At 44.6% G+C, this 72,089-nt stretch overlaps 1 protein-coding gene across 1 annotated transcript; it reads left to right on the forward strand.

Moving 5' to 3' along the window:
- Nucleotides 1–1,206: 1,206 nt before the first annotated feature.
- KDSR (3-ketodihydrosphingosine reductase) lies at nt 1,207–33,973 on the forward strand. The gene is made up of 10 exons (XM_040431922.1): nt 1,207–1,506; nt 4,939–5,028; nt 12,276–12,332; nt 15,729–15,794; nt 21,000–21,095; nt 21,233–21,424; nt 22,163–22,246; nt 24,008–24,091; nt 29,296–29,397; nt 31,606–33,973. Exons 1-10 carry the CDS (start codon nt 1,399–1,401, stop codon nt 31,723–31,725), a joined length of 999 nt encoding a protein of 332 aa, XP_040287856.1. The 5' UTR covers nt 1,207–1,398; the 3' UTR covers nt 31,726–33,973.
- The last annotated feature ends 38,116 nt before the right edge of the window (nt 33,974–72,089 follow it).

The raw sequence follows: 72,089 nt of genomic DNA on the forward strand, positions 1-72,089 counted from the left end.
TATATGCCCTGCCCCTAAACGCCCCAAACCCGCCCAGAAACACCTACTTATGTGCGGATTTGTGTTAGTCCTGCCCATTTTCATCCCGGGACATAACAGATTGGCCGGGACTGTCTCTAAAAATCAGGCTTCACACAGATAAGGTATACGGCCGTGAGCGGTCCGTGGTAACCCGGCCTGGCATCCTGCTGAGAGCAGGAGCGCACGGCGTCATTGGTTGCTATGACGCTGTGCGCTTCATTCCGCCGCTGTACTACAGTAATACACTCGTATAGATCATACCAGTGTATTACTGTAGTGCAGCGGCGGCATGAAGCGCACGGCGTCATAGCAACCAACGACGCTGTGCGCTCCTGCTCTCAGCAGGATGCCAGGCCGGGTTACCACGGACCGCTCACGGCCGTGTGCATTCGGCCTTATACCTTATCTGTGTGAAGCCTCCACTCCTAGTTTTGGCCTCATGCACACAAACGTTTGTTTCCGTGTCCGTTCCATTTTCCGGAACGGAAAAGCTGGCCCCTGATAGAACAGTACTATCCTTGTCCGTAATGTGGACAATAATAGGACATGTTCTATTTTTTTTGCAGAACTGAAATACAGACATAGGCTACATGCACACGAACGTTGTTTGTTTCCGTGTCCGTTCCGTTTTTTTTGCGAATAGGATGCAGACCTATTCATTTCAATGGGTCCGCAAAAAATGCGGACAGCACGCCGTGTGCTGTCCGCATCAGTATGTCCATTCCGTAGCCCCGCAAAAAAAAATAGAACATGTCCTATTCTTGTCCGTTTTAGGCATTGTTACAATGGATCCGCAAAAAAAATAAAACGACTGGCATACGGATGTCATGTTTTTTTTTGCAGACCGCAAAACACATACGGTCGTGTGCATGTAACCATACTGAAACAGAATTGCACACAGAGTAACTTCCGATTTTTTTGAGAACCCATTGAAATGAATGGTTCCATATACAATCCGAAAAAAAAAACTGGAACGGACACGGAAAGAAAATATGTTCATGTGCATGAGGCCTTTTGCTCACAATCACTGATGGAAATCGAAAGTGTGAACTAGGCCTAACCCCTTACTGTTTTGATGTACATTTGCAGTGATCCGCCACTAGAGGGCGACATACGATCTCCCAGAAGCTTGGGAGTGCACAGAGCCCTCTTTCCTGTGGAGAATATAAACAGGAAGAAGGGCGCTGTGGGCGGGGCCTGTGCGGGACTCGGCTGTGCTCGGGGTGCACGCTGTCACCAGCTTCCAATCTCGCCGGAGCGCAGCCCCTTGACTGGCACCCTTCGTTGCTTCCCTGGGAGGCTGCCAGCCCGAGCACCCCGTTTCCTCTGTCCGTGTGCCCTCCTTTCTTCAGGCTGGACTCCCTCACGCAGTCAGTCATGCTGCTGCTGGCCGCCGCCTTCTTAGTGGCGTTTGTACTGCTGCTGTACATGGTGTCTCCGCTCATCAGTCCCAAACCCCTGAAGCTGGCAGGTGCCCATGTTGTGGTGAGTGCAGGCTGAGCTGTGGGTGTCATGATGGATACATAGAGTATAACGTTATACAAAGTAGTGCAGAGCCTGAGGGGAGTAGTAGTCTACTGCCTATCCGATGATGGCTTCATTTCCTTCCTTACTGGTGGGCAGTAATGGAGCGGTCACTACTTACATGGAAGCGGTCTCTGTTCTTAGGGTACTTTCACACTTGCGGCAGAGGATTCCGGCAGGCAGTTCCGGTGATGGAACTGCCTGCCGGACCTGGCAATCCGGACGCAAACGGATGGCATTTGTCAGACCGATCCGGATGCGGCTCCGTCTGACAAATGCATTAAAATACCGGATCTGTCTCTCTGGTGTCATCTGGAAAAAACAGATCTGGTATTTTTTATTATTTTTTTGCATTTTTTAAAGGTCTGTGCATATGCAGATCGGAAAACTGGATCCGTTTTTCCGGAACACTTAATGCTGGATCCGGCATTAATACATTTTTATGGAACTTAATGCCCAATCTGGCATTCTGGGAAGTGTTCAGGATTTTTGGCCGGAGAGAAAACTGCAGCATGCTGTGGTATTTTCTCTGGACAAAATACGTGAGGGCTCTTTCACACCTGCGTTCTTGTCTTCCGGCATAGAGTTCCGTCGTCGGGGCTCTATGCCGGAAGAATCCTGATCAGGATTATCCTAATGCATTCTGAATGGAGAGTAATCCGTTCAGGATGCATCAGGATGTCTTCAGTTCCGGTACGGAACGTTTGTTGGCCGGAGAAAATACCGCAGCATGCTGCGCTTTTTGCTCCGGCCAAAAATCCGGAACACTTGCCGCAAGGCCGGATCCGGAATTAATGCCCATTGGAAGGCATTGATCCGGATCCGGCCTTAAGCTAAACGTCGTTTCGGCGCATTGCCGGAGCCGACATTTGGCTTTTTCAGAGTGGTTACCATGGCTGCCGGGACGCTAAAGTCCTGACAGCCATGGTAAGTGTAGCGGGGAGCGGGGGAGCAGTGTACTTACCGTCCGTGCGGCTCCCCGGGCGCTCCAGAGTGACGTCAGGGCGCCCCAAGCGCATGGATCACGTCATCCATGCGCATGGGGCGCTCTGACGTCATTCTGGAGCGCCCCGGGAGCCGCACGGACTGTAAGTATACCGCTCCCCCGCTCCCCGCTCCTACTATGGCAACCAGGACTTTAATAGCGTCCTGGGTGCCATAGTAACACTGAAAGCATTTGGAAGACGGTTCCGTCTTCAAATGCTTTCAGTACACTTGCGTTTTTCCGGATCCGGAGTGTAATTCCGGCAAGTGGAGTACACGCCGGATCCGGACAACGCAAGTGTGAAAGAGGCCTAAGAGAGACTGAACTGATGCATCCTGAATGGAATGCTCTCTATTCAGAATGCATTAGGATAAAACTAATCAGTTTTTTTTCCCGGTATTGAGCCCCTAGAACGGAACTCAACACCAGAAAAGAAAATCGCTAGTGTGAAAGTACCCTTAGAGCTCTGTCGTTCCTCTGTTACTCCTACTGGCAGTCTGTGAATACATTGAAAACTGGGTCAGTAAGGTGTGTCCCTACATAGTCTGACGCTGCCGGCGCTGATCCTATAATATCAGACTGAGTACAGACACGTTAAATGTGTTTTCTGGGGGTACAGTATTGATGGCTTATCGTCACGCTAGGTCATCAATATCTGGTTGGTGGGGGCCCGACTCCTGCCACCCCTGCCGATCAGCGGTTTGAAGAGCCCACATGCTGTGGATTCCTCACAGCTAGCCAAGCACAGCGCCGTCTAGTGTATAGTGTACACGTCACCACGGTTTCAAATGCGTTATGTTTACCTCCAGTTAAATAGATTAGGCAGGCCAAGGTTCGATCCTAACCTGGATCTTGATGACCACCTGATTATAAAAAAATTACATCAGTGGGACATGCAGGAACCCAATACAGTAAAAAACTAAAAATAAAAAATCGATATAATAGCTGGTACATTTATAGATTTTATTTTTTTATTATTTTTTTTATTACTGTTATTGGGTTCCTGTGTGTCCCACAGATTATAATTTATTTTTTATTTTTTTAATGCTCAGGCAGCTCCACCTCACCAAGCACAGCGCCGTACATTGTACTCAGCCCATTCACTTCATTGGGGCTGAGCTGGTCCTAGGGACATGGGCCATGTGATTGATGAGAGTGTTGTCACTTGGCCTAGGAAAAGCAGAGAGGGGGGTGCTAATCGGCGGGGGTCCCGGGTGTCAGACCCCACAAATCAGATACCGATGACCTATCCAGAGTATGGGCCATCAGTATTAAAGTCTTGGAAAACCCCTTTAGTATCTAAAAGCTGTAATCCCCCTTTAACTAGTAACATTTGTCTAGTTAGACAGTTCTACGTGAAATGAGACTTTTTCAGCATTGCCGTTTGCGTCAAAGGCTTCAGAAAGATTTCCAAACGGAAGACTCTGGTGCAAGCGCTTGGCGGAAACTGAATGGTATCTGTCCCCAATTGGCATCCATACCAAAAAAGTGTACCCCACCCACCTGTCGGCACTTCCACCTCGGCTCCATTCTTGGCTGCTTCCAGTACCTTCAAGACCAGGAGGCATCTTGGTCCCTTGACCGCTGCAGCCAGTCACACGTGACTTTGGTCCCATTGGCTTGGATTGCCACATCATGGCAGTCATGTACTATTCAAGCTGCTGTGAACGCCGATCCCAGAAATTGAACTCCTCAAATGCCGTGGTCAATTGTGGCCACGGCATCTGGGGCAGTATTCCCCAGGAGAGCTGAACAGTTCCCCCACGCAGCAATCATGTTCCTTGTGATTGCCTCAGGTCCTTCAGAGGGACTGAAGCGATCACAGCAGTAGATCCTGTGGAGGCCTGCAGGGCTCCATAGAATCATAGGCTGCAATGGTAATTTGGACAAGTAAAAAAAAAATAATAATTTACATACAAAGATTCATGTTTCATGACGACCGACAGTTTTCTCAGGTATTGCTTGTTAAATTAGATTTTGAGGTTCTTTTCTGAGCCAATAGGGAACCGTATAGGCAATAATTTCCCTACAGGCATCGCATACCATAGAAAAGAGTTGGACCCGGACATAGTGTCAGATGAATAAGGTTAAATTCACACGTTCAGGTTTTTTTTTATGCCGTTTTTGAAGTCAAAAGAAGAGTAGAATTAGTTTCTGTCCTTTTTTTTATTTCCAAACCTTTAATAATCTAAACCTGACTTTTGACTTCAAAAACTGAATAAAAAAAGCCTGATCAAAACCTCTATGTGGGTTTATACCCCTGAGTAGCCACAGCCGCCAGCCCTGTATCTAATTCCCGGTCGCTATGAGGAACTCCACATTTTTAACTAGTTTTGATAAATGGCTGTCATTTTGGTCTTTAGATTGCATATTGTATAGTTAACCGCCCTTTTCTTTCTCCAAAATAGGTGACCGGTGGGTCCAGTGGTATTGGCAAATGTGTTGCAATTGAATGTTTCAAGCAAGGTGCTTTTATTACTTTGGTTGCTCGTGATGAGGTAAGATGAAGGTACAAATCTGGAGCGTTATATGTTCTTTATGTGCATTTACAGGCATGTTGTGAACTTAAAGGGTGTAACACAGAGCTCCCACGGTGGAGATCATACCTAGGCCCCTTGCAGATGAGCGTGTCCGGATGCGTTGCGTCTGCGTTCAGTGAAAACTGAGCGAGTTCGCAGGCAAAGTCATTCAGTTTTGACTGCGTTCGCGTTCAGTTTTTATCGCACGGGTGCAATGCATGCAACGTGATAAAAACTGAATGTGGTACCCGAACCCGGACTTCTTCACTGAAGTTCAGGTTTGGTGTTCTGTAGATTTTATTATTCTCCTTTATAACACGGTTATAATGGAAAATAATAGCATTCTTTAATACAGAATGCTTAGTAAAATGTCAATTCAGGGTAAAAAAATAATAAAAACATTACTCACATCATCCACTTGATCGTGCAGCTGTGATCCTCTTCTTTGTTCTTGAAGGACCTGCAAAAAGACCTTCACTGACGTCATCGAGCGCACCACGTGGTGAGCACGGTGACGTCAGCGCAGGTCCTGCTGACTGAAGATAGAAGGTTTTATTATTTTTTTACCCTCAATTGACATTATACTTAGCATTCTGTATTAAAGAATGCTATTATTTTCCATTATAACCATGTCATAATGGAAAATAATAAAGTAAATGGGGTCCCGGGTTGCTCATCCCTCATCTCCTTAGCAACCAAGCACTTGCTTGCGGATGCTATGCGATTTTTCACACATCCCCATTCATTTCTATGGGGCCTGTGTTGTGTGAATAATGAATATAGAACATGCTGCGATTTTCACGTAACGCACAAGTGATGCATGAAAAAAATTGCTCATGTACACAGCCCCATTGAAATGAATGGGTCAGGATTTAGTGCGGGTGCAATGCGTTCACCTCGCGCATTGCACCTGCATGGAATACTCACCCGTGTGAAAGGGGCCTTACTGTTCCCTGCTGCTAGGTTCAGTGTCTAATGCTCCCACTGAGAATAACATCCTTCAATGGGGACATGTGACCACTGCAGCCAATCACGGGCCACAGTAGTCATGTACTTCCCTTTTGTCACATACCACAGGGGAACAGGTCACCGCTGTGGCCTGTGATTGGCTGCAGTGGTCACGTGTCCGTGTTGGAACCAAAAAGTGAAGGGCAGCGTTTTTGGGCAAATTGGGGGGAGATCAGTAATGCTTGTTTTTTATTTTTTGTCGTATAAAAAAAAAAAAATACTTTTAAATAAAAAAGTTAATGGATGACACATTTCCCCTCCCCCCCTTCCCATAGTGTGTAAGGGCTCATGCACACCAACGTATTTTCTTTGTGTCCATTCCGTTTTTTTTTGTTTTTTTTTGCGGAACCATTCATTTCAATGTGTCTGCAAAGAAACGGAAGTTACTCCGCATGCATTCCGTTTCCGTATGTCCGTTCTGCAAAAAAGTAGAACGTGTCAAGGCATAAAAATTGTGAGGAATCCTGTTGCAGAGAGACTGAGAAGGGGCAGGGGAGCCCGTACACAAGCTGCCACCTCCATGTCTCTTGAAGGAGAAGATTAGCAGTAGGGCTGGGGGACGCTGGTAACACATCCAGGACACTGGCTATGACCCTAGCTGATTAAACGTCTTCACATAACTGGCTGAGGGACAAGGTGCAGTGATGGGAGAACATCGGAGCAGGAAATTTGTTAAAGAATAACTAAACCTTTGTATCAAATTTTAATATGATGTCTCGAATGCCCTAAAAAACCTTTTTCTAATATACATTATTAATTAACTTTGTATTTTTCTTAGTCTTTTCCCTACCTAGAGCGCACCTTCCACTGTGCACTTAAAGCTCAGTTCTCTGCTGACTGCTCATCAGAGTACGGAGTGTGAAATTATGAATGGGGCCGCACCGCAGCAGTGCTGTGAGTACGGGCAGGAATGCACATTGCTGCCCCTGCATCCCCGGAGGATTACTAACTCCTGGCATAGCACATGGGTACCCTGTAACCATGTGCTATGCCAGGATTAGCTGACAGGAGCGGGTGCCTAAGAGCTAACATGCAGTTCTCTTAGCTTAGGGGAACAGGTAGAAGCAATATGCGCTGCTGCGGCCCCTTCAGGTGCGCTCTAGGTAGGGAAAAGACTAAGAAAAATACAAAATTAATTAATAAAGTATATTACAACGTTTTTTGTTTTTTTTAGGGCATTAGGGACATCTTATTAAAATTTGATACAAAGGTTTAGTTTCTCTTTAAACTCTCATCCACTTAGATGCTGCTATAAAATGCTGCAGATTTTCCACCCGCAGTTCCACAGCAGAAAATCTACCATCTATACACTGGCGTGGGCATACCCTTAGAAATGATACCTACAGAGGGAAACTGCTGAAATACTCTCTGCGGCCAGTGGACCTTCTTAGCTGTTTTGTAATCTATTGGACGGCAGTCTACCAGCGTTCATGTTTTGATGGTTTACTCTTTCACCCTCTGACCCTTTTGTACATTATCGTGGAGTTCTGTTTGCACACACCGTTGTCTATCTGGAAGTATAAAGCCCTGTAAAAGTATTACAGCCATAAGTCTTGAAATAGTTACTATAGTGTGATGGAGAGAATATATCCACTTCCTCATCTGTATATATGCACAGAATTTTCTAGCCCGATCCCTGTAGGCTATCAATTCTATATCAATTATTATAGTATTGTATACTCTCTGGTGAACATATTTCACAGAAGAACAATGTAAAATGCAAATGACAATGCAGCAATAAATTCACTGATCTTTGTTGCTGTTTGCTTTGGGACAGTTTGTAAACCCCCCCCCCCCCTCAGTCTGACAGCATCGGTTCCTTGGTCATGCGACCACTTGTTTTCGTTAGAGATGTTCCCCTTTTTTGACTATGTACATATTTTTCTGCAGTTTCTCACAGGATGGCAGCCTCACCTCGTAATATGTAAGATACCTGCAGACTGTCAAATTTGTTGGGGTAGCATGAAGCCCCAGGCGTCTAGTTTTTTTTTTTACATATGTTTGACTGACTGTAGACGAAAGATACCTGTTGGCTGCCAGCTAGCTCTCCTGGCCACCCCTTTTATATGTGCAAGCCAAGCATGCATGTGTTCTGAATGAGCAGAGGGTAATAAACCACCGCTACACCTCTGGTGGTGGCCTATCCATCTGGGAACAAAAGGATGGTTCATGTTGGAATCCAACATCTGTCACCAGAGGAGAGTCTGGATGTGCCTGTGCTGATAAGATGGTGGTAGATTCAGAAGATTCATCTCCGACATTTATGACCAGCTTTCCATTGGAGGACTTTTGAGAGGGTTCTGTACTGCAATAGTAAAATGACATTCTGGTCATGGCTTAGAATAAAATCCAGTAGTGTCTGGGGTTATAATGTATTAATTATAGAAAGAGGTATAAGGGTACATTCACATGACCATAAAAAAAAAAAAAAGTCAAAATGGCCGATTTGTTTTTCTAAGAAACGGCCTCCTTCAATTTTTGGGGCAGTTGGTCTGTGATAACGGGCAAAATAGGACTTGTTATTCACTGGCCGTTAAAAAACAAACAAACCAAAAAAAACATATGAATATGCCGATAGTATCCCATAGTTATAAATACAGCAGTTAAAAAAAAAAAATAAGCAAAAAACTCCCCCCCCCGTCAAATGTAGCCTAATTGTTACAGTATGTTCAGTATAGGCCAGTCTACCCTAATAGCTGTGTTCTAAAGGCTCATTTCTGAGGCTAGCTTCTGCCACCTCACAAGTCATGTTGAAACTTGAATTCTTTTATGAAACGTTAATTATCATACAAAGTCTCTTTTGCACAAAAAAGACTGTATACATTGTAAAATTTGGCCGCTAAGGGTAAATGCACACGTTGCAGATTACTGGCTGACATCGCTCCTGTTGTTTAACCCCTTAGACTACTTTCACAATCGCGTTTGGTGCGGATCCGTCATGGATCTGCACAGACGGATCCGTTCAGATAATACAACCATCTGCATCCGTTCAGAACGGATCCATTTGTATTATCTTTAACATAGCAAAGACGGATTCGTCTTGAACACCATTGAAAGTCAATGGAGGACGGATCCGTTTTCTATTGTGCCAAATTGTGTCAGAGAAAACTGATCCGTCCCCGTTGACTTACATTGTGTGTCAGAACGGATCCGTTTAGCTCAGTTTCGTCAGACGGACACCAAAACGCTGCAAGCGGAATGGAAACGGAACGGAGGCAAACTGATGCGTTCTGAGCGGATACTTTTCCATTAAGAATGCATTAGGGCAAAACTGATCCGTTTTGGACCGCTTGTGAGAGCCCTGAACGGATCTTACAAATGGAAAGTCAAAACGGCAGTGTGAAAGTAGCCTAAGTTGCCGTGGTCATTACCAGATGTGGCATCTAAGGGGTTGTGGCAATCTCCCTCTCTCCCCCATCAGGCCCCCGGGATGCAATTGAAGGTTCCCAATTATTGCTATGGCAGCCAGAGGCCTTACAAAAGACTCCAGGCTTGCCATGTACCGAGGCAGGGTCTGGTAGGCAAGTGGCAGTGACGGGTTTCAATACACTGCAGTAGATGACTATTGCAGTGTATTGTACCAGCCATCAGACCTCCTGAATCTTCAGGTTCTTAAAGCCAGACACATTGAGTTCAGTGTGATAAATTCGTAGCGTGTATCAGTGTGGGGTCCCACTGTTGCCAAATAAATTTTGTGCTATTCCTTCTAAGAAAAATGCCCACTCTCACTCTGTAGGGCTACTTTCACACTAGCGTTTTTGCTGGATCCGGCAGGGTCCAGCAAAAATGCTTCCGTTATGAACGGATCAGGTTGTATTACAGTCCTGATCAAAAGTTTAAGACCACTTGAAAAATGGCAAAAAATCATATTTAGCATGGCTGGATCTTAACAAGGTTCCAAGTAGAGCTTCAACATGCAACAAGAAGAAATGGGAGTGAGACAAAACATTTTTTGAGCATTCAATTTAATGAAAACAACGAATAAACTGAATCAGCTGATCAAAAGTTTAGGACCACACCTCCAAAAAAAAAAACTAAACCCCCCCCCCTCCCCCCCAAAAAAAAACTGAAATCCAACTTCCAAACATAAACTCAGTAATGAGTAGCTCCGCCGTTATTGTTTATCACTTCAAAAATTCGTTTCTGCATGCTTGATGCAAGCGTTTCCATGAGGTGAGTGGGAACATTTCTCCAAGTGGTGAAGACAGCCGCACGAAGGCCATCTACAGTCTGGAACTGTTGTCCATTTTTGTAAACTTCCCTTGCCCTCCATCCCCAAAGGTTCATAATTGGATTTAGATCAGGGGAACACGCAGGATGGGCCAAAAGAGTGATGTTATTCTCCTGGAAGAAGTCCCTTGTCCTGCGGCCATTGTGTACTGTAGCGTTGTCCTGTTGAAAAACCCAGTCGTTACCACACAGACGAGGGCCCTCAGTCATGAGGAATGCTCTCTGCAACATCTGGACATAACCAGTGGCCGTCTGACGCCCCTGCACTTCCTGAAGCTCCATTGTTCCACTGAAGGAAAAAGCACCCCAGACCATTATGTGGCGCGTAGAAAACATTTCAGGTGGGATCTGCTTGTCATGCCAGTAACGTTGGAAACCATCAGAACCATCAAGGTAAAAAAAAAATTGAATAAAACTTTCTTCCACCTTTTTGAATGTCCCATGTTTGGTGCTCTCTTGCAAAGTCCAAACGAGCAGTTCTGTGGCGTTCAAGGAGACGAGGTCTTTTGAAGACGTTTTTTGGTTTTGAAGCCCTTCAGTCTCAGATGCCGTCTGATGGTTATGGGGCTGCAGTAAGGGCCTTAATTTGGGTTGAGGATCGTCCAGTGTCTTGACGGACAGCCAATTGGATCCTCCGGCTCAGTGCTGATGATATTTGTTTGGGTCTTCCACTTTTTTGTTCCATAACCCTCAGGATCATTTAAGAAATTCCAAATGACTGTCTTACTGCGTCCCACCTCAGCAGCGATGGCGCGCTGTGAGAGACCCTGCTTATGCAGTTCAACAACCCGACCACGTTCAAAAAGGGAGAGTTTTTTTGCCTTTGCCATCACAACGTGTGACTACCTGACAGAAAATGACAATGAATCCACATCTTTGCACAGATTTGACCTTTTAAAGGCATGTGGTCCTAAAACTTGGATCAGCTGAAAAACAGCCTGTTTCAGTTTAATCGTTATTTTCAATTAATTGAATGCTCAAAAAATGTTTTCTCACTCTCATTTCTTCTTGTTGCATGTTGAAGCTCACCTTGGAACCTTGTTAAGATCCAACAATGTAAAATATGATTTTCTGCCATTTTTTCAAGTGGCCTTAAGCTTTTGATCAGGACTGGATCTTTAACATATCTTTAATAAAGCCAAGACGGATCCGTCATTAACTCCATTGAAAGTCAATGGGGGACAGATCAGTTTTCTATTGTGGCAGAGAAAACGGATCCGCCCCCATTGACTTGCATTGGGATAATGCCGGATCCATCTTGCATCCGCATCCCAGGACGGAAAGCAAAATACAACTAAACAGAACGGAATGCATTTTGGAGCATTCTGCTCTGTTCAGTTTTGTCCCCGTTGACAATGAATGGGGACAAAACTGAAGCGATTTTTTTTTTTCCGGTATTGAGACCCTATGACTGAACTCGGAAACGGACAACGTAAACACTAGTGTGAAAGTAGCCTAAACTAAAGTTTATCCAGACTAAGCTCAGCCAACTCCTCCTAAACAAAGCTCGTGTGCACTAGCATGAGAGAGGGAGAAGACATGGCTGCAGCCTGAAAGAACAGTGCACTGCTTTTCTATTTGTTTTCCATGGTCTGATGAAACAAGAGCAAGTAACAGACACATAAGAAGATTGTTGGTGGTTCTCTTCTTTTTGTATTGGGATTCTGGTTTTAGTTCCCTTTTAACAAAGACTGTTGTGTTTACGAATAGTGCAGAATCCCTTAAAAGGGGATCCACAGGCTGTCTAGTATTGTGATCATTCATTCCTGTGACTCCTGAAAATGCACATAAGCTGCTTTACAAAAGTGATCTCTCGCTAGTCCCAAAAAGCATGTAAAAAACAGGAGTGTTTCTGGCTGGACTTCAACCTGTATTACCTAATGAGTGAACTACACTGGCCTCTTATCTTTCAGCCAAATATTCGCAAAAAGCAAACCTCTAGGAGCAGATGATTTGTCATTCTGCTTAATTTCTTTTTCTCATTTCAGAGCAAACTAGTTCAGGCCAAAAAAGAAATTGAAAAGCATGCCATAAATGATAAACAGGTAAGGACTGAGAATAATGTAACGTGTATGAAAACCAGTGATGCGTGTAAAACCTTTATTTATTTTATATATATATTTTTTTTAAATCTTTTGACTTAAGATTTTTATTTTAATTTATATACATGATTAAGAGGGTGGTCATGATTATCTTGCCCGAGCTGCTAACGGCATTTAGATCCAACAGCCACATGGACCCTAGACACAATAGACTGGAGGAGACAAACTGGTGTAAAGTAGAACTGGCTTAGTTGCTCATGGCAACCAATCAGATTCCACCTTTCATTTTTCACAGCTTTTGGCAACTAAGGCTACTTTCACACTTGCGTTAGGAGCGGATCCGTCTGGTGTCTGCACAGACGGATCCGCTCCTATAATGCAAACGCTTGCATCCGTTCATTACGAATCCGTTTGCATAACTGTTTATTTCAGATCTGATTTTTCACTTCGGAAAACTCAGATCCGACAGTATATTCTAAACACAGAAGCGTTCCCATGGTGATGGGGACGCTTCAAGTTAGAATATACAGAGAACTGTGTACATGACTGCCCCCTGCTGCCTGGCAGATGCTGCCAGGCAGCAGGGGGCAGACCCCCCCCCCCTTCCCCCCTCCTGTATTTAACTTATTGGTGGCTCTATATTCATCGGTGGCCAGTGCGGATTCCCAGTATTAAATATGACCGGTGCGGCCTCCCCCTCCCTCCCTCCCCAGTATTAAATATGACCAGTGCAGCCTCCCTCTCCCTCCCTCCCCAGTATTAAATATGACCAGTGCGGCCTCCCCCTCCCTCTATATTCATTGGTGGCCCGGCCAGTGCGGATTCCAAGTATTGTGACCAGTGCGGCCTCCCCTCCCCTCCCCCCCCCCCCCCCCCCATCATTGGTGGCAGCGGAGAGTACCGATCGGAGTCCCAGTTTAAATCGCTGGGGCTCCGATCGGTTACCATGGCAGCCAAGACGCTATTGCAGTCTTGGCTGCCATGGTTACTTAGCAACAAATAGAAGCATTATACTTACCTGAAGAGCTGCGATGTCTGTGTCCGGCCGGGAGCTCCTCCTACTGGTAAGTGAAAGGTCTGTGCGGCGCATTGCCTATAGCACAGACCTTTCACTTACCAGTAGGAGGAGCTCCCGGCCGGACACAGACATCGCAGCTCTTCAGGTAAGTATAATGCTTCTATTTGTTGCTAAGTAACCATGGCAGCCAAGACTGCAATAGCGTCTTGGCTGCCATGGTAACCGATCGAAGCCCCAGCGATTTAAACTGGGACTCCGATCGGTACTCTCCGCTGCCACCAATGATGGGGGGGGTGATTTTAATTAGGGGGGGAGAGGGGAGGCCGCACTGGTCACAATACTTGGAATCCGCACTGGCCGGGCCACCAATGAATATATAGGGAGGGGGAGGCCGCACTGGTCATATTACTGGGAATCCGCACTGGCCACCGATGAATATAGAGGGAGGGGGGCCGCACTGGCCACCAATAAGTTAAATACACGAGAGGAAGGGGGGGTCTGCTGCCTGGCAGCATCTGCCAGGCAGCAGGGGGCAGTCATGTACACAGTTCTCAGTATATTCTAACTTGAAGCGTCCCCATCACCATGGGAACGCCTCTGTGTTAGAATATACTGTCGGATCTGAGTTTCACGATGTAACTCAAATCCGATGGTATATTCTAACATAGAGGCGTTCCCATGGTGATGGGGACGCTTCTAAGTTAAAATATACCATCGGATTGGAGAAAACTCCGATCTGATATATTAATAGGGACTCCTGACTTTACATTGCAAGTCAATGGGGGACGGATCCGTTTGAAATTGCACCATATTGTGTCAACGTCAAACGGATCCGTCCCCATTGACTTGCATTGTAAGTCTGGACGGATCCGTTTGCCTCCGCACGGCCAGGCGGACACAAAAACGCTGCAAGCTAAGTTCGGGTGTCCGCCTGCTGAGCGGAGGCCAAACGGTGCCAAACTGATGCATTCTGAGCGGAGCCCCGAACGCTAGTGTGAAAGTAGCCTAAGCCAGTTCTACTTTACACCAGTTTGATAAATCGCCCCATTAACTTCTATGGGAGAGTTTTCTAGGCATGCTCTGTGATCTGTACACGGGTCGTTGTGAATGGCAGATACCATGTATCCTATATATCTACATATTGTAAATGGTAGATTTTATGTAATCTATACACAGATGTTATTTTACATTGTAATCCTGCATGTGATGATAATTAGAGGACTGTTAAATAGTAATCTCTACAGAACACCATGTGTCAGCCTGTTATTAGGCTTAGTGGAAAGTGTGACAAAATGCAGGATTTTAGGAATTTTTATTTTATTTTTTTACCAGAAGAATCACTTATGCAAAGATATTTTTACAGTTTTGCAGCATTGTAGAGACACAATGCTGCAGAATGGTGCGTGATCCTGCACGACAGCCTTTATTAGGCAAAAACTATTTTATTTTCACAGTTTTTCCTTTATTCTATGTATATAAATAAATCGGTGACCCCTGCAGACTAGTCGGTGCCCATGCTTCGAATTGTCCACCGCCTAAAGTGGACACGTGCATCGGAACTGGACCATGGAAAGAGTAATTAAGTTGGCCTAATCTAAAGAACTGTGTGGTGGTGTGTTTTTTTTTATATATCATGCAGATGGGTGGGTGCATGTGTATCACTTACATTTGGTAACATGAAACACTATGGAAACAAGCCAAAGGCAGTGTGTGCTGCTCTGGCAATGTTCTGCTGGAGATCCTTGTGTCCTGGCAATCATGTGGATATTGCAGAGCAAATCTTCTCCTTTTATGACAAGGGCATTCCCTAATGGCAGTGGCCTTTTTCAGCAGGATAATTTGCTCTTCCATACTGCAAAAATAGTTCATGAATGGTTTGAGAAACATGGCAGAGTTCTAGGTATTGACCTGGCCTCCATATTCCCCAGATCTCAATCCAGTCAAGCATTTGTGGGATTTGCTGGAAAAAGGTCTGATCCATGGAGGCACCATACATGCAAGTTGTCCGGGATCAACCCAAAAATGGGTTGATAGTGGAGCATTCCATTAAAATAAACTTTTACCTATTAGATGCGCCACTGCTCCCCACCAGTCCTTGCACTGTGCTTCCGGTCTGATGTCGTCATGGCGGCACACATGACTGCTGTAGCCAGTCACTGGCCTCAGTGTGGGACCAGTTAATCCTGGACAACCTCTTTAATGGATCTGCTGCTAACGTCTTTGATTTGTCACGATTTCTCAAGAGACCTTCAGAGGTTTTGTCAAGTCCATGTTTTGATGGGACATAGCTGTTTTGGCAGCACGCGTGGGACCTACACAAAGTTAGGCAGGTGGGTTTTTATGCTATGGCTGTTACGTGGTCTTGCTTCTTTTTCTCTTAGGTAGTGTTGTGTATATCTGTTGATGTGTCTAAAGATTACAGACAAGTAGAAAACGTCATAAAACAGGTAAGATACTTATGTTATATTGCACTGTAGATTATATTTTTAGGAACATACTGCAGACTTTTGCACACTTTAAACAGTCTTATTTTGTGAGAGGTTACCCAATATGAAGCAAATCACAAAGCTTCACACTGCTGGGAACCCCAGTATTTATCTGTAGTCTTTGGGTGGATCTAGCAGAAAGTATTTAAAGGAGTTTTCATATCCCCAGTAATGCAACAGCCGAGCCACGACCGCAGATCCTCAGCTGTCGACTGTATAGCAAATGAAGAGCGGTAGCGGCAGCATCTCCAGTGAATCCTTTATTTTATGGACTTTACAGAGAGTGTGCCATAAAATTAAGCAGCAACGTTTCGGCTGTATCCCAGACTTTGTCCAATAAAGGATTCACTGGAGATGCTGCCGCTACCTCTCTTCATTTGTTATCCTCCTGGATAGGTCATCTGATCATGGGGATCCAGCATCTGGGATCCCTGCCAATCAGCTGTTTGAGAAGGCAGCAGCACTAGTAGTAGCGCGACATCCTTCTCTCAGCTCACCAGCAGCTGTGCTTGGTATCGCAGCTCAGCCCCATTGACTTCAATAGGGTTGAGCTGCACCTTGGCGATGTGACCAATGAACGTGACCTCACATGGCCTAGGAAAAGCTGGAGAAGGCGGCAGCAGCACTACTGCAGGCGCCCCACCTTCTCAAGCAGCTGAACAGCGGGGATCTCGGGTGTCTGACTCGCACCAATCAGATACTGACGCACCTAGAATCTTCAGTTCGTCCGGCTGAAATCTCGCGCAGGCACAATACCGCCTATTGCCTGCGACTGTGCGATCCAACTGCTCCTGAGAGCAACAGCGATCAGAAGAAGTCACTGGGCTCGGCGCATGCCCAGTGACACTTTTGAGGCTGTTGCCCTCAGGAGCAGTTGTATCGCACAGGTGCAGGCAGTGGGCGGTATTGTGCCTGCGCGAGATTTCAGCCGGACGAACTGAAGATTCCAGGTGCGTGGCTTGAATGAATTAGCTGACGTAGCAGAGGGGCGGCACCGCTAAACTAGGCTATGGGATGATACTACATAGCGAGGAGGCGTGCTTGGGCTCTAAACTAAGGCCGGCTAGGCACTGCAGGGGGGCGTTACTGGGGTCAGAGGGTCAAGAATAACGCCCCTCTGGGCACCTTCAGGGTTCATTTGCATAATACAAAGATCGTTTTTTTAGAAAAATGAAAGCATGAATATAAGAAAGAAAACCACTGCAGGAAATAAGGTATTTTATTAAACATGGCAATGGTGACAGCTTAATATGGTCAAACCAGCTGACAGATTCCCTTTAAATGATAACTCAAGTGCGCACCAGCCACTAGGTGGCGTAGATTAGAATTTCTGGTGCATGGATCACCAGAGATGCAGCTAGTATTTATTAATCAGTATCTGCCTCTTAATAAATTATGCGCATCTCACTCCAGCGCACACACAAGATCGGGTGGCATATGAAATGCTAGTCTTGCTAATTCTCACCCATTGTCTTTTTAACAGAGTCTAAGGAGCTAATTCAGTCTATCCAGATTTTCCAAAATTCTGGCAAGCTATGCTGGTTCCCTAACTTGGCAACAGCATAGCTTGCTGTGCCAAGCTCTTTAAGTAGCACCCATACACTGCTATGAGAGAGCTACTTGAAACAGCAGAATGCTGGCACGCTCCACAGTTTTTGCCTACTTGGTGGTTGGGGATTAGTCCCATCTCGCCTTAGTAATGGCAAGCTGAGACAACCCCTTTAAATATTATTGAGATGAGATCGAGAAGTATACACTGCTAGTGATGCTTAGTCAATGTCAACACAACCAAGGTGGTGCACCTTTTATTTTAGGTTCTGCAGCAGAACATATATCGAGGCAAGGTCACATTAATACTGGATGCCATCTACCGTTGCTGGCATACAAGCTGCCACATTGACTTGTAATAGTCATACAGATGCTGGATATCCTCCTGTGGTAAGTCATTTCAAACTCTTTCAGCTTGGACCCGTAGTTCAGTCAAGGTGGTTGTTGGTTGCTGTGAATGAGAGATCCGTCGTCCCATCCATTCCCAGACATTCTAGATGGGGGAGAGATCTGGTTATCAAGCAAGCCAGGGTAGCTGCTGGACACACTGAAAAGCATGTTGTGTTAGTACAGGCAGCGTGTGGGTGAGCATTATTTTGTTTGAACACAACGTCTCCTAACGGAGTCAAAAAAGGTGGTAAGATTGGTTCCACAAAGTCCTGGACATACCGAAGGCTGGTCAATATTACCTCCACCAATACCAGATGAAAGCGGCCGTGGTGTTGGTCCTGTGTGTGTCCATACTATGCATGAGGACAGTAGGCACTTTACAGCCCTCCTATAAACTATCATGTGCTCCAATGGCAAGCAATAGTGCTCGGTAATGAAAGCAGATTCTGCCTTTGTACTAATGAAGGCTGGATCAGAATTTGCAGAAGGGCTGGAGAGCGTCTACTTCCATCATGCATAGTGCGGAGACACAAAGGACCAACACCAAATGTCACTGTGTGAGGCACCAATAACTATGCCCGTTGCGGTCTGGTTTTTGTGGAGGGAACATTGACCTGCCTTCACTATGTCCTAGGCATTGTGAAACCAGTCCTACTGCATTTTTTGCCTGTTGGGAGACACACTATTCCGGCTACACAACGTGCTCTTCACGGCATTGAGCAGCTCCCCTATGATGTCTGGGACTGGATGGGGCGATGATCCTCCTACGGCCAGCAGCCAACAACCAACTTGACTGAACGACAGGTCCAAGTTGAGAGTTTGGAATGACCTAGCACAGGAGAATATCCAGCATCTTTATCACCATGCCAGAGTGGTAGCCTTTATCACAGCAAGGGGAGATGCCACTCTCCCCTTGCCTCAACATATACCCAAGTTAAATTGTGCACCACCATAGTTGTGTGATCATTGACCAAGTACCACTAGCAGTTTAGACACTGAGCAAAAATATCAATGCAACACTTTCGGTTTTGCTCCCATTTTGCATGAGCTGAACTCAAAGATCTGAAACATTTTCTACATACACAAAAGACCCATTACTCTCCAATATTGTTCACAAATCTGTCTAAATCTGTGTTAGTGAGCACTTCTCCTTTGCCGAGATAATCCATCCCACCTCACAGGGTTGGCATATCAAGGTGCTGATTAGACAGCATGAATATTGCACAGGTGTGCCTTAGACTTCCCACAATAAAAGGCCACTCTGAAATGTGCAGTTTGATTACACAGCACAATGCCAAAGATGTTGCAAAGTTTGAGGAAGCGTGCAATTGGCATGCTGACTGCAGGAATGTCTACCAGAGCTGTTGCCTGTGCAATGAATATTCATTTCTCTGCCATAAGCCATTTCCAAAGGCGTTTCAGAGAATTTGACAGTACATCCAACTGGCCTCACAACCGCAGACCACACCAGCTCAGGACCTCCACATCTAGCATATTCACCTCCATGATCGTCTGAGACCAGCCACCCGGACAGCTGCAGCAAATATCGTTTTGCATAACCAAAGAATTTCTGCACAAACTGTCAGAAACCGTTTCAGGGAAGCTTATCTGCATGCCTATCGTCCTCATCAGGGTCTGGACCTGACTGCAGTTCGTTGTCGTAACCGACTTGAGTGGGCAAATGCTCACATTCAATGGCGTCTGGCACGTTGGAGAGGTGTTCTGTTCACGGATGAGTCACGGTTTTCACTGTTCAGGGCAGATGGCAGACAGCGTGTGGCGTCGGGTGGGTGAGCGGTTTGCTGATGTCAACGTTGTTGATCAATTTACCCATGGGGGGGTTATGGTATGGGCAGGCGTATATAATGGACAACGAACACATGTGCATTTTATTGATGCTATTTTGAATGCACAGAGATACAGTGACGAGATCCTGAGGCCCATTGTTGTGCCATTCATCCACGACCATCACCTCGTGTTGCTGAATTATAATGCAGGCCCCATATTGCAAGGATCTCTACACAATTCCTGGAAGCTGAAAACATCCCAGTTCTTGTATGGCCAGCATATTCACCGGACATGTCACCCATTGAGCATGTTTGGGATGCTCTGGATTGGCGTATACGACAGCGTGTTCCAGTTCCTGCCAATATTCTGCTACTTCGCACAGCTATTGAAGAGGAGTGGACCAAGATTCCACAGGCCACAATCAACAACCTGATTAACTTTATGCGACGGAGATGTGTTGCACTGCGTGAGGCAAATGGTGGCCACACCAGATACTGACTGTTCCCTGTTCTCCCCCCCCCCCCCCCAGGCAAAACTGTGCACATTTCAGAGTGCCCTTTTATTGAGGGCAGTTTAAGGCACTCCTGTGCAATAGTCATGCTGTCTAGTCAGCACCTTGATATGCCACACCTGTGAGGTGGGATGGATTATCTCTGCAAAGGAGAAGTGCTCACTACCATAGATTTAGACAGATTTTGAACGATATTTGAGAGTATTGGGTCTTTTGTGTATGTAGAAAATGTTTCAGATCTTTGAGTTCAGTTCATGCAAAATGGGTGCAACAAAGTGTTGCATTTATATTTTTGCTCAGTGTACTTTGTCAATCTTTCCTTCAAGATGACCTTTAACCACTCCTGACATGCCTGTTTTACCAATTCTGGAGCACCTATTCCTATGACTGTGTTGTGCCATTCCTTTATTATTCCTGCTAGAAGTCATGAATGAATTGCCAGCAGTCTGCAGTAAGGGTACAGAGGGGTGGTAACAAGTTGGTGGGGGGTGCAATTCATTCAGAAGTAGAAATAATATAGGAATGGCACAACATATAGCCATAAGAATAGATGCTCCAGAATTATTGCATGGGGAATGCATGTAGCTATTCTAACAGGCATGTCAGGAGTGGTGAAAGGTTATCTTTAATCAAATTAAGTGTTCCGGGGGTTCTTTTTCATTTTCCGGTAGTGTAGTTGTTATACGTTTTCTATCTAGTATGCTCGATGTCTGGCTGGTGATGCACTTTGTTATAAATTACCCATGCAGGCCCAGCTTAGAAGGCTTGTTACATGGGTGGAAAAGGGTGTTCCGGAGTATTGCATTCATTTTGTAGAAAACCAGTTACACCACTTTTGGGATGTACTTTACATTGGACAAATTTCATTTTGCTTACTGATCTATCTGTAGAGTGTGCAAGCAGTAAAATTCAGCTGTTATTTATTTCAGGCTCAGGAAAAGCTTGGTCCAGTGGATATGTTGGTGAACTGTGCTGGAACATCAATAGCTGGCAAATTTGAGGAAATCGACATTGATCGTTTTTCAGTAAGTTTTGTTACTTGAGGCATATTCACACATCCTAAAGTGGATGTGACACCTAGGAAATGAAGGGTAAAATGTATTACTGACCCTGTAATTCATTTAATTAGTGAGATTGTTGATCCTTCTCTTTTTCTATTCAGAGAATGATGGAAGTGAATTATTTGGGCAGTGTGTACCCCAGTCGTGCAGTGATCTCTACTATGAAGGAGAGGAGGATGGGAAGAATTGTATTTGTTTCATCACAGGCCGGACAGCTGGGGTTATTTGGTTACACCGCTTACTCTCCAACAAAGTTTGCACTCCGAGGCCTCGCAGAAGCACTACAAATGGAGGTATGCAGCCAGTCGCTTCTAATCCATCATGTGCTGTAACAAGAGGTTGAAACAATTTGGGGGCAAAATAGCTGCTTTCTTCCAGAAACTGTGCCATGTGGGCATGGGCTATGTTTCTGATATTGCACTTTCTCATCCGCAATATGGACAAGAATAGGTCCTTCTCTAGAATTGGCAGAACAGCCACAATGACCTGCAAAAAATCCCAATTTGTTCATGGCCCCATAGAAATGAATTAGTTAGTGTGTTGCCTGCTAAAAAAAATGCATGATGAAAAATCTGATTGTGTGCATGAAGCCTTACTCAGAAATTCTGCACAGAATCATATAAACCGATATATCACAGAGCTCAGCTTCTACCCCTTTATCATATCAAGCTGTCAGATAGGATGACTTAACATCTGACATTAATGGCTGTTTTTGTAAAAAAAATTTAAAAAAATCACTGGTCAGTGGCGGCATCAGGACCTGAGTGCTGGAATCCTCTCCATTCTGGGCGCATACCCTATAGTACGTGTATTCATGAGCTGCTATACCTTACCTTACCTTAGGAAGAATGCTGTGCTTCATCAAGAGACCCCAAACAATTGAATCAGGGTCTCTATCTCTCAGAAAGGGCAGCATAAACCTGGTGACCTTTCCCTTTTTAAATGTAAAGATTATTCATATACAGCGAGTCTTGTCCCATTAGGTTCCTGCCTTCATTACTAGTAAGTGACAGCACCTTTCTTCTTTCTAGGTGAAACCGTACAATGTTTATGTGACTGTTGCTTATCCTCCAGATACTGATACACCTGGGTTTGCAGAGGAAAATAAGTCTAAGGTAAGCACTTTGGGGGTCATTTACTATTAGAAATTTTGAGAGAAAAAAGGAAGTGCTAGTGGCTCAACCAGATTGCCCAAAAGATGACAGGTGCTCAGCCCCAATGCCAAGTGGAAAGGAGTTAAAAATGAAAAGATGTGACGGGCACTCACTGTCCTGCAGCAAATGGACAGATGGCGGGAATAAATATTGTATGTCAGATTTTATGATCCCAAGATAAAAACATGTAAATATGCAATAGTTAAAATAATATCAGTTACATAGGTAAAAACATGGAAATATGCAATAGTTGAAATATCACCAAGTTGCAGGTACCATATAGATTGTAAATATAAAAAATATGAATTAAAACAAGTGATAAACCGTGGTTCCAACCAGATGGAACCTAGATTTGCATATGTACAAACTCTTCAATCCATATCCATGTGTGTCCCCGTAAAAATTGTTAAAGATGATTAATAATGATAAAAGATGATTTTTCCTTAGTACCTTATTTGGTACTTCAGCTTCATATGCAACGTCCGTCAGACAGTTTGCTTCACTTATAGTGTGTGGTAACAGTGGAAATGGTAGTCACTCTCTCTCAGCTGCAACCAAACCAGTATACTTCATGTATTCCAAACTTCCCAGTTGGGAGAGCTGTACTTTACCCGTCAGATGTCTTCAACTGTATTAGTTTCTACAGTCTGGACTGGCTGGAGAACGCTGGTGCAGAGCGGGATCCAGTTAACTTGTAATGTGAAGTCCAATTGCTCCTTTGCCCTTCCAGGACCTGCAGAGTATCCCACGTGGCTTACAGATCCCCCATGTGACTCATCCTGTGACTTGGGAGGTGGGCTGAGCTGTTCGATCCCATACTCTTAAAGGTTCAAAAGGTATCCCATATCACGTCGGGGAGAATGTTATTGAATCCTCCAGCGTTTGTGATGTTGGAACCGCAGTCTTATTCCCTCACTGTTTGATACCAGATGTGTTTCGGGGTTAACAGCACCCCTTCCTCAGTGGGCCACTGTGAATGCACCCTTAATTTGGTATCATAGGAATACAATGGGTCATGCAAGAGCCCCAAGTACATGCTTTCTTGAAATGTAGAAATGACCGTAGAAACTTGGCACACATTTATTTATTTATTTCTGTTTAATTTTATCTTGGGATAGAGATATTCTAGGTATATGTAAATTCACTTACTGTTGATTTTCCAGCTTGAAGGTTTTTTCAAAGTATCTGCTATTTCAGTAAAATATTTTCTTTAGCATGACTCCTGCTAGGAGCTGTTTTGTGACAAAAAGTATGCATATAGCTACTTAGAGTAGGTGCCCCAAAATATAACCAAAGCTTTCCTGTGAAAATCTTCCTCCTAATCCTGCACTCTGAGGGGACCGCTCCATTTGATGTACCAATGCTCGACCATAACTCTTTCCAACACCTTCCCCTGTTCTTGAATGACGGGCCCTAAGATTTCTGAGCTGGTAGTGATGATGCTGGGGAAACCAGTTACACCACGTGAATCCGCCCGGCCCATGGTGCACTGAAATGTTGTTTGCATACAAATACAAAGCATTTTCACTATTAGAGGACAGGATTTGCGATGCTGGACACCTTCCATACATGGCGGCATGCTTACCTTGAAACTGATTTTGGAGGTGACACTCCCTTTAAGAAAAACAAAATACTTGCTCTAGGCGAAGCACTGTGTAGTTTGCTGACTTCAATATTAAGAATTGTATGTAGAAGTGTACTTTGTCTGTTTCCTTTCCCTAGCCATTGGAAACTAAGCTCATTTCTGAGACTTCAAGCCTTTGCCAACCAGACCAAGTGGCCAAAGTGATCGTTAAAGATGCTGTAGTAAGTATATGGTAACGTCTATGTGCACAAAGAATTGTCCCCAATGTTGGGTCCACAGATATCCTACATCTATAGACTGTGATTGAGGCCTGAATCATTTAGAGCATATGATGGTCATACGTTATAGTAGACTTGTCATTGACACTAGAGCTATGTCATACTTAAGGCTATGAGAATTTTGATTCAGATGTCTCTGCATTTCCACAGCAAAGATTGAAGTCCACAATGAATATCTCACGGACAAAAATAACAACCCTATAAAACACTTAAAGGGAACCTGTCACCGGTATTTTGGGTATAGAGCTGAGGACATGGGTTGCTAGATGGCCGCTAGCACATCCGCAATACCCAGTCCCCATAGCTCTGTGCTTTTATTGTGTAAAAAAACCGATTTGATACATATGCAAATTAACATAAGTCATATCTTACTTGTGTGACCAGAGAAGAGTCATATTTTCAAGTTCTGACTCATCTCAGGTTAATTTGCATATGTATAAAATCGGTTTTTATACACAATAAAAGCACACAGAGCTATGGGGACTGGGTATTGCGGATGTGCTAGCGGTCATCTAGCAACCCATGTCCTCAGCTCTATACCCAAAATCCCGGTGACAGGTTCCCTTTAATTAAAAAAGACGACGCCTAGAAGTAAATATATTGAGACAAAAATATAGATATAACAAGAAAACATGCCCAAGATATATTGGCAAATCAGCAATTCCTATACAGGTATATCAGGTCTTATTCTGGACAGCAACATATACCGATAACATCAGTGCTGTAAGAGGTAGCCACCATGTCAATCGCGTGGTTCCATTTTTTTTGTTCCCTGTTACGCTTCTTAGGGTTTTATTCAAGATGAAACCGCCGTGCAGTTGGGATTGGCGTGATTCTAGCCCTATTGTGCCCCTCAGGCTATCCCTCCCTACAAGCAGAGCACCTGCCCGGAAAGGGATGACCCCACTTCTTCGTACCCTTGTACTGTCGCCTATAAGGCCCTGACATTTCCTTAATGCCGTTGTAAAAAAGGAAGTTCCAACCTCGTTGAAGTAGTCCCAACGCATTTCCCCAATTTGTAGATGACTGTGGAAAAAATTTAGATGCTGCGGATTTCAAAATCTGCACAGCAGGTCAACTTATGTGAGGGATTTCTACCATGTGTAGATTATATTTTTAGAGTCTTAAACTCTAAAGCAGGGGTGCACAACCTTTTCTGGTTGGGTGCCACATTGTCAGCCTAAACCAATTCCAAGGGCCAAAAATAAAACTAAGAGGTATTACCAACTGAAATACTATATTTTTGACATATTGAACATACAGTTTATATTATAAATGTTTAGTTACTCTTCTAGTACTCCCTTCTGAAAGATACATGTGAGAAGCCGTAAAACATAGACATACATGTCTGTCACCAGATGGTTGGGGGCCGCACAGAATGGTATCGAGAACCGCATGTGCCCCTCGGGCCGTAGGTTGTGCACCCCTGCTCTAAAGCCTTAAATGCTAAGCCTTCTAATGTCGTAAAAAATAAAATTTGCAAAAATATGCCAACATAAAGTAGACATATGGTGAATGTTAATAACTTTTGTGAGGTGTCACAATATGTCGTTTCAAATTTAGAAATTGTGAGTTTGTTGAAATTTTCCCTAAAATTTGGGATTTTTTTTATAAAGGTAAAACATATTGACACATTTACCACCAACATGAACCACGATGTTGCAAAACGTTCTCAGAATTGCTTGGATAAGAATAACTTTTGAATGATTTTAATAACATAAAGTAACGAGTGTTGGGAAGGTGAAAAATTATGTCTGGAAGGTATTAGAGGGGGTATTCCCATCTAAACATTTGGGGCATATCTCTAGGATATGCCAAAAATGTCAGATCGCTGCAGGTCCCTCCTCTGAGATCTGCTTATTTCAAGAACGGGGCCCTTTAAGAAGGAGAGCAAGCTTGGATATTATTGGAGGTCTCGTAGCAGGAAATGGAGAGCAAGCCACGAAAGAATGACCACCTCTTCATTCACCACTTTGGGACTGCTGGAAATAGCTGAACCTACCTCTGTTATAGAGGGTGGCCACGAATACGTGGCTGCTGTCCCTTTCATTTCGTAGGCCCTGTTCTCTAGATAGGTGGGACCTACACCTTTCTAACATTTGTGACATCCTAACGATATGCCACACACTTTTAGATGGGTGGAAAAACCCTTTTTAACAAATTTAATCCCCTCTGTAATATAACAAACTATATTTTGGTAGGGCTTCTGCAAACACTTGGCTGACCGCTGTTGTGTTGAGTGGTCCCTCGAGCTAGAACATTAAAGGGGTCATCAAAGTTCTCAAACAGCCCCCCCATGTTCTGCCCCCTCACAGGTAATATACGTACCTCGCTTCTGGTCCCCTCACCGCCGCTGCTGCTTCTCCCTGTACATGGATTAAAACATCCGGTGTCTTAGCAGCCAATGGCAGATGGGGACCAGCTTCCCTAGCGTCACCCGTGATGCTAGGGAGGCTCGTCCCTGTCCCCATCTGCCATTGACTGCTCCCCCTCCCCCCCCCTCATCCGTGTACAGGGAGAACATGGATAACCCCTTTAATTACTTCCAGGGTAACTTCAGACCAGAACTCCATAGAAAGGTATATCAATACGCATATAATGTATACTAATTACATATAAATGTCCTGGAAACTGTAAATCACTTTCTGTTCAGAGAACAGGAGCTTCTCTAGGGTCCAGTACAGTACACAGCATACAAGTAAAATAAAATGGAGTCGCCCTCACCTGGTGTCCCAGATACACAGCTCCACCCTAGCATGGGTAAAGAACAGTACCGATAGATGTGTACCGGGGTACCAGAGTACTGCACTGTAATGTAAAGACACTACTAGACAGCCAGTTAGTGCATGCACTTCAGTAATACAGGTGTTTTATGAGCCTTTCTAATGTCTGTGTGTGTGTCTAAACTCTGTCTAAAGTGGTGCACCTAGGGCAGGGCTGGCTAACCTGTGGCTCTCCAGCTGTTGCAAAACTACAACTCCCAGCATGCCTAGACTGCTTACAGCTATCAGCCTACAGCAGGGCATGGTGGGCATTGTAGTTTTACAACATCTGGGGAGCCGCAGGTTGGCAAGTGAATGGGGCTTGGTATGCTGCGAGAAGGCCACGGTGCTCACAAGAGGCGCTGGTGCCTTCTCAAATGCCTCCAACGCGTTTCCCCCACTACAATGGGTTCATCAGGGGGTAGGGTATGCCCACAGCATCAGACATCAGTAAGGGGTGGCGGGCCACGTGAATTTGGAAGTCAAAGTATCAGGCAGCCATTATCCGTGTTGATGGACTTCCAACCGTGAGACAGACCTTTTTATAGTTGATCTCATTTACCTGTCTTCTCTTATTTTTCCACCTACTTACCATATCGTTTTTCTACACACATCTGGTTGCATCTACTTATACTATCTTATTGCTTCAGTCTTACGAATAGAAGCTACAATTATACCCTACCCCCTGATGAACCCATTGTTCTGGCGGAAACTCGTCAGGGTCTCCGGGGGGTCATTCCCCCTGAACACCTTTAGCGTTATTTAGGGAATCTCCACCATTAGGATTCTTCTCTGGGCTGAGGGGTACTACAGGGTGACAACTAGGGTAAGTTTATACTCCACCATTCATATATAGTCTGTGACATTTATGTGATTAAGGGCTCATTCAGACGGCCGTATGCTGTCCGCAAAAATACTGAATGCTATCCGTTTTTTTGCGGATCCGCAAAAAACCGGATCTGCAAAAAAACGGATAGCATTCAGTATTTTTGCGGACCCATAGACCTCAATGGGGCCATGTCCTGATTTTCACGGACAAGTATAGGACATGTTTCATTTTTTTTGCGGATCCGCAAAAAAACGGATAGCATTCAGTATTTTTGCGGACAGCATACGGCCGTCTGAATGAGCCCTAAGTGTGGTATCTGTTAGATTGGTATCCTAATCCAATTATAGTTTTACAAAGTTATATTAAACATTTATAGTTTTAAGGGTCGTATTCTTGTGGACATAAATAATTTTTTGAAACGAGACCTATACATTATCTTGAAATATATTTCTGTATGTAAATGATTCTGCCTGACCAAATGGCTGAGCAGTGAGGGTCCTGGATGTCGATCCCCAACCCGATACTGATGACCTCTCCTGAGGATAGCTCATCGGTATCAAAATCCTGGAAAACCCCTTAACATTATGTCTCAAAGTAAGCCAAGCTAGAGTTAGATAAGTGTCTATCCCTTCACCAGATTTATCATCCAGTCTGAGCTACTTGTGATTAGTAAATTGGGGTGATTTTATGTTAAATGCGGTTCCAATTTACAATGTGCTAGGGCCTTTTGTGTATTAAAAATATTGTATCCTGGGGCCATTGTAACTTGTAGGCTCACTGTACACTGACATGCACAGCTTTTTCCTTTTAGTGTACCACAATACTCATTGCAGTCTTACTGCCCTAAGCTGTAGCTTTACAGTAGATCAGATGCATTTTTTTTCAATATATGCCTTGAGCTAAAGTACTGTTCCCTGTTTTTCAAATTAAAATGTACCCACATTGGGAACCTGACGTGTCTTTTTGTCACTGCCAACTAACGTTTACATAATTTAAGAGGGTTATCCCACAAACTTAAAGTTTACAGTTATTTGGAGTAATGCACACTATCTTGGAATCAATGTAAAAACACTTCTCTCCAGTGTGGTTTTTAAGTTTTATTCTGATTCTTACTAACATTTTCTGGAGGACTTGTCTCTTCCCTTTCTGTGGGTGGGCAGCAGCTCCTTACATGAGACAATCTGTCATCTTGCTGCAGTCAGCTCTTTTTTTTTAAACCCCTTCCTCCTCATAAAAAATAGTCCCTCACACACAGCCCCGGTGATTTCACTAATAAATAGCACCTGTTCTATGTCATTCCCTCCTTCAACTTCTGTCACCACAGTCCAGAGACCGATACTGTATAGATACAGTATATATTTCTATGAGTTTAGAAGTAGGAATGGATGGTGTCTGGGCTGCTTCACTTCTCTGAGATCACCACGCCTGCGCTGAGGGAAGGAGCAGGGAAGCTACTGAATGCAGGAGAAGGATGGACCCTGGGGGCACTGTATTTATATGGCCTCTTTATTGTATAGTAATTTTCGTGGGATAAACCTCTGTTTTACTATTTGCAGCAGGGTAATTTCAACAGTTCTGTTGGTTCAGATGGGTACATGCTGGCATCGCTAACGTGTGGTATGTCACCTGTCACCACTATAACCGAAGGCCTGCAGCAGGTGAGTTACCATGTCACTTCATTTATCTGTGAGACCTAGATAATAAAGGCCGCCAAGTATTAAAGTAGCATGCAGTAGAGTCAGAAATGTTGTTTTTTTTTTTTTTTTTCCTGAAGAGTAATAAAAAGCCAAGGTTTTGACTTATTTATAGATCTGTAAAAAGGACTCCTATTTGGGGGAAATGTTAATGCTACATGCTGTGTCCTTTTTAAAAAAAAAATAATAATCTTTTTTATTGCTACAGTGCATCAGTCTTTACAGTCTTGTGTATAATATACACTTCTATTTTTTTATTTTATTTAGAAACTTGATGGTGCAGATATTTTAGGCTTTCAGGACACATTTTAAGGGCCATAATTTTTTCTTTTTTTTTTTTAAATTAGATTATCTTTAAAGGGAATCTGTCACCATCGACCTCTCTGTTCAACTGTTTTCATAGACACATAGCTGTGATTCACCTAAATAAAACTTTTTATTTTTTTGGAGCCGAGGCTCTGTTCCAGAGTTATTACACTTTTTCCTAATATGCAAATTAGGCCTTTGGTGCAATAATGAGTTCACTATTGTTTTTGTTGCACTCGAGATCCACTCCTTTCTATGGCCATCCCCCTCCCTCACTGCTTTGATTAACAGCGCCAGGCATTGGCAAAGCAGCCACGAAGGGGCTGGCCAGAGAGAGGAGAGTTTGGGTGTAACGAGCAATGTTGACGCCCTCATTGCATATTAAGAAAGAGTATCATAACTTGGGAAAAAAGCCTTGGATCAATCTAAGATGTTAAAGCCATATGTATTACAGGTGGATTTGCCTAAATTTCACCCATCACATTCAAAGGAAATAAATAAGCAGTGAAAAATATTAAATAAAATGAATTCTGCATATTTCAAAATTGACGCCATGTGTCAATTTATGTGTAATATTTCTGTAGCGGATCAGTGAGATTTGTTAACATCTTGGCAACATCTGCCATACATATACAGCGGAGGTCAGAGCTTTAAACATGATGCCAACTCATGAACTGAACCGTCGCCTTAGCTGGCAGTTGACTGATGTGTAATACAGCAGACACCTGCCAGGAGACAGACATTTAACCCCTCAGATGCCACCAGCAGTAGCGACGATGGCATCTCAGTGGTTAGGGGTAGGGGGCTCCCTGTTTCTTCCAATCGGATCCCCTATGGCAAAATTGTGGGCTTTCGATCAGATGCTGTGGCAGCCTGGAGCCCTGTGAGGACTCCCATGCCCGCCATAGTAAACTGCCTGTTAAAGGGGGTGTGCCTTATTTTAAAGTTATCCCCTATCAACAGGATAGGGGATAACTGATCTGTGAGGGTCCAACCGCCTGTCCCCCACCAAACCAGACAGTGGAGATACTGTTCCCCTGTCCAGATGGAGCGGTAGGTTGAGCATGCACTCAATGCCGCTCCATTCATTCTCTATTTGACTGCTGGAAATAACAGACTGTACTCTATCTCCGGGAGTCAGGTAGAAAATGAATGGAGCGGCAGAGTTCATGCTCAAACTTCTGCTCAGGAAAGGGAAATAGGGATCCCAACAGTCAGTTATCCCCTATCCTGTGGATAGAGGATACCTTGAAAACGTGGCATAACCTCTATGCCCTGCGTGAAGCGATTAGAAATACAATACACTGCAATGGGAAACTGTTGGCGTCTATGGTATAACCGATCTAATGATCACGTGTATAAGTTCCCTTGGGGGACTGAAAGTGAAAAATTAATAATGAAAAAACACATTACAAATTCAAATAATCATCTTTACTATTTTTTACATATAAAAATAAACAAAACCCCTAATAATTGGTATTGCTGCATCAGAAAATGTCCATACTATTAAAATATTCTCTCTGCATGGTGAACACTGGGGGGGAAAAAATCAAAATGGTCAAAACAGTTTTTCTTTTTGTTCACCTTGCTCTCTCCACAATATTTTATAAATAAAAGTGATAGTCCTATGTACCCCAAGATTGTACCCATAAAAACATGTTCTGTATTAAAAAAAAAAAAAAAAAGTACCCTGGCATAGCTCTGTGGATGGAAATTAAAGGTTTTTATTTTTTTTAAGTAGTAAAATATGAAAAATAAGGTAGTCATACTGACATACAGAATACGTTTCTTATTAAAGGGAATCCAGGTTCCCTTTAACAGATTTGCCCCGATCAGCTTGCTAATTGACTTGTGTTCTCATTCTAGGTTGTCACAATGGGACTTTTTCGAACAATTGCGTTGTTTTACCTTGGAAGTTTTGACAGTATTGTCCGTCGCTGCATGATACAAAGGGAGCACTGTGAGAAAGAAGCGAAAACGGACTGAATTTTAACTGCCAAGAACTTAATTCATATGCTTGCTGCTAGAGAGCACACAACCCTCCCGTTCACGTTGTCTACTTTACCCAACATGGCACTTATATGTGTAAAGATCATGAAAGTGCATTTTCGATAACTGTTTGCTGGCAACCAGCATGATACTATGCAAACTGTCTTGAAAGGCCTATACTTTTTTTTTTTTTTTCAAGGGACTTTTGTTTCAGAAGAATAACAAGTGACCAGGAGGTTGTGCATACTGCGCTACTTCACTCACCATGTTTGCCCCAACTGCCTACCCTTCTGTTCTTTTGATATGCTATTTTGTATGTCCAATAAGTTGTCCTGACCTGATCCAGGACCCATGTTTGTGTCTTGTAGACCAGTGACAGAGTTTAGTCAAGTTGCTGGTGTGCAAAGTAAGAAAGTTATGGTCTGTCCACCCTCTCGTGCCTGAAAAAGATGTCTCTGGAAACCAGTTTTCCAGAACCCAGTGTCTGTGCTGTGACAGTCTGTTGTTTGTCAAGGGTATGGTCTTCTTCACCTGGTAACTTGGGAGGTAGTCTAACTCTGAAAAAAAACAATGGCCACTATATCGCGTGCATGCATAAAAAGATGATGCTACAGATGCTTGTTTTGTATGATTTCAGAAGAACTTGCGGTATGTATTTCAATCTGCCGTAAGTTTGAGTATTTTAGAAATAACTTTCCCTATTCCAGACGTTGACACGCTGTTTTCTGTGCAATAGTATTTAGCTCTTAGTTTGCTTCTACCTCTGTGCACCCTCAGAATACCAAAGATGCAATGAAAGAAGAAGCACGAAGGGTAGGACCACAGAGAAGCCGGGCATCCTATGCCAAATGGGTGCTCACCTTGGTAAGTTGTGCAAGAGGCACAACAATCTAGAAGGCCTTCAGAAGTGTCCACTACAGGCTCCTGTACGTGCAAGCTCCCTTCCCAGAGTTGAGGCCGATCATGGAAGTGCGGTGGCGCTGCTCATTTTAGTGGCACAAAAGTTGTATTAATTTGGTTTATTGAAATAAGAACCGCACGTTTTGGGGCAAAATGGGCCCCTTTGGCAGGTTCAATTCAATTGAATTGAACCTGACGAAGGGGCCAATCTGGCCCTGAAATGCATTGTTCTCATTTTAGTAAATCTGATAAACTTTTTGTGCCACTGATATGAGCGGTGCCGCCGCACTTCCATCATCCTGCTACAGATTACCAAAGAGGTACCGCAGGACTGTCTGTGTTCTTGATTGGCAGATGAGTCTGTTAAACCAAGAAGTCAGAAGAGACTGGTAGTAGAGCTGACTTTTTCCTTTTTTTGAAGTACATATTGGATACTATAGCACCACAAATGAATAGAGTTTGGTGATTTTCCTTTACTTACAACTTATCTATAGAGTAATAAAACTGTGCAGATGCCTTTTTTAATATATTATAATTTTTACTTTACAGGCTTTTCTTTTAATTTGCCACCTCTGTACAGTGCTATCTCTGGAGAAATCCATACTTTCCTCCCACTGCCTTCCAGCTCCGTGTCTCCCGGGCTGTGTTCACCGGACTTTCAGACAGACTGGGTCACACGTGCCATTGTAGCTAGTGACTGGTCTCAGCTGTGACGTGTATCCAAGAAGCATGTGACTCGGCAGTAATGTGCGCTTAGGTAGACCTCACTACTAAGGCCAGTCATTGACTGCACACGTGACCCGGTCTGTGCGGAAGCTGACAAGACGAGGATTAAAAGTCCAGTAAAAAGACCCTGGAAGCCACAGAGCGGTGGGGAGCAGACTAGTATGGGTTTCTCTGCAGGTACTGCTGTCTAGGTGGAAAATGTATATATTAAAATGGAAAAAAAACACTGAAGATTACTTGTGTAATGCTTAAAATGCTGATTCTTTGTGATTGTGAATGTAACATAGTATCTGTGTCTGCACAGCAAGAATTATTAGCACTATTCAGGGACATTTCCTATTGTATTAAACGTGAAGGTATCTGGGAATATCCAGAGCAAGTACAGTGTGTCGACATGTCACCATTTTATCCCTCAATGCCATTGTTTCTGGTAGCTATGATGACCTAGCTTACAAGGAATTTCACATTCAGCTCAATATACATAGAGCATTTATCGTAGAATCTGTGCTGAAACACTGCAAAAGAGTAGAGTACAATGCAAGTGAATGAGATTTCAAGAAATCCCATTCATAAATGGTGTAGATAATCTGCATTGTATACTAGGCATGGAGTGGATTTAGACAACAGATTATTGGGAATGCTCGTTCATGACAATCTACCCATGTAAAGGTGCCGCCAATGAACAAGCGAAATGCTCATTCATCTGGTGAGCCTGTCATTCGTGCAGGTACCTAAATTATCGTTTCTGGGCAGCAGATCGTTCTGTCCAAACAGTGATCTGCTGCCCAGAAACGGTGCAGCTGTATGCGGGTGAGCGATTGCCATAGCCATTACTCGTCCTCCTACTGTGGAAGTGATTGCTACATGTAAATGCAGCACTTCACCCCCACTGCATGAGCATCCGACTGTCAGGAAGGAACGCTTCCTTCCAGACAATCGCCTTGTCCTCGGCGCGCCTAAATGCGCCTCCCTGACAGCAACCTGATATACCTGGAGTCCGTTTGGCCTATACATGTCTAATGTGTATGACATTACTTGGCAAACCTCTACGGTATTTTTAATTTTTGTTAAACTGTTTTGCTGTAAAACTTTTTTTTTTTTTAATTTCCATGAAAATTTCATATTGCATTTGGCACATGCTCTTTAAAGGGGTTGTCTCATTTCAGCAAAAGGCATTCATCATGTAGGAAGTTAATACAAGCCACTTGTATTGTGATTGTCCATGTTGCCTCCTTTGCTGGCTTGATACATTTTTCCATCACATTGTACACTGCTCGTTTCCAGGGGTTCCTGCCACCGCTGTAGCCTATGCGTACTCCCACGGTCTCGGCCACCAGAGTGTCCGAAGCATTTTCCTATAGGATACAAGCACGGCCACCACCACTGCTGGACTGCCGGGTGGTTATAACCCCTGGAAATGAGCAGTGTCTAATGTGATGGAAAAATGAATCCAGCCAGCAAAGGAAACAATATGCATAATAACAATACATTAGTAAGTGCCTTGTATTCACTTTCTCTGCATGATAAATGCCATTTGCTGAAGAGGTACAACCCCTTTTTAAAAGCAAACTTGGACACAGTTGGAAGTTGTTAATTTCCTCAAGGTTACAAAAGTGTATAAGAAAATCCTAGTTTGAGTTTTTGCATATATTAGCATTCCTATTGATTACCATATCTACAGAGAGGTATATTCTACTGGGAGCCTGACAGAAGTGATGAAGTCAGCTTTTGGACCACGCAGGATAAGAAGTCATTTGCATCTCTGAAGAATCAGCCTTAACTATACTGTGTGTTTCAGTCTGCATTTCAACAATGAGCACTAAATTGAATAGCTGTACTAAATGATGTGAAATTAAATTTGCCTTGCTATCAGTCGTTGAATAAATGAGGGCTTCAGATGAGGTCATCAATATACAGTACATGGTAATTGGACTGGTATATATTGTACTCTGAGGAACGTGGGAACAAACGTTTGTGTGTTGCATTTTTTTCTCTGTACTTGACTCATATTTTCATTAGAACCTCCACTTTCAGTTTCATTAGTCTTTTTAAAAAGGGGTATCCCGACTTAATAGAATCAAGGCCTATCTGCAAGATTAGGTTAAACCGCCCCAAATGGAAGGAGACAATGTGGACAGGTTTGGGAGTCACAAACTGTTGTGGACAGCTACGTCTGTATTTCACTGTCGACCACCTTGGCTGCCAGACATTTGTCATATTATAGAATGGAGGAATACAAGAGAAAGCCGTGTTTGCGTCTTATTGTTAGAGCATTTTCTTGTGCCAAAAATCTGTTAAATGCTTTGTGCTTCACTTTTGGCATTAGAGGGTTCACTAGTTAATTTGAAGTTCATATGACACCTCCACCCCCCCCCCCCCCCCCCTTATTTTTGTACAAAAATGAGAACAGTAGAATTAAGATGTTTGTTGTGTGCCCCCAGTGGGGTTCAGACAGCATTTGTATATGGGGTCATTCACACGACCGTGGTTTGGTTCCGCATCCAAGCTGCATTTTTTGCAGCTCAGGTGCGGACACATTCACTTCAATGGGGTGGCAAAAGATGCGGATAGCACTCCGTGTGCTGTCCGCATCCGTTGCTCCGTTCCGTGGCCCCGCAAAAATTATAAATCATGGCCTATTCTTGTCCGTTTTGCGGACAAAAATAGGCATTTCTATAAAGTGTCGTTTGTTCCGCAAATTGCGGAAGGCACGCGGGTGGCTTCCGTGTTTTGCAAGTCTGCAATTTGTGGACCGCAAATTGTCGTGTGAACAAGCCCTGTGTATGGCCTCCCTTACACACCATTTTGGTTTGGTGTTTGTATATATTTTTTTTATTTTTATTCCAGAATTTACCTGAAATAAACACATTTATTTTTTTATTTTATTTTTATCCCATGTGACATTTTTTTTAATTTTCAAATGGTGTTTTATTACATTGTATTTTTTATAAGCCATGTGTTTTTAAAGGGAACCTGTCACTTTGAACACGCAGTGCAATCTGCAGGCAGCATGTTAATAGAGCAGGAGGAGCTGAACAGATTGATATACTGAATGTTTTCCCACAAAACTGTGTAACTTGTAATTTATACAGATAAATTCCTGCTCATTTTGGGCTTTGAAGTTGAGGAGGTGATCCTATCAGTGATGACAGCCCTCCGTCTTTGACTGTGTGTAGACATAGTCACTGATAGGACCGCCTGCTGGACTACAAAGCCCAGAATGAGCAGAAATATAAATGAATAAATTACACGTTATACTGAACTTTTCCCCTCCTGCTCTATAACATGCTGCCTGCAGCTCAGATACTATGTTCCACATGAGGTTCCCCTTTGGTGTGAATTATTTTAGATTATTTTTTTGTAAATATTTTTATAAATAACTTTTTTTTTTACTTTTTAATAATCATATTGCTTCTCTAATGCATTAGCATTGGAATATATTATAATTAAACTGTTCCTATGGAGCCCTGTCACTGGCAGGAACTAGCGTGTGGCAGCGCTGTACCACTCCTGAGTCCAGGGGCTGCCGTACACTACACCCGGCTCCCCCGATCCTTGCCAGGAGGGGGCCCACACTCCTGGTCTTAAACTTCTCAGAAGCCCTAGTCACTTTTGTCCTTGTTGATTGGAAACCTTAGTCTCGGGTGCCTGCTGTTTTAGGGCTCTTTCACAACTGCGTTATTGTCTTCCGGCATAGAGTTCCGTCGTCGGGGCTCTATGCCGGAAGAATCCTGATCAGGATTATCCTAATGCATTCTGAATGGAGAGAAATCCGTTCAGGATGCATCAGGATGTCTTCAGTTCCGGAACGGAACGTTTTTTGGCCGGAGAAAATACCGCAGCATGCTGCGCTTTTTGCTCCGGCCAAAAATCCGGAACACTTGCCGCAAGGCCGGATCCGGAATTAATGCCCATTGGAAGGCATTGATCCGGATCCGGCCTTAAGCTAAACGTCGTTTTGGCGCATTGCCGGAGCCGACATTTAGCTTTTTCTGAATGGTTACCATGGCTGCCGGGACGCTAAAGTCCTGGCAGCCATGGTAAGTGTAGTGGGGAGCGGGGGAGCAGTGTACTTACCGTCCGTGCGGCTCCCCGGGCGCTCCAGCGTGACGTCAGGGCGCCCCAAGCGCATGGATCACGTCATCCATGCGCATGGGGCGCTCTGACGTCATTCTGGATTGCCCCGGGAGCCGCACGGACTGTAAGTATACCGCTCCCCGCTCCTACTATGGCAACCAGGACTTTAATAGCGTCCTGGGTGCCATAGTAACACTGAAAGCATTTGGAAGACTGTTCCGTCTTCAAATGCTTTCAGTACACTTGCGTTTTTCCGGATCCGGCGGGCACCTCCGGCAACGGAAGTGCATGCCGGATCCCAACAACGCAAGTGTGAAAGAGGCCTAAGACAGCAGGCACCTGGTGGCTATGGCGCACTAGGCACTATTTTTTAAATGACTGCTGATGTGAATTTACTTTGGCCAGTTGTGTAGGGGGTCAAATGGTATGTACCCTTCTGATGTGTCTTCCTCTTAAAGGTGTATTTTTGTTTTAGAAAATTATTCCCTATCCACAAAAAGCAACATGGTTTGACTTAAAAAAAAAAAAAAAAAAAAAATTCCAAAAGGCAATGGTTGTCTAGAACACAAAAATGAGTCAAAATATGCCATAGAATGTTGCATTTAAAAAAAAAAAAAAGCCACACACCCAAACAATGTACCACAAGTGAAAAAAAGGCAGAAAAATGCATGTTTGTATTTTTGTTTCACTGTGTGCTGTCCACATCTCTGTTCTGCTACCTTGCAAAAAAAAAAAAAAAAATTAGAACATTTCCAAGTCTTGTCAGTTTTGCAGACAAGAATAGGGCATTTCCACAGAAGATAAAAAATAAATTGTGGTATGGACTTGCCCGGGGTCCGTGATTTGTAGACTTGCAAAACATGCCCGTGTGAATGAGCCCTAATCCAGTAGATGGTGTGGGTTTAGACTTGCCTCAGATCTATCACAGTGGCTCGGGCTCAATGATAAATCTGGTGCAGGAAAGACACTTTTGCCTAACTTTATACCAATTATTGGTTGGCTTACTTTGCTACAATTCTGACAGAACTGTGTGACATTACATACACAGTAAATCTGGACCATAGTGTGAATCCATCCTAAGGCCTCTTTCACATGAGCGAGTTTTCCGTGCAGGTGCAATGCGTGACGTGAACGCATAGCACCCGCACTGAATCCTGACCCATTCATTTCAATGGGTCTGTGTACATGAGCGTTTTTTTTTTGTCACCCATCAGTTCTGCGTTGCGTGAAAATCGCAGCATTTTCTATATTCTGGGTTTTTCACGCAGCCTTGGCCCAAAAGAAGTGAATGGGGTTTTGGTGAAAAATGCATTGCATCCGGAAGCAAGTGCAGATACAATGCGTTTTTCACTGGTTGCTAGGAGATGATGTTTGTAAACAATCAGTTTTTTATCACGCATCAAAACATATCGCAATCGCAGACAAAAACTGAATGAACTTACTTGCAAAATGGTGCGAGTTTTCCTGAACACATCTGGAGCCAATCTATCACGCTCGTGTAAATGAGGCCTAATAGTATAAAAACTCTGGGAGGAATTTATGATTGTGGGTGTATTTGAAATTAGTTTTGGGATTGGAGTTGCTTTGCTAACTTGTGCTAAATTTATGAACGTGGATTTTTTTTTATATTTTTTTTTTTTATAAGTTTGGCGCAAGTGTAATGTTGTTGTGCCGATGTCAGTGAAAGTAAACCTGGTGTGGAATTGCAACTGGCTGCAACCTTTTTTTGATATCTTCTGAAAGTGGCATGGGAAGACTCATCACCAAAAGTCGCAAAATGTGTGACAGTTTTACACAAAGTGCCACAGCAGATTTGATAAATGTCCCCCCCGCCCCCCTTCTCCTGTGTTTTTTGGGGGAACAAAGCACGCAATATTTTTTTTTTGGGTGTATGTGTGTTTAGTTACCTGCTACAGTTTGTTATCCACTGAGTAGGGGGATAAGTGTTAGATCATTCAGGGTCTGACTGTTCGGACCTCCACCGATCACATGAACAGGGGTCCTGTGCCCCCACACCATATGAATTTAGTAACAGTTGAGCATGCACACTTCTGCCCCATTCATCTCAAAGGGTATGCTGGACATGGCAGCATGCCATACAGTTTGAATGTAGTTCCAATGCTGAGGATATAGGAACCCCATAAACAGTATGGGCAGGGATCCCATTGATGTCAACCCACCGATCAAAAAGTTACCCCCTATCTAATGCATAGGGCGTAACTTTTAAATGGAATATCCTTTAGCATATATTAGTAACTTTAGTTAACTCACCTTTGATTAATTTACATTTGCAAACCACCGGAGGACTTTTTATGTTGTCGGACAACCCCATTTAACCACCTCAGCCCCCCTAGCTTAAACCCCCTTAATGACCAGACCCCTTTTTACACTTCTGACCTAACCTACTTTCACCGTTTATTGCTCGGTCATACAACTTACCACCCAAATGACTTTTACCTCCTTTTCTTCTCACAAATACAGCTTTCTTTTGGTGGTATTTGATTGCTGCTAAGATTTTTCGTTTTTCCGATATTAATCAAAATAGGCCGCAATTTTTCAAATAAAAAGGGGATTTTTAACTTTCTCTGGTTAAATTGCTCAAATATAATTACATTTCTATACAAGTTTGTGTCAGAATTTATTGTGCTACATGTCTTTTGATAAAAATAATCCAATAAGTGTATATTTATTGGTTTGCGCAAAAGTTATAGCATTTACAAACTATGGTACAAGAATGTGAATTTCCGCATTTTGAAGCAGCTCTGACTTTCTGAGCACCTGTCATGTTTCTTGAGGTGCTAGAATGCCAGGATAGTATAAACACCCCCCAAATGACCCCATTTTAGAAAGAAGACGCCCCAAAGTATTTGCGGAGGGGCATGGTGAGTTCATGTATGATTAAAAAAAAATTCACAAGTAAGCGGAAAATGACACTTTCTGAGAAAAAAATAATAATAATAAAGTTTCCATTTCTGCTAACTTCTGGCAAAAAAAAATAAAAAATCTCCCACGGACTCACTATGCCTCTCAGTGAATACCTTGGGGTGTCTACTTTCCGAGATGGGGTCATTTGTGGGGTGTGTTTATTGTTCTGGCATTTTGGGCGGGGCTAAATTGTGAGCAACCCTGTAAAGCCTAAAGGTATTTGTTGGACTTTCGGCCCCTTTACGCACCTAGGCTGCAAAAAAGTGTCACATGTGGTATCGCCGTACTTAGAAGTAGGGCAATGTGTTTTGGGGTGTATTTTTACATATACCCATGCTGGGTGAGAGAAATATCTGTAAATTGACAACTTTGTATAAATTTTTTTTTTAAATTGTCATTTACAGAGATATTTCTCACACACAGTATGGGTATATGTAAAAATACACTCCAAAACACATTGCCCTACTTCTTCTGAGTACGGCAATACCACATGTGTGACACTTTTTTGCAGCCTAGGTGCGCAAAGGGGCACAAATTCCAATGAGTACTTTTAGGATTTCACAGGGCATTTTTTACGCTTTTGGATTCCAAACTACTTCTCACGCTTTAGGTCCCCTAAAATACCAGGGCAGTATAAATACCCCACAAGTGACCCCATTTTGGAAAGAAGACACCCCAAGGTATTCCGTGAGGGGCATGGCGAGTTCCTAGAATATTTTTCTTTGGCACAAGTTAGCGGAAAATGATTTTTATTTTATTTTTTTCTCTTACAAAGTCTCATTCCACTAACTTGTGACAAAAAATAAAATTTTACATGAACTCGCCATGCCCCTCACGAAATACCTTGGGGTGTCTTCTTTCCAAAATGGGGTCACTTGTGGGGTATTTATACTGCCCTGGTATTGTTCATGGCGAGTTCATAGAAGGTTTTTTGGCACAAGTTAGCGGAAATTTTTTATTTTTTTTCTCACAAAGTCTCCCTTTCCGCTAACTTGTGACAAAAAGTTCAATCTTTCATGGACTCGATATGCCCCTCAGCGAATACCTTGGGGTGTCTTCTTTCCAAAATGGGGTCATTTGTGGGGTGTTTGTACTGCCCTGGCATTTGAGGGTCTCCGCAATCATTACATGTATGGCCAGCATTTGGAGTTTCTGCTATTCTCCTTTAGGCCTCATGCACACGACCGTTGTTTGGGTCCGCGGCGGCTCGGATGCGGACCTATTCATTTCAATGGGGCCGCAAAAGATGCGGACAGCACTCCGTGTGCTGTCCGCATCCGTGGCTCCGTTCCGCGGCCCCGCTAAAAAAAATATAACATGTCATATTCTTGTCCGCGCTTTGCGGACAAGAAAAGGCATTTATATTGCCGGCCTCCGTTCCGCAAATTGCGGAAGTCAACACGAGCGACTTCCGTTTTTTGCGCATCCGCGGTTTGAGGACCGCAAAAAACGGCACGGTCGTGTGAATGAGGCCTTATATTGAGCATATGGGTAATAAGATTTTTTTTTTTTCCGTTCAGCCTCTGGGCTGAAAGAAAAAAATGAACGGCACAGATTTCTTCATTCGCAAAGATCAATGATGCCAAAAAAAAAAAAAGCTGCGATCGCTAATAAAGATCCAAAAAGCTCAAAAGTGATCTTTATAGCGCTGCAGCGATTTTACAGTGTTTTTGCAGTGATCAGAAAAATAACATTTCTGTCACTGCGGTGGGGCGGACTGAACGCAAGTGTGTGCACAAGATCAGGCGAACACTGTGTTTTTTGTAGAGCCTAAGGTGACCCTAATGTACTGATATAGATCTGATTGCGATCAGTCTTGATCTCTTACAGATACTATATAGTACTAGCGCTGATTAGCGACAGTGATGAAGCTAATCAGTGACTGCGGTGGGCGCTAACTACCTAACAAGTGGCTGAATAACTGGCGGTGATAAGGGACCCTTAGGCCCCATTCACACGTCCGCAATTCTGTTCCGCATTTTGCGGAACGGAATTGCGGACCCATTAATTTCTATGGGGACAGACTGTCCCGCTCTGATCCAGAATTGCGGATCCGCACTTCCGTTCCACAAAAATATAGAACATGTCCTATTGTCCGCATTTTCTATATAGTTCTGGCAATGTGCGGATCCGCAAAATGCTGAAAGCATATTGCCGGTGTCTGTGTTTTGTGGATCTGCGGATCTGCAAAACACATACGGACGTCTGAATGGAGCCTTACAGGGGGGTGATCAGGGGTTAATAAGTCACAGGGGGGCGAGAGTGCAGTGCGGTGCTTGATGCTACTTACAGAGCTGCCTGTGTCCTCTGGTGGTCAATCCAAGCAAAAGGGACCACCAGAGGACCAGGTAGCAGGTATATCAGATGCTGTTAACAAAACAGCGTCTGATATACATTTCTGGGGTTAAAAAAAATGCATCTACAGCCTGCCAGTGAATGAGCGCCGCTGGCAGGCTGTAGATTAACTTGTTTACCTTGTGATCCTGTGAACGCGCGCTCCTGTGTGCGTCAAGGAGGAATAACCCGGCCGCCCGCAGGACGCATCCCTGCGTTAGGCGGTCGGGAGGTGGTTAAAGGATAACTGTCATATTTTCATCAAAAAAAATCAACTTTAGCATATGTTACTGCTGCAGCAGCATTATGCATAACGCAATCTTTAGTTTCTTCACTTACCACTGTTTTCCCCCTTTGTTACGGCTGTTTTGAATCCTACATTATGAGGATCTTCTCAAGATGGCTCCTCTGCCAGTTCTCTGAGGCCAAAACTGCATTCCCTCAGGTCACATACAAACTTGCTGTAGTCAGCAGCTTCCTACCAGCCAATCAGATTGGATTACTGAGAGACACTCCTCACTCTGAAGCCTATTGCAGGCATTCAGTGTGAAGGACCGCCCCTCTGTCTTCCTAGCCGGAGACAGATGAGCCATAGCAACGGTCTTTTAAGGGCGCAGTGGAAAGGGACAGGAGACATTAATGAAAGTTCTTGTTATAAGGTAATTACAGATATTTTGGCGATCATTGACAGACTAGGGCCTATTGCACACGACCGTATGGCTTTTTCAGTATTGTCGGTCCACAAAAACGGATCTGCAAAATATATGGATGACGTTCGTGTGCATTCTGTTTTTTGCTGAACGGAACAGCTTGCCCCTGATAGAACAGTACTATCCTTGTCCGTCATGCAGACAATAATAGGACATGTTCTATCTTTGAACGGAAATACGGAAACTGAATGCATACGGAGTACATTCCGTTGTTTTTTGCGGACCCCTTGAAATGACTGGTTCCTTATACGGAACGCAAGAAACAGAACGTAAACAGAAAAAAAAAAATGTTCGTGTGCAAGAGGCCTAACTCAGGTATATACTGTATGCCTAGCTCTAATAAACTAGCAAATAAATAAAAAATATGACAGTTATACTTTAAAAACAAGGACAGAAATGGTTGTGTAAATTGTGTAATTAGTGGGAGCGAGGTTCTAGACCTTTGGTATTTAAACTGTAGGCGTCCATCAAGTTATGCACTTTCAAACCTAGATGGTAGCTAGTAACTACATGAAACAAGATCTGTATTCAGGATTTAAAGAGATCTGTTTAATCTCAATGTATCCTGTTCCAATGTGGGTGTCCATTTGTATTTGCCATGGTATTACACAGAGGGAGAATCTGTTGTATAGAAATACTATTAGTATGAGGTGTGGAAATGACAAATGAGGATAAAGGTTTTCGCAACCTTTTTAGCTGTAATTTGATCATACCATTATATAGTACTAGCAGAAGGACCCGGCTTCGCACGGGTATATTTCATCCATTTCATTTAATCTTTGTGTGTGTTGTTAAAAGATATCGACAGTATCCCCTATAACAGTGACATCTACAGTACCCTGCCCCTTTAACAGTGAACTCCACAGTCCCCCACTCCCTAACACTTACCGCCCCACAGTGCCCCGCCACTTTAAAATGAGACCTCCACAGTAGCCCATCCCCTTAACTTTGACCTTCACAGCAGCCTGCCCCTTTAACAGTGAGTTTCACAGCACCCCACTCCCTTGACAGTGACCTCCTCAGGGCCCCCCTCCTTAACAGTGACCTCCACAGTACCCTGCTGCCTTAAAGGGGTTCTGCACTTTATTTAAACTGATGATTTATCCTCTGGATAGATCATCAGCATCTGATCGGCGGGGTCCGACACCCGGGACCCCCGCCTATCAGCTGTTTGAGAAGGCAGCGGCGCTGCGCCCTTCTCACTGTTTACCGCCAGCCCAGTGACATCACGACTAGTATCAACTAGCATGGGCGGGGCTAAGCTCCATTCAAGTGAACAGAGTTTAATCCCGCCCAGGCAAGTTGATACTAGTCGTGACGTCACTGGGCCGGCGTTAAACAGTGAGAAGGCCGCGGCGCTGCTGGAGCGCCGCTACCTTCTCAAACAGCTGATCGGCGGGGGTCCCAGGTGTCCAGGGGATAGATCATCAGTTTAAACAAAGTGCAGAACCCCTTTAACAGTGACCTCACAGTACCCTGCTGCCTTAACAGTGACCTCCACAGCAGTTGCCCCTTTAATAGTGTCCCCTACCCCCTTAACGGTGACCTCCACAGTGTCCGCCCCTTTAATGCTAGGGCTACACGACGACATGTGTTGTGCAACATTTTGTCTCAAATTTTTATAGTGTTAGGCTATGGTGTTGCACTGCGACATGTGACATTATAAAAATCATTTTAAAAATTGTTGCGCGACATTGGTGCGACATCAATGTAGTTGTGCCCTATGTGTCGTGTGCCTTGCATGTCGTCGTGTAGCCCTAGCCTAAAGCTGGCCTACAGCAGTGAAATAAAATGGCTGGGTTGTTATGGAAACCTGGAGTAAAACTGTGTGTGGAGACTAAGGACCTGTGAGCTTCTATTGGCTTATAGGGGACATGTGACCGTGTGTATGGCAGTTGGGATATGAAGAGAAAGACTTGCAGACTTGTATTGCCTAATGCAGGTTGTTTTTTGGGAATGTCTCAGGAACGGTACATCCTAGAGAGCTGTGACCCCCACAAGATTTCTTTCCAGTTAGCAAGGGATATGTATATCAAGTTTTGTTGAAATTGATGGTTGCGTTTTTGAGTGATCGCGGAACATACGTACATACATATATACGTCCTTTATATATATATATATATATATAGATTATGGTGTGTCCTTTAAGATGTAGCCTCTATTTGCTAAGTTGCCTCTTGTCCTCACCCACAAGTACAGGAAGAACACAAAAATAAATATTATTTTGTATTTGAATTTGTCCTGATTTTAACCTCTTAAGGACACATGACGTACCGGTACGTCATGATGTCCTGGTACTTAAGGACACATGACGTACCGGTACGTCATGTGTTGTTCCGATCACTGCCGCCCGGCCGGCAGTGATCGGAACCCGGTGCCTGCTCAAATCATTGAGCAGGCACCTAGGCTAAATGCGCGGGGGGGTCCCGTGACCCCCCCATGTCGGCGATCGCGGCAAACCGCAGGTCAATTCAGACCTGCGGTTTGCTGCGATTTCTGCAGTTTCTGGTCCCCGCGGTCCCTTACCGCGGAGATCAGAAACTTTTTATGCCTAAAAAAAGTTTTATTCGCCCCCCCCTGCACCCCCGAATGATTTTTAGGGTGGCGGGAGGTGCAGGGGGAGGGTTGCGGGCGGTGCGGGAGGCGGGCGGTGCGGCAGGCGGGATCGCGATCCCCCGCCCGCCTCCCCTTGAAAATTCATTGGTGTTCAGTGGGTATACCAGGGTGCCAGCACATTGCTGGCACCCTGGTATAAACGGCTGACATCTGCGATGCGATGTCAGCCGTTTAACCCTTTCCATACAGCGGTCCGTACGGACCGCTGTATGGAAAAAGTTAACAGCGCAGGGAGCTCCCTCCCTCTCCCATCGGGGGGCTGCTGTGCCTTTGCAGCCCCCCGATGGAGAGGGAGAGAGCCCCCAGACAGCCCCCCGAGAGATCCCCTCCTTACCCTTCCCCGTCTGCGAAGTTCTGAGCAGACGGGGAAGGTTCCCATGGCAACAGGACGCCTCTCAGGCGTCCTGCTGTCCATGGTGCTGAACAGATCTGTGCTGAAAGGCATAGATCTGTTCAGTGTAAGTAAAATACAGTGCAGTACAATATATATTGTTCTGTACTGTATTATACAGACATCAGACCCACTGGATCTTCAAGAACCAAGTGGGTCTGGGTCAAAAAAAAAGTGAATAAAAGTGAAAAAAAAGTAAAAATCAAAAAACACATTTATCACTGATAAAAAATGAAAAAAATAAAATTCCCTACACATGTTTGGTATCGCCGCGTCCGTAACGACCTGATCTATAAAACGGTCATGTTACTTTACCCGAACGGTGAACACCATAAAAATAAAAAATAAAAAACTATGATGAAATTAAAATTTTGCCCACCTTACTTCCCAAAAAAGGTAATAAAAGTGATCAAAAAAGTCGCATGTACGCCAAAATTGTAACAATCAAACCGTCATCTCATCCCGCAAAAATCATACCCTACCCAAGATAATCGCCCAAAAACTGAAAAAACTATGGCTCTTAGACTATGGAGACACTAAAACATCATTTTTTTTGTTTCAAAAATGAAATCACTGTGTAAAACTTACATAAATAAAAAAAAAGTATACATATTAGGTATCGCCGCGTCCGTATCGCCCGGCTCTATAAAGATATCACATGATCTAACCCCTCAGATGACCACCGTAAAAAAATAAAAATAAAAACGGTGTAAAAAAAGCCATTTTTTGTCATCTTACGTCACAAAAAGTGTAATAGCAAGCAATCAAAAAGTCATATGCACCCCAAAATAGATGCCAATCAAACCGTCATCTCATCCCGCAAAAAATGAGACCCTACTTAAGATAATCGCCCAAAAACTGAAAAAACTATGGCTCTTAGACTATGGAGACACTAAAACATTTTTTTGGTTTTAAAAATGAAATCATTGTGTAAAACTTACATAAATAAAAAAAATTGTATACATATTAGGTATCGCCGCGTCCGTGACAACCTGCTCTATAAAATTACCCCATGATCTAACCTGTCAGATGAATGTTGTAAATAACAAAAAAAAAAACGGTGCCAAAAAAGCTATTTCTTGTTACCTTGCCGCACAAAAAGTGTAATATAGAGCAACCAAAAATCATATGTACCCTAAACTAGTACCAACAAAACTGCCACCCTATCCCGTAGTTTCTAAAATGGGGTCACTTTTTTGGAGTTTCTACTCTAGGGGTGCATCAGGGGGGCTTCAAATGGGACATGGTGTAAAAAAAAACAGTCCAGCAAAACCTGCCTTCCAAAAACCGTATGGCATTCCTTTCCTTCTGCGCCCTGCCGTGTGCCCGTACAGCGGTTTACGACCACATATGGGGTGTTTCTGTAAACTACAGAATTAGGGCCATAAATAATGAGTTTTGTTTGGCTGTTAACCCTTGCTTTGTAACTGGAAAAAAAATATTAAAATGGAAAATCTGCCAAAAAAGTGAAATTTTGAAATTGTATCTCTATTTTCCATTAAATCTTGTGCAACACCTAAAGGGTTAACAAAGTTTGTAAAATCAGTTTTGAATACCTTAAGGGGTGTAGTTTCTTAGATGGGGTCACTTTTATGGAGTTTATAATCTAGGGGTGCATCCGGGGGGCTTCAAATGGGACATGGTGCCAAAAAAACAGTCCAGCAAAATCAGCCCTCCAAAAACCAAACGGCGCACCTTTCACTCTACGCCCCGCTGTGTGCCCGTACAGTAGTTTACGGCCACATATTGGGTGTTTCTGTAAACAGCAGAGTCAGGGCAATAAAGATACAGTCTTGTTTGGCTGTTAACCCTTGCTTTGTTAGTGGAAAAAATGGGTTAAAATGGAAAATTAGGCAAAAAAATGAAATTCTCAAATTTCATCGCCATTTGCCAATAACTCTTGTGCAACACCTAAAGGGTTAACGACGTATGTAAAATCAGTTTTGAATACCTTGAGGGGTGTAGTTTCTTAGATGGGGTCACTTTTAGGGAGTTTCTCCTCTAGGGGTGCATCAGGGGGCTTCAAATGGGACATGGTGTAAATAAACCGGTCCATAAAAATCAGCCTTCCAAAAACCATACGGCGCACCTTTCCCTCTACGCCCCGCTGTGTGGCCGTACAGTAGTTTACGGCCACATATTGGGTGTTTCCGTAAACGGCAGAGTCAGGGCAATAAAGATACAGTCTTGTTTGGCTGTTAACCCTTGGTTTGTTAGTGGAAAAAATGAGTTAAAATGAAAAATTAGACAAAAAAATGAAATTCTCAAATTTCCTCCCCATTTGCCAATAACTCTTGTGCAACACCTAAAGGGTTAACAACGTATGCAAAATCAGTTTTGAATACCTTGAGGGGTGTAGTTTCTTAGATGGGGTCATTTTTGGGTGGTTTCTATAATGTAAGCCTCGCAAAGTGACTTGAGACCTGAACTGGTCCCTAAAAATTGAGTTTTTGTAAATTTCTGAAAAATTTCAAGATTTGCTTCTAAACTTCTAAGCCCTATAACATCCCCAAAAAATAAAATATCATTCCCAAAACAATTCAAACATGAAGTAGACATATGGGGAATGTAAAGTCATCACAATTTTTGGGGGTATTACTATGTATTACAGAAGTAGAGAAACTGAAACTTTGAAATTTGCAAATTTTTCCAAATTTTTGTTAAATTAGGTATTTTTTGGTGCAAAAAAAATTATTTTTTTGACTCCATTTTACCAGTGTCATGAAGTACAATATGTGACGAAAAAACAATCTCAGAACGGCCTGGATAAGTCAAAGCGTTTTAAAGTTATCAGCACTTAAAGGGACTCTGGTCAGATTTTCAAAAAATGGCCTGGTCCTAAGGTGTAAAAAGGCTGTGTCCTTAAGGGGTTAAAGGGAATCAGTTTCAACGTAAGCATACCGCCATGTAGGGTAGATGTCCCAAAGCATAACCAAACCTTTCTTGTGAAAATCTGGTCCTATAATCTTGAGAAATGCTACTGTTTAAATGCAAATAAGATTTTTAGTGCACTGTAGGTGGAGCCACTCTATTTGGTGCACTTAGCTTCTGAAAGAAATCTGCTTTATTCTATTTAACCCTTCAGCTTCCCCATCATTACTACCAATTTCCAAAAAATTCAGGGAGAGACAGTCAAATGACAGGGAGAGGCTGGGTGGCATTATGGAGGAGCAATGGTGGGTAAAATTGGGCGGCCTCGCCCTGGGTGCACAGGAAACCTTATTTCCATGAAAGAATTTCTTTGAAGCTGATTTTGGAAGTTGACAGATTCTATCTAACCCCTTCCTGCCCACTGTAAATTTATTGCAGAAGTTGGGTATTTAAAGATGGTGCCCGTGGGTGCCATAGCCACCAGGTGTCTGCTGTTTGATCACACACATTTAATTGCTCAGATGCTGTGGTCAAATGTGACCATGGAATCTGGTTGCTCAAAAACCTGTGAGCGTGCACTACCAGGCGTTGGAGCTGGATACGGTGTGTGGCAGCCTCGGCCCTCTTGAATGATCCGAGGGTGCCGCAGATAGATTCCAATGGAGACCCTGCTTGTGGCAGGGTTCCATAGAAACACAATGAAATTTTCGTAAACACCAAAACTGAGGATAGGTCATCAATATTGGAAACCGGACAATACCTTTTAAAGGTGTTCTCAGGGCTTTTTCCGAAATCAGTCAGTTCTTCTGTTCTGTGGAAGAAAGACTGTTTGGTTAGTACTTACCCCTCCTTTGTTCCACCAATGGCACGATCTTCACAGCACTCATAAGGCTGCTGACTCCTCCGCTCTAGTCCTGACTGGGTGTATGCCCTTTTCTTCCTGTTCAGCTGCATTTACTATTATGCATCAGAACAGGAAAAGAAGAGCACACATCCAGTCAGGACCCGAGCAAAAGAGTCCACAGCCCGTGTGAGTGCAATGGAGATGGCAGCCTGACAGAAGGGTAAGTGCAGTGTCTGGGTTTAGGGTGGTCCCATAGCTACGATAGTTACCCTGGACACTGTTGAGGTGCCACCACATGTTGCTGCTCTCAGGAAGGGATGGTAAGGCATGGTGCACCCCAATGGAAAAAAAATTGGGTCTGCAGTTGACCAGTGTGCTTCTTTACTTGAGGAATTCAGGTACAAGATAATACAGGCGAGGCATAGGACTGGCTTCTCCAGTGTCCTCCCTCGTAGAAGAAGGGTTTTATGCTGAGGAAAGGCCTGAGCTAGCTGTCCCTCTCTCTCTTTTCAGAAGGCTGGTACCGTGACAAAGACGTGAGGCCAACAGTCTGTAGCTCAGTAGTCCAAGTGGCTCCTTTGTCACAGGGTTGGTGACCCATGGTCTGTGGCTCTGCGTCCCTATCTCAGCGTCTTCTTCTGGTCACTCATGCAGACTGGCATGAGTCTCCCACTCCAAGCACTGGTCCCTAACTGCCGAACTGGGAGCTCTGACTGCTCCCCTTATATACAATTTCTAGCTCGACTGGAACCTTCTAGTGGGAGAGGTGGAGTGGAGAAACTCAGCACAAACAATTTCAAAGTTACCATTCCCGCTTGGCATAGACTTACATTAGAGCTTTATAGCAATGACAGTAGTTTTTCCAGACAAAAACAAGTTTCCAAACATTACAACATAGCTAAAACCAGACAGTCAGTCTGTCTGGTTTTGGTGGTAAACAAGTCTGTCTTTTTCCCTCCAAAACATGCTCTTCTTTAAACCCTATGGCAGCTGTGGAAAATTGCCAGCTTCTTATTCAAAGTCCCAAAAGTCTCTCAGTATTCATTAACCCTTTCCACAGAGCCTCGCAAATACAGAGCAAATGAACATGATGCATATCACACCATACATCTAAAATGCAGCTAAACAGTATTAAACAGTGGACGTTAACCCTTTCAAGTGAAATAAAGCAAGCAGTTTGCATAGGGGAAATAGGCAAATGTCCAAACGTCACATTACCCCTGCTCCAGGGCACTACATAAGTACTAATTAAACTGTCTTTCTTCCAATAGCACAGAAGAAAGGACTGGTTTTCTGAAAAGCCCAGAGAACCCCTTTAATATTAGAGTACAGTAGTGTGGTGAAGGGGGTGGTGGAAAAAAAAAGCTGCTTTGCTGTTGTTGCACCTATTCTCATACCTCGTCCAGCTAGTTAGATTGTAAATACGACTGTAAATTGGAATTGAACAAAAACATGATGCTCTTCATGTCTCTTCACTTGATTTATAGTAGTTCAGTATGCAGTCACCTGCCTTAGGGCGTGCAACTGTTTTGTTGAGGTGGGTGTATGTAATTTGTTAACTTATTGCACATCACTTATGCTGCTCTGTATTTCGTCTACACATTAATCTTCTTGACCTAACAATTTACCATGAGGGTTTCTTCTATTACCAGTGGCAGCATTGTTAAACAGAATTTACACTGTAGGATTTACCACTAGCATAAAAACATAATTACAGTTTTGCAAAAGACAAGTATTATGACTTTCTTAAGGGGGTTCTCCAGGAGTGCAATATTGAGCATAGGTCATCAATATCAGATCAGTAAAGGTCTAAACCCCAACACCCCCACGTTCTGCTTTTGAAAGAAAAGCGCTTAGTCCGCCACACAACATACCAAGTTCAGCACAGTTCATTGTATACTGGCTGTGCTTGGTATTGTAGCTCAGGCCCATTCACTTGAATAGCACTGAGTTGCACATGATGTTGAACGTGATGTCATTGTCCTAGGAAGAAGCCACAGCACTCCCCAGAGCGCTGTGGCGTCTTTAAATAGCTGATCAGTGCGGGTGCCAGGAGTCAGACTCCCACAGTCTGATATTGATGACCTTTCCTGAGGATAGGAATAGTTTATAGATATTTTACTTCCGGAAACCCCTTCAACTTAAAGGGGTTGTCCTATCTTGTGGTTACTGTGCCGGCACTCGCTGTTTAAGTAGCCTCAATTGCAGTGCACAGGAGCTATGGAAACACAAGTTATGCTGTTTTCCTAACTCAGAACACTGGGCCGCTCTGCCATTTTCTGGCCACCCAGTTGTTGGGACTTAGTCTGATCTCTCCTTAGTAACAGAGAGATGAGACAACCGTTTTAAATTTTGGGGTGGGGGAAGGGGGTGCAGAGCAGGTTGAATGTCATAGTACATTCAAACAAAGCCATTTGAGAAAAAAAAAAGAAGCAAAATAAGTACTAATGTTGATTTGCATCCAGACATGTTTTTACATATGTAGCACCTCTTTAAGGCTAGTTTCATACTACCATTCAGAGATCTGACAGGCTGGGAACAGCCTGCCAGAAAAATCTGGATCCAGCATTGCCAGAGCAGCCTTAATGCTGGCGGGACCCATATACTATAATGCAAGAACAGCCTGCGGGATCTCTGAACGCCAGTGTGAAACTGTTGAAACGTCCTCTGTTGTTTTGCTTAAAGGGGTTGTCTGAGTTATTTTTTTGTTCTTTGTAACAGCTTTACCATGCACTTACTGCATCTGTAGTTGCTGCTTTCTCAGATTGCACTGAGGGTAGCATGACCTGTGATGTCAGCTTCGCTCCCTGCTCTGATAATGTTTTTTTGTGCACAAGCCTGAGAGAGCAGATATGTGTCTGTACACGAGACGTCACTGTGCTGGCCACTCCCCCCTTCACTGCTGTCTGCTCTCTCCCTGGATTCTTAACCCCTTCAGCTGCACAGACTCAGGGCTGAAGGCTTTACTGAGCAGCTTCAGGCAGTGAGGAGACAAATGCTGGGCACAGATGCTGACAGAGGAGTTCTGCAGAGCATTTCACAAGAACAGGTAAGGGGAAGATCCTGTGTGTATCAGCAGTGTCATTATACAGCTGGGACTTGTAGTCCTACAAATACAACATGCTGCTGAGTCTCCCAGCAGACAGACATGTCACTCAGGGCAGCACTTGTATTCACTCCCTTTGCAGAGCAGGGGGAGGGGCAGAGATTGTTGTTATTGCAGGTAAACAAAGGGCCAGGGAACCAGAGAAATGAGGAAATAGATTTTTTTTTTGCCGAAAACTTGCTTAGCTTAGTTATATATTGCTGCCCATCAGATTTACGGTGCTATATATATTTTTTTTTCATAACTCGGACAACCCCTTTAAATATAATCTAATATATAAAGCTGAGTGTATGTATGTCCTCTAAAGGAATCCGTACTGTCGCATTTACAATTACGAAACTTGGCACATAGGTACATCAGGTGTCTCAGCTCATAAGGTCGTACTGTTCCTGAGATATTCCCAAAAAAATGCATTAGCCAATAGAAGTATGGTCACATAACCCTTATCAGCCAATAGAAGCTTGCAGGTCCTCCTTCCTCCACATACACAGTTTTACTCCAGGTTTCCATAACAACCCAGCCATTTATCTTCACTGCTGTTGGAGAGCTTTAAAGAAATCTGTCACAAGGATAATTGCTATTGAAGTAAAGTCATAGCCTAATAGCCATTAGTACCTTATTTCCTGAGGATATGTCATCAATTTTAAAAGCACAGAGTACCCCTTTAATGAACACAGAGAGATTTGGGACTTTTTAGCTAATAATGAGAAACTGATAATTTTTCAGTTACCATAGGGTTTAAAGAAGAGCATGTTTTGGAAGGAAACAGCCAGACTTGTTTACCACCAAGACTAGACAGACTGACTTTTTGAATGCCAGGTGTTGCTATGTTATTATATCTGAACACTTGTTTTTGTCTGGTAAAACTGCTGTGTCATTGCCATTGAGTGTCTTTGAAGCTCTAATGCAAGTCTGTGAGAGAGGGGAGTTGCAACATTGTATTTGTTTGTGCTGAGTTTCTCCACTTCACCCCTCCCACTAAAAGGTTCTAGTTTAGCCAGAAATCGTATATAAGGAGAGCAGTCAGAGCCTCTAGTTTTTTTGCAGTTAGGGAACAGTGATTAGAAGAGGAGACTCTGCCAGACTACTTGAGTGATCAGAAGAAGATGCTGAGACAGGGATACTCTACCACAGACCCTGGGCCTCTAGCCTTTGTCCAAGGTCAGGCCTTTCCTCAGCATCAAAACCCTTCTTCTTTGAAAGCACCTGAATTCCTCCAGTAAAGAAGCACACTGGTTTACTGCAGACCCTGACTCTCTGGAATTATTTCAATGGGGTGCACCATGCCTTACCATCCCTTCCAGAGAGCACCAACATGTAGAGACACCTCAATGGGTGTCTGGGGACTCGGCGTAGTGTTGGGGCCACACCAAACCCAGCCACTGCACATGCAACCTGGCTGTTAGGGACAGCGGCGCCCGCCACAGCCGCTGGGCTATCAGCAGGCACGGGCACCGGGCTCCCTCTTTCCCTCCTGCCGCCCATCTGACAAACACGGGCAGCAACTAACTAAACTCTGCTACATATGTTCCACGCCAGAGTTTTCTTCCTGCTGGAGACGTGCATTAGTGTTGAAGTTTGCATGGGTGTGTCTCTCTTTACCTAAGAGGCAACACACACACGCCCTCTGTCTCAGCAGCCTATGGCTGGATTGCAGCAGGTATTGCCTGAGCAACCTCAGTGTCTAGCTTGTCTAGTCCCTGTGCAAAGGTGTTTATCTTGTCTGCCTTCCTGTGTACCGAATCCTGCTATTGTACTCCTGGACTTTGCTTTCTGCCGCCTGCCTCTGACCTCGGACTTAGTTTATGGACTTTGCCTGTTTTCCGCCTGCCCCTGACCTCGGATCTTGTTTGCTGACTTTGCTTGATTGCCGCCTGTCCTGACCCGTACCTCCAGGCCTCGTACGTCCCCTCGGTGCTTGCACCGAGCACTCTGACCCCCTGGTCAGCTGCCACTGACTTGGGGACTACTCTGGAGTGGCACCTGGCAGCTACCCTACGGCCCAAGCCTATCCCCAACATCAGGGGCTCTAGTGAATACGAGGTAGCTGCTTAGTTATGCCCCTCCGGAGTATACCCAGTAAGTGGCGCAGTGGGTCCACACCCGCTTGCATAACACTGGCTACAGGTGCAGATTGGGAACTTAAAGTAGCCCTGGAAAAAAGTTGTAGTCGTAACAAAATTGACAGAAGGTGGATCAATACAAGTAGGCAGAGTCAAAATAAGTAGGCAGAGTCAAAATAAGTAGGCAGAGTGTACAATACTGTTGCACAGCACAAAATACCACCCTGGCAGAACCAAATACCAGTGCAGCTTAAAATACCACTCCCCTCACCACAGTATTGAACTATATCACCATCCCGAGGACAGTAATACAGTTGGATTCTGGACAACACCTGCGGGTGTTAGCCAACTGTATAAGTACATGATGCTCCTAACATTAATTAATGCTGAGAGCATTAGATCTTTATGTACCTGGCAATTGGCCGTGAAGAGAGCTCTGGTGGCCCCCTGCTCATTAGCCAACCGGAAAATGTCCCTGTAGGGTCTATGGCCAGTTCGCCCCTGCCTGGCTAGGTGGTCTCTATTTTACCAAGGATATTCAACCAGCCACATTTGCAGAAAAGAGAAGCAGGAGATGTTTTAACTCCTCTGTGACTGCTAGGTTCATGGCCCGTCAGACATTATCAATCTGTACATCTTCCACTCCTGGTGATCTGGGAATATAACATGTGCTCGTGCCACCAGTGAATGTTCTCCAACATGTAATTCAAATCCTTTGTCTGTTCTATTTCTTAAAAGTGAGAACAAAACCAAGATGTTGCTTATTATATCACATTGATTTATGTAGCAAGATGGCCTATAATAAACCTACGAGTGTTTCCTCGTTCCATAAACGGTGAAAAAAATGAATGTGGAGAAACTTGAACCTGCGAAGCAACACATTTTCAGTTGATATTATTGACAGTGCCCACTTGTTTTATGCCCCCTTACTGCCCTGTAAAGTGACTGTTGGTTGATACTTGCTCTGGAATGACCTTCAAGGCTCAGGGAAGAGTGGGTAGTGTAAGAATTGTTAGCATGTGATTCCTCCATCAAAGACGCTTGCTGAGTGGGTAGCTTTGTTGCAGGATTCTATCACAACATGATTTGACACTACCCACATGTAAATTGATCAGCCGCCCATGCTTGTGTCGCTCTCTATTTACATCAAGAAGTGTGAGGCACTAAACATTCAGACAGTTTATTCCGTTATACTGTCTGCCAGGAGCACTCGCATCAGGCAGTCACTGCAGGTCATAACTCTTCCTCCTCCTCCTCCATGAAATCTATTGCTGGGAGCTCTCTGGAAATTACCACTCATTCATAAGAGTAGGATATACTTTGTACTCTGATCTTGCACGTACCCACACAGCAAGTCACATTTCTGTGCATCGTGTTCAGACTTCAACTGTATCCTCTTTATTTTCATTAATGAATGCTGAACTAAGATTGATGGAATGTTCTGCGATGAATGCGAGGATCCTGGATCTTATCACAGTTGCCAAGTGACCATAATTCCCAGGGACAGTCCTGTTTTAGAAATGTTTCCGTAGTTAAAAACTGAACATCTGTCAGTTCCTGTTTATTTTATCCCAAATATAGACTGCATTTACTTTTGTTCTTTCTCAAATGGGTTATTTTTAGGCCTCATACCCACAACCGTATTTTCGGTTGGCGTCCAATCTCCAATTTTTACGGATCACACTCGGACCTGTTCATTTCTACGGGGCCACAAAAATGCAGACAGTACAAGCAGGGGTGGATTAATTGCATCATAGGCTTGGGGTATCTATTCAACTTGGGCCCCTCCATTTTTCCCTGACATCCACCCTTCCGTGTGCCACTTAATAGTTATTTTTTTTCTGCATGAAGAGGCTGCAGCGCTCTGTGAGTGCTTATGCCCCTTCCTAGGCCATGTGATGTCACATTCAACAGCCACATGACCTAGAAGCAGCTCAGTCCCATCCAAGTGAATAGGGACAACCCCTTTTAAATGGACAGCGCTGTGCTTGGCAAGCAGCGAGGAGGCCGCGGTGCTCTATTGAGCACTGCAGTCTTCTCAAGCAGCTGATTGGAAGGGGTGCCAGAAGTAGGATCCCTGCCAATCTTGTATTGACGACCTATCCTAAGGACAGGCCATCAAAATGTAAATCCTGGAGAACCATTTTATCTTATGTTATTTGTAACGTTACATAGGACTGCAGGTACATTACCTGTACTCAGAGTTATCACTGTGTTATCTGTGGTGTTACATTATAGCTTTAGAGTCTTTGAGTACAGTTAAGGCCCAGGTCACACATCAGTTATTTGGTCAGTTATTTCCATCAGTTTTCGTGAGCCAAAAACAGGAGTGGAGGCTACTCAGAGATAAGGTATAATGAAAAGATTTGCAACTGTTTTTGTGTTTTTGACCTGCACCTGGTTTTGGTTTACAATAACTGATGAAAAACTGATCAAATAACTGACGTGAACAAGGCCTAAGGTAGTAGGCAGTCCTATGTAACACCACAGATAACACAGTGATAACTCTCTGAGTACAGATAAGGTAGTAGATGTTTTCTGCAGTCCAATGTAACACCCTTCATAACACAGTGATAAATCTAAGGGCAAAACACGGACACCAGCCATGTGCGTTCCGCATTTTGCGGACCACACATGGTCGGCCCTGTGATAGAAGTGCCTATTCTTGTCCGCAGCTGTGGATAACAATAGGACATACTCTATCTTTTTTGCAGGGCTGCCGAACGAAACTACGGATGAATTGTGGAACAGGTGCGGCCCCATTCATACGGATGTGTGAATGAGCCCTAAGAGTACGAATAATGTCGTAGCTGTTCCCTGCAGTCCTAGTAAACACCCTGCATAACACAGTGATAACTCTCTGGGTACAGATAATGTTGTAGATGGTACCTGCAGTCTGCGCTGCTCAAATCATGGCCTGGCATCCTCCTTTTTGCTGCACGGCTCCTCTGACCTTTTCTGGAGAGTTAAGTGGGTTATAGAATAGCGGGAATAGAAGCTGTGTGGACACGCAGCGCTCAGTTCTGCTGAATGTATTCTGTAATGTGGGAACTTGGAGCGGTGTTCGGGCCCCACAGGCAGGCTCGGACTGGCCCACAGTGGTACAGGTGAATCCCCGGTTGGCCCCTAGTCTCCCACCCCCTGCCACAAGTGGCACATAACACAGTAGATTTCACTGCACTACATACATGTATTAAATGTACAGCACCTCAACCAACCTATGTTCATATAAAAACTGGATAGATTATTAAAGAAAGTCCCAGTTTATTATTATAGACACAATCAGAGCTGAGATGACTTCTAGCTATAGAGAAAGCTGGCCAGTGTCCTCTTCTTCCCAGGACCTACTTCTCAAGTTGCTGCAGGGACCCCCATATTCAATCATCTGGTAGCATCTTGCTGCTGTCTAAACAGGTAATATTTGAATGTTATCCATACGGTGGGCCTCCAAAATAAATTTTACTGGTGGGCCTAGGCACCCCAGTCTGACACTGTCCACAGGGATGCTGGGCCCGTGGCTGCCGACCCAAAACCCCCTACATTATGATCTGCCATTGAGCACATGGATGTCTGCATCCGTGCAGCTAGTCCACAATGATAGAACATCCTATATTCTTGTCTGTTTTTGTGGACAATAATGGCCATTTCTATAATATGGACCAAGAAGGAAAGTGCAGGATGCACACAAACCAATATCTGTATTTTGGGGATGCGCGGTTTGGGGACCACAAATACATACGATTGTGTACCTGTGGCCTTAGAGTAAAAATGTTTTGTTACTTTTTTTTCTTGATGCTCGATATCCAAATATAAATAATGGGTCTGGAGGAAGATCCATCCAATTTATTAAGAGGCATACTCCTCTGATAAATTTGTCACATCCTCCACTGTCTATTCAACAGAACTGAAATCTACTCTAGCAGGAGGTGGAATAGACTTCTGTTGTGATGTTCCTCTGTTCCAGTTTTCTGGTGCACATTTTGTTAAATTAGCTGGGCTTCGGAACTTCCACCCTCAACCTGCCTACTGTTTAGAAAAGTGGCAAAGGTGTTGGGAAAAGCAAAAAGTTGCAAATATTGTTGCAGAACAGTACTTGTGACTTTTATACACCAGGTAAACTAGCTATAATAAATGACTACCAGAGCAATAGGGTAACCTTAAAAGGAAGTCACCAGGAAATTCACTGTTACACCAGGCACAATGTCTTGTAGGGCTAGCTCATCTGAATGTAATGATACCTTTCACTCAGAGATTCTTTGCTTCATTCTCAAGAAAAAAGTACTTTTAATCCCATGCAATAAGCCGTTAAAAGGGTTGCGCACCTTTCGGGGGTTTTGGCACCCTCCTCCCTCCACTCCTGGGCAGACCTGCAAAGGGAAGCATACTTAGGCTACTTTCACACTAGCGTTCGGGGTTCGTGCGCACGTTTTGAAGGGGCTCACGAGCGGCCCCGAACGCATCCGTCTGGCCCCAATGCATTCTCAGTAGAGGCGGATCCACTGAGAATGCATCCGCCTGCCAGCGTTCAGCCTCCGCTCAGTGAGCGGACACTGAACGCTGCTTGCAGCGTTCTGGTGTCCGCCTGGCCGCGCGGAGGCGAGCGGATCGTCCACACTTACAATGTAAGTCAATGGGGACGGATCGCTTGAAGATGACACTTTTATGGCTCAATCTTCAAGCGGTTCCGTTCCCCATTGACTTTCAATGTAAAGTCTGAACGGATCCCGCTTCAAGACAACTTTCACACTAGAAAATTTTCTAAGTTTTAATGCAGACGCATCCGTTCTGAAGGATGCAAAGTCTGCATTATCGGAGCGGATCCGTCTGATGAAACATCAGACGGATCCGCTCCGAACGCAAGTGTGAAAGTAGCCTTACTTGCTTCGCGGCTTCTTTGCTCCATGGCCTCCGCTGCTCCACTGCCTCCCTGAATGGAAACTTCCTGTTTGAACCACTGCCGCCAATGATGTGTATATATTGTGGGGATCCGCTTGGTAGGCAGTGGTAGCGAGTGCAGTATAGAGGCATCAAGACCGGTCTTGGTGTAAAACACAATGCTTTGTTTATTCACACGGTTGCATATTTGTGAAAAGACGGTGCAGTTCATAGGGAGGGTGGTCACACACAGCAAAATAATAGTTCAAACACAGCAAGTCCCTGCTGCAGGCTGCTTGAGGCCTGTTTTCAGTCACATAAAGCAAGTCTATTTAAAGCCAGGAGTAATGTACCTTTTCTCCTTGGTGAAGTAAGTCCATGGGTCCGGCTCCTAGCCACAGGACATGGATCCCTCCTGGATTCAGCTGCGGGTCCCTGCACACTCCTTTACAGGCCTCAGCACGCAGCCCAGCTCACCTCCACTCCTCACTCTCACAGCCAGAGAACACAGAAGCTCCACACTGTGCACCACACCCTTGTTGCTGGTCAGGTTTTAACCCTTCCCTGCAAAACCTGGCCTGGACCGTGGGGAGACAGGCACCCGCCCGCATATCTGCCTGCTCCCAATAAGAGCCGGCCCGGATCCGTTGTTAACAGTGTAACCGCTGCAAAATGCACTTTTCCGGCTCTTACTCCAGCGGGGCCAGGACCCCCGCTGGCACGTACCTCCCGTTTACCACCACCCCAGGTACTCTCCTACATATCCCCCCCCTTTGTTCAACCCTGAAGGGTTGCACACCCTGTTCAATCCTGAGAGGTTGGACACACGTACAACAGTGTACCCGGGACAGGGCATCGGCATTCCCCTGTAAGCGGCCTGCCCTGTGTTCGACACTGAACTTAAAATTCTGGAGGGATAAGAACCATCTGGTGACCCGGGCACTCCCCTCCTTGGCCCGTCTCATCCACTGAAGAGGGGAATGGTCGGTCACCAGACGGAACCTTCTCCCTAACAGATAGTACCTAAGGGACTCGAGGGCCCACTTAATGGCTAGGCATTCTCTCTCTATCACGCTGTACCTGGTTTCCGCTGGGGTGAGTTTGCCACTCAGGAAGACAACAGGGTGTTCCTCCCCACTGATTTCCTGAGAGAGTACTGCCCCTAGGCCCACTCCAGAGGCGTCCGTCTGAACGACAAATTCCCGTGTGAAGTCTGGTGTCACCAAAATCGGGGACCCACACAGAGCCGACTTCAAACGGGAGAACGCCTCTTCCGCCTGCTCATCCCAGCGGACCATCACAGTCTTCCTCCCCTTTAAAAGTCTTGTCAATGGGGCCGCCACTGTGGCAAAGTTGGGGATAAAGCGCCTGTAATATCCTATCATCCCTAGGAACGAACGTACTTGCTTGGTGGTAAGAGGTCTGGGCCAGCTCTTGATCGCCTCAACCTTGTCTACCTGGGGTTTGACAACTCCCCGCCCAATCACGTATCCCAGGTACCGGACCTCCTCGAACCCGATCGAACATTTTTTTGGGTTGGCCGTCAGTCCGGCTTTTCTAAGTGAATCGACTACGGCCTGTACCTTGGGCAGGTGACTCTCCCAGTCCTGGCTAAACACGATGATGTCGTCCAGATATGCCGAAGCATATGGACGATGGGGCCGTAGTATGACGTCCATCAATCGCTGGAAGGTGGCTGGAGCGCCATGTAGGCCAAAGGGCAAAACTTGGTACTGAAATAACCCCTCGGGGGTGACAAAGGCAGTCTTCTCCTTTGCCGCCTCCGTGAGAGGCACCTGCCAATATCCTTTTGTGAGGTCGAGGACCGAGAAATAGCGAGCTTTCCCTAGCCGTTCTATGAGCTCGTCTACCCGGGGCATGGGGTAGGCATCGAATTTCGACACTTCGTTGAGCTTTCTAAAGTCATTGCAGAAGCGCAGAGTACCGTCAGGTTTTGGGATGAGGACTATGGGGCTGGCCCACTCGCTCCTTGACTCCTCAATCACCCCTAACCTCAACATCGACCTTACTTCTTCTGAAATGGCCTGTCGCCGGGCCTCCGGTACACGATACGGCTTTAACCGTACCCTGACGTGGGGCTCGGTGACGATGTCATGTCGGACTACTGAAGTTCGACCAGGAAGCTCAGAGAACACGTCCCTATTTCGACTCACCAACTCTTTGGCTTCCTGAGCTTGTTTGGTCGACAGACCACCCGCTATCTTTACCGTGGAGGTGCCCTCCGGGACCTCGGGTGGAGCTGGGATCTTCCCCGCAGACAAGACAGTGCTTGGGCCGTCCCCAATGAGACACTCCCTATCTCTCCACGATTTCAGTAAATTTACATGATATACCTGTTCTGGCTTCCGCCGGCCTGGCTGGGATATCTTGTAATTCACTGGCCCTACCTTTTCTTTCACCTCGTAGGGACCTTGCCACCGTGCCAAAAACTTACTGTCAATGGTGGGGACTAGCACCAGTACCCGGTCACCCGGGTTAAATGTCCGGACCTGGGCACTCCGGTTGTATACCCGGCTCTGTGCCAGTTGGGCGGCCTCCATGTGTTCCCGGACGATTGGTAGGACTGTCTCGATACGGTCCTGCATCTTTTCTATATGCTCTATAATACTCTTGTGTGGGGTGGGCTGTTGCTCCCACGCCTCTTTAGCGATGTCCAGCAACCCTCTTGGCCGTCGACCGTACAATAGCTCGAAGGGCGAGAATCCCGTAGAGGCCTGGGGCACTTCTCGCACTGCGAACAATACGTACGGCAGCAACAAGTCCCAATCCTTTCCGTCTTTGGCTACGGTTCTTTTAAGCATAGTTTTTAGGGTTTTGTTAAAGCGCTCCACTAGTCCGTCGGTTTGAGGATGGTATACGGACGTGTGTGACCGTTTAACCCCTAAAAGCTTGCAGAGCTCCCTCGTCACCTTAGACATGAAGGGTGTCCCCTGGTCGGTCAGGATCTCTTTTGGAATCCCCACTCTTGCGAACATGCCCATGAGTTCTTTAGCTATGAGCTTAGCTGAAGTATGACGTAGTGGGATCGCTTCAGGATATCTGGTGGCATAGTCTAAGACCACCAAGATATGCTGGTGCCCTCTGGCCGACTTGTTTATGGGGCCTACCAGATCCATCCCTATCCTTTCGAAGGGGACCTCAATGATGGGCATGGGTACTAGGGGACTGTGATAGTGGGGTTGGGGGCTCGTCCTCTGACACACTGGACAGGATTGGCAAAACCTTTTGACCTCCTCATAAACCCCGGGCCAATAGAACCTTTGCAGAATCCGCTCTTGGGTTTTTTTTACGCCCAAATGTCCTCCCAGCACGTGAGAGTGGGCCAAGTCCAGTAACACACGGCGGTATGGCTGGGGTACCACCAGCTGCTCCACTACCTCGTGCTGCACTTTGTCCACCCTATACAGCAGGTCCTCGTTAAAAGCTAAATGGGGAAACACCGAGTCGGCCCCTGGGTGCTGAGCCACCCCATTTACCACTGTCACCCCTTCCCTCGCCCGCAATAATGTCGGATCCTGGAGCTGGGCGGTCCCGAACGTGTCACGGGATACCTCCAGGTTCGGGATGGACGGGGTTTCCACAGATTCGCCTGCCAACACCTCTAGGGGAAACCTATCGGGATGACACTCTACAGGTGATGTGGTGACCCCTACGGCTGGTATCCCCGCATCGGGATCCTCGGGCACTGGGCCAGATTGTCGTCTGTCCCTAAGGGAAGGCATATCGCTCTTCCATAGAGTCCAGAATAAAGGAAAATCCCTTCCCAGTATGGCGGCATAAGGGATTTGGCGTCCCACTCCGACGACATGCTGCACCTCTTTGCCCAACACGGACATGGTAACCCTGGCAGTGGGGTACTCCCGGCGATCCCCATGGATACAGACAATGGACAGGGTTTGCTTCTCTGGGAGTGTCTCAGACACTAAGGACTCATGCACTAGGGTTACCAGGCTCCCAGAGTCCAGCAAAGCATTAATCGGATGCCCATCGATCAAGACTTGGCACAGAGGTGGCATATCGGCGTCCGGCCAGGCATCTGCAGTACATACAGGCCGGGCAAAGAAAGAGGACCGGCGAGCGAACCCGCAGTCCATGGGTTCAGGTGTTTGAGGACAGTTCGCTGCCCTATGTCCCAGGCCGTGGCAGTGCCAACATTGAATCCCCGTGGTCCCTCCCCGGTCTCTCTTCCCTGGAGTAGGACTAGCCTTCCCCCCCCTTTGTGGTTGGGTCCCTTTTTCCGGATCCCTAGCCTGAGAGGGAGCCTGACGGGATTCCCGTACCTGCGTTGAGTCCCGCACCAAGTCCTGGGTCGCCACATACCTCTCGACTAGGCTTACTAACTGATCCAGGTTGCCGGGGTCTCCCTGACCAACCCAGCGCTGTATGGCCCTTGGCAGGGTCCGCACCAAACGATCGACCACCACCCGTTCCACCATCTGCGAGGGGCTCAATGTCTCAGGCTGCAGCCATTTTTTTACTAGGTGTAACAGGTCATAGGCCTGGGACCGAGCAGGCCGGGACTCAGAGAAGGCCCACTGGTAGACTCGATGTGCACGCACATAGGTATTAACCCCAAGACGAGCCAACACCTCCCCCTTCAGCCTCTTATAGCTCTTGGCTTCCTCCTGACTGAGGTCGAAGTAGGCCTTTTGTGCGTCTCCCACTAAAAATGGTGCTACTACTTCGGCCCACTGTTCTGCAGGTAACCTTTCCTGTTCCGCAGTGCGTTCAAAGACCATCAGGAACGCCTCGATATCATCCTCGGGGCCCATCTTTCTTAACGCTGAGCGCACCTTATCCCGGGCAGCAGGTAGGACTGCGGTTCCCCCTGGGACGGCTTGTTGTTGTAACACACGCATGGATTCCTGCATAGTCGCCAGTTGCTGGGCCAGTAGACTATTCAACTGCCGCTGGTCTCTTAGGGCTTCCTCATGTCTCCGAGTAGCCTCCTCATTACTTTGCACCAAGTGTCTAATGGCTTCCTCCATCTTATCTGGAGCCACAAAACTTGCCGGCTTAATATATGACATACAGTTCAAACAACACAATTTTTCGGCCTCACTGCTGTTTGCCCGCATCCTCCACCAATTGTGGGGATCCGCTCTGGTAGGCAGTGGTAGCGAGTGCAGTATAGAGGCATCACAGACCGGTCTTGGTGTAAAACACAATGCTTTGTTTATTCACACGGTGCATATTTGTGAAAGACGGTGCAGTTCATAGGGAGGGTGGTCACACACAGCAAAATAATAGTTCAAACACAGCAAGTCCCTGCTGCAGGCTGCTTGAGGCCTGTTTCAGTCACATAAAGCAAAGTCTATTTAAAGCCAGGAGTAATGTCACCTTTTCTCCTTGGTGAAGTAAGTCCATGGGTCCGGCTCCTAGCCACAGGACATGGATCCCTCCTGGATTCAGCTGCGGGTCCCTGCACACTCCTTTACAGGCCTCAGCACGCAGCCCAGCTCACCTCCACTCCTCACTCTCACAGCCAGAGAACACAGAAGCTCCACACTGTGCACCACACCCTTGTTGCTGGTCAGGTTTTAACCCTTCCCTGCAAAACCTGGCCTGGACCGTGGGGAGACAGGCACCCGCCCGCATATCTGCCTGCTCCCAATAAGAGCCGGCCCGGATCCGTTGTTAACAGTGTAACCGCTGCAAAATGCACTTTTCCGGCTCTTACTCCAGCGGGGCCAGGACCCCCGCTGGCACGTACCTCCCATTTACCACCACCCCAGGTACTCTCCTACAATATATATACATATATATATATATATTGTGAGCATAGTCCCATTTGATATAAACCTGTACACACGTCTGGACATTGGTTCATCCAACCACGCCACCTATAAAATATTTCTTTAAATCATGGTGAAGTATTTATATTTAAGACTAGAGTTGAGCGAAGCGAGCTTCAAATGCTTAATCCGAAGTCGCATTGTTGAAAACGTCGGAATAATACTGTATGGATACTCATATCCATACAGTATTAGAATATATGGGTTCCGATGAGCCGATGTAAGTTGTTCAAAAAGTCACGTGAGACTGTGTTGAATAACTTCGGTAATTGATTATTACAGTGAAAACCACTTCAAAACTTGTAACCGGCTTCGATTCTGAGTGGTACCTGGGAACCGAAGCCGAGTTCGGTTCCAAGGTTTTTCACTGTAATAATCAATCACCGAAGTTATTCAACGAAGTCGTGCGAGACTTCGTGTATAATGTACTTCACCTCATCAGAGTCAGTACATTTTAATGCTGTACGGAGAAGGATCTCCGTACAGCATTATAACAAAAAAATTTAGCGAAGCGACTTCGGATGTGGCATCCGAAGTCGCTTCGCTCATCTCTATTTAAGACCTACTTAAGTAAATCTGGATATTACATAGAGAGCCCACAGTCATTACCAAAAATTGTGTCTGTCTCTGCAGCTAAAATGTGGAGATGAAGGGTAATGTGGCCCTAAATATTGGCAGCAAGGCTGGAACCATGATTGAATTAAATGTAATACAAGTAAAAAAAGCTGAATATAAATACCTAATTACACTGCTGTAGACTTTCTCTTTCAATATTACTTCCATACAGTGGTCAGAAAATGGTTCTGCACATGGGTTCTGCAGAGTATTATCTCAGTGCAGAGTATTCAAGGGAATACAGTACTTATTCTGTGGCCCTCAGCCTCAACTCGACTGCTCAGACGTCTGGCATCTCGTTTCTGAAACATATTTCCACCCTTTTATAAACTCACAATTTTTTGCCTTCATAATGTCACGAAAAATAGTAGTGCCACTGCCAACAAACATACCCAATTCCTTTGCCTAGTCTAATCCACAAGTGGTGAAAGTAGATTATGCCTTCTCTTTATGATCCATGTGGATCTAACCTCTGGGACCCCCACCAATCCTGACTAAAGCAGCCCCACTATCTAATGTGTGGGGTTCTGCAGTATAGCACCATTCAGGTGAATGCAGGACCAGCAGTTTCCTGCACAGCCAAGTGCCATGGAGTGCCGCCGTGCAGGGAAAACAGCAGTGTTGTAGCCTCTACAATCTCAGGATCAGTGTGGGTTCTGAAGGTTTGACACCCACCTAACATAAAATGATTGCATATTGTCACAATATGCCAATACTTTCTAAAATGGGAAAACCCCTTTGAGTAAACGACTTTGTTTTATGCCTTGAGGATGTGTGAACTCAAACACATTGTTAATAAGCATGCTCTGCAGCTGATATATATTTTCGCCCCACAGAATGAATGGGGATGGAAAAAAGCCATGTGACCCAACTTTCCATGTACAAAGGCTAGTGTTATTAACGGAAAATACAGAAGGTGCACACGCGCCATTACATAGGTGGCAAAACTGGCAATTTTTTTTGTGAACTTTCATCTGCTTTCACAACAATTTTGAGTCCTTTTTCTTAAGCCTGACACAGTAATAGATGTTGGAAAGGTAAGCATCTTTTCTTTAGACAGTACTTTCCTTCCTTTTAGTTCTGCATGATGTTCTATGATTTATGCTGGATAGCATTCAGTTTTGTATATTTGCAGTGTTTGCCCGTGTTTGTGTTATAAATTGTTACTGTAAATCTGATACTCCTTTCTAATCAAATTACCTTAAATATTGCCTTTTAAAATGTTGCACCTGATTTCTCGTAATCTCTGAGTAGTACTATAGCTGCATGGTCTGAAAATCACAGACTTGTGAACCAGTAATGTATCACTACATTATCAGTAACTTTTCCAAAAGGGAACCTGTCATCAACTTTATGCTGACCTCACTGAGGGCAGCATAAAATAGTGACAGAAATGCTGATTTCTGTAGTGTGTCACTCATGAGCTAAACGTAAGTGATTGCTGAGAACCAGCATCATAATCATTGCAGCCCAGGCCTTGAAAAGAGTCAAATCTCCCTGAGAAGAGTCATGGTTATTCCTAATCTCCTGCGATCTCACCCATCTGCTGATGATTGGCAGTTTTCTCCTAGAGAGAAAGGGAGAAAACGAGGTAGAAGCCTGTCAGTCATCAGCAGGTGGGCCGGGGGAGCAGGAATTCATGGATAACCATGACTCTTCTCAGGTGGCCGTGACTCTTTTCCAGGTCCAGTCTGCAATGATTGTGATGTTGGTTCTCGGCAACTACTTACTTTTAACTTATAAATGACAGACCGCTGAAATCATCTCACCTGTCTCTACCTTATTCTGCAGTTAGTATGGGCAGCATAAAGTTGATGACAGGTTCCCTTTAAGCTTTCGCCTTTAAAAGGTTTGCTCCAAGAATTAATTGAGTGAATAATTATTAATGATGTAGAGAACGGGATTAATAGCACAGTTTTTATTTTTGCAGATGACACCAAGCTATGTAGTAAAGCGCAGTCTATGAAAGATGTGCACAATCTATAAACTGATTTATCCAACCAAAAGAGAAAAAACATGGATCGCACATCCACATACTATGTATTGTTCTCGCATTTCTTCTCAGCACAATTAACATCGATTCTCAGCGTAAAAAATTGTATACAACCCCATAATATACATACTGAACACAAGGCATTAGTATATGTTTTGATCAAAATGCATAAGCCCACTCACCATGTCAAGGTTGCCTCGAGGAGTAGGCACCTACTCTAATTTGGCACGGCAGCAGGTGGCGACCACCGATGCTACAGCACCGCACCAGAAGGTGGCGTGACTCAGCAGTCCAACAGTACTCCTGATGCTAGACAAAGCCACACTGACACTGGGCCCCACTAACCCTCAGGCACAGAATCCCAGCAACAATGGCAACCATGCAGTATCGCACCATGTGAACAGATGTCAAAAGCTCACCTTTCCATGTGCTCTCAGGAACTCCATCTGAGAACTAGTAGGAATTTATTAACCCATATGCAGTCTACTGCTAAAAACACCTGGGTCGAATGGGAGAAGTGCTATTACCAGGAAAGAAAGAAGAGCACTAATGAAATATCCAACAAAAAGAGAAAAACATGGACAATCGTGGACAACCTGAGTGTTTGGACATCCACTTGGCAAATGGGATTAAATGTGGATAAATGTAAAGTTATGTATCTGGGTACTAATAATCTACATGAATCATATGTCCTAGGGGGTGTGACACTGGGAGAGCCACTTAGAGAAGGATCTGGGTGTACTTATAGTTCATAGATTAAATAACAGCATACAATGTCAATCAACCATACTATGTAACTATGAATCAAGTGCCAGGACACATGCTCGACCGTCACCATTCTCATGACCGGTGGGGTTCCAGCAGTCAAACATCCACCGATCAGGTACTAATCCCCTATCCTGTAGACAGGGGATAGGTTTAAATCTTCAGACAACCCTTTTTAATTCCTCAATAGATAAGTATTCTTTGAAGAACAAGTCCCTGAATGTCCCTAGATATGACTGAAAAACAGCTTTCTGTGTTGACATGTATGGAATATGGCATACTTGGCACATGCACATTGCGCCAATAAAGCTGGGGATAGTACATCTCACTTTACTGTGCATGCACTGCACATCAGGTACATGCGCCGCTAAGCGAGATGTATCATCCGCAGTTTTACCGGGGCGGTGTGCATATACCCAGTGCCACTGGAGAAGACTTATGGACTCCTCTAATGGACAGTTTGAATTTCTATTTATTTTCTTTTGCGGGAACAGATGGGTTTGTTATGGGCAGATTTGGTACTCTTAACCCTGGCTGCATAACGGCATGCTGGTGGTTTAGTGGCCCAAAACCATGTGACAGGTTCCCTTTAACCTGTCAGTGTGCTTAGCAGTTTTCTATGCATGTTCATTCCTCCAATGTTTTGGTGCTTATTAGACTTGGTTTCCATGTTCACTTTTTATACATATTTATATTTAGACATGCTTTTATCCAGTGGAACGAAAAGTGATCAAAGATACACATCAAGTAAATCTAGTAAAGAAACACACAAACAAAGAGAAGAACATTATGTAATTCAGGAAAAAAAAGCAAAAAAAAGAAACAGCAATAAAATCTCTAAAGGTCTGTGTCTTCCCTGCTTTTACGCAATGTGTCATACTAGAAAAGATGTAAAAAGAGAAGACTCGGTCTTTCCTTTATACATGCCCTTTATTCACGATCTGTTCCTGCCTTTGGCGTTAAAAAACTGCATAAAAATAATTAACATGGAAACAAACCTTGGGGCTGTTCACATGTGGCCAATTTGTGCAGAGATTTTCTTTGACTGTAAATGAGTTCCATAATCTGAGACAGTCACAGAAATTTCTGCAACAAATCTGCCCTTTTCTGTTTATGGTTAGTTCATCATTTAGCGGGCTTTTCTGTCACAAAACTAAAAGCTGTGTGGAAATTCATACAAGAACCCCAGATGGCTGTAACAGATGCTAGGTGTGAAACGAAATAGTACAAATGCTGTAAGTTATAGCATTCCCTCGGAAATGGTTGGCTCTGTCACATGCAGGAGAACACACAATTACTCATCATACTTCTTCTCACTGTGCATTTGATGTGGTTACAGTCTTGTAAAAAGCATCCTATTGTGAGTTATATATTTTACCCATGACATAGACATTAGAATAATATAGCAAAACATATGAATACGAGACCAGACTGCTGTCAGCCCACTGAGCCTTCATGATGCAAAGTAGGTATCAGGAATAACAAGATTCAAAATGGCTATAATTTTTTTATGCTTCGCTTGGGGTGGGGGTGTATGAAACTTGTATTCCAGCATTCTGGCTTACAAATCTTACAAATTTTGAGACATTTGTGACTTTTTGACATTTTTGGCCACTCTTGCCACTTTTATAAAAAGTGGGTGCTGAGCGGGCAAACAGCTGGCAGGACCTCAGTGACCCAACACATTTAACATAATGTGTGTCAGAAAATTGTCGCATATTACACCAGAAATCTATACCAGTTCCCATGCTGATGTAGATTTCTTTTTCTGGTGTATGTGCCTCCAGAGTATTTTTTTGTGGGGCCACAGATGGTGCAACGGATGCGGACAGCACACGGAGTGCTGTCCGCATCTTTTGCGGCCCCATTGAAGTGAATGGGTCCGCAAAATGCGGCTCGGATGCGGACCACAAAAACAGTCGTGTGCATGAGGCCTTAAGAGGAGATGTCTCTTAATAACTATGGCGCATTATACGCCAGCGAGGTTTGCTATTAAGACTGGCATCAGAGACGCCATCAAAATGTCTAACACTAGTCACCAAACATGAAAATCAAACCTTTATTTAGGGGCGTCACTAGATTAAACATTCGGGGGAAAGAGCCGCGAATGTTTTGTCCCAGGCCCTGAATGTGCTCGCTCCTTCCTCAGGAGGGTGTTACAATTGAATCACTGTGGCGAGACATAGGAGCTAATTGATTCCTGCCCCCGTTCCTCATTCTCTCTCATAGGCCTCATGCACACGGCCGTAGTTTTGGCGGGTCGGATGCGGACCCATTCACTTCAATGGAGCCGCAAAATATGCGGACAGCACTCAGTGTGCTGTCCGCATCCGTTGCTCCGTTCCGTGGTCCGCAATATAACCTGTCCTATTCTTGTCCGTGCTTTCCCATCCGTGTTTTGCGGATCCGCAATTTGCAGATCGCAAAACACACAACGGTCGTGTGCATGAGGCCATAGGCTGCAGGCAACTTGGCCTGAGGCCTATGAAAAGTAGAACTGTATCAGCAGGTCTGAGGGCACTGCATGGGCCCACGTTAAAGCCTGGGAGAACTACATGGGGGCAGTTTAAGGACTGTTGGCACTACAGGGGAGCACAATAATGACTGGGGACACTACAAGGGGACATTTTAAGGATTGTGTGCGCTACAGGGGCAGTTTAAGGATTGTGGGCACTACATGGCGGTACTATAAGGTTTATGGGTACTATGGAGATCAGCTTAAGGACTAGGGGCC

Source organism: Bufo bufo, chromosome 5 (genome assembly GCF_905171765.1).
Source record: "Bufo bufo chromosome 5, aBufBuf1.1, whole genome shotgun sequence".
Taxonomy (NCBI): Eukaryota; Metazoa; Chordata; class Amphibia; order Anura; family Bufonidae; genus Bufo; species Bufo bufo.

Bases quoted from the DNA above. Each gene is read 5' to 3' on its own strand.
- KDSR (XM_040431922.1), top strand. From the start codon at position 1,399: ATGCTGCTGCTGGCCGCCGCCTTCTTAGTGGCGTTTGTACTGCTGCTG. The intron at 5,029-12,275 runs GTAAGATGAAGG...TTCTCATTTCAG, and splicing joins CTTTGGTTGCTCGTGATGAG to AGCAAACTAGTTCAGGCCAA. The intron at 21,425-22,162 runs GTATGCAGCCAG...TCTTCTTTCTAG, and splicing joins CAGAAGCACTACAAATGGAG to GTGAAACCGTACAATGTTTA.